Source organism: Vigna angularis, chromosome 5 (genome assembly GCF_016808095.1).
Source record: "Vigna angularis cultivar LongXiaoDou No.4 chromosome 5, ASM1680809v1, whole genome shotgun sequence".
NCBI lineage: Eukaryota > Viridiplantae > Streptophyta > Magnoliopsida > Fabales > Fabaceae > Vigna > Vigna angularis.
In genome coordinates, this window is record NC_068974.1 from 31280630 (window position 1) to 31352718 (window position 72089).

General features: G+C 34.5%; 7 protein-coding genes and 1 long non-coding RNA gene across 10 annotated transcripts in view; 7 read left to right on the forward strand and 1 right to left on the reverse strand.

Annotated features, from left to right (window-relative positions):
- Nucleotides 1–1669: 1669 nt before the first annotated feature.
- LOC108340369 (serine/threonine-protein kinase Nek5) lies at nt 1670–13826 on the forward strand. Its single transcript, XM_017577705.2, has 14 exons — nt 1670–2490; nt 2619–2685; nt 2800–2865; nt 3020–3066; nt 3173–3218; nt 3299–3379; nt 3469–3511; nt 3597–3646; nt 4435–4516; nt 4593–4642; nt 5357–5430; nt 11014–11065; nt 11158–11796; nt 11900–13826. Exons 1-14 carry the CDS (start codon nt 2393–2395, stop codon nt 13592–13594), a joined length of 3090 nt encoding a protein of 1029 aa, XP_017433194.2. The 5' UTR covers nt 1670–2392; the 3' UTR covers nt 13595–13826.
- Nucleotides 11056–11504, reverse strand: LOC128196480 (uncharacterized). Its single transcript, XR_008248791.1, has 2 exons — nt 11369–11504; nt 11056–11242 (listed from the first exon to the last, which is right to left on the reverse strand). It is a non-coding gene; the product is annotated as an uncharacterized LOC128196480 (long non-coding RNA).
- Nucleotides 13827–14449: 623 nt separating the features above from the next.
- LOC108339403 (uncharacterized) lies at nt 14450–15088 on the forward strand. Its single transcript, XM_017576537.1, has one exon. It carries the CDS (start codon nt 14450–14452, stop codon nt 15086–15088), a length of 639 nt encoding a protein of 212 aa, XP_017432026.1.
- Nucleotides 15089–24764: 9676 nt separating this feature from the next.
- LOC128196726 (uncharacterized) lies at nt 24765–27693 on the forward strand. Its single transcript, XM_052878238.1, has 4 exons — nt 24765–26351; nt 26471–26694; nt 26772–27029; nt 27102–27693. The coding sequence occupies exons 1-4, from the start codon at nt 24765–24767 to the stop codon at nt 27691–27693; spliced, it is 2661 nt and encodes an 886-aa protein (XP_052734198.1).
- A 5884-nt stretch (nt 27694–33577) lies between these two features.
- On the forward strand, nt 33578–37490 carry LOC108339970 (glycosyl hydrolase 5 family protein). The gene is made up of 4 exons (XM_017577202.2): nt 33578–34085; nt 34566–34813; nt 36263–36783; nt 36905–37490. Exons 1-4 carry the CDS (start codon nt 33687–33689, stop codon nt 37324–37326), a joined length of 1590 nt encoding a protein of 529 aa, XP_017432691.1. The 5' UTR covers nt 33578–33686; the 3' UTR covers nt 37327–37490.
- A 9310-nt stretch (nt 37491–46800) lies between these two features.
- Nucleotides 46801–48232, forward strand: LOC108339953 (NDR1/HIN1-like protein 1). Its single transcript, XM_017577182.2, has 2 exons — nt 46801–47601; nt 48066–48232. The coding sequence occupies exon 1, from the start codon at nt 46965–46967 to the stop codon at nt 47586–47588; it is 624 nt and encodes a 207-aa protein (XP_017432671.1). The 5' UTR covers nt 46801–46964; the 3' UTR covers nt 47589–47601; nt 48066–48232.
- A 7495-nt stretch (nt 48233–55727) lies between these two features.
- Nucleotides 55728–62457, forward strand: LOC108339404 (5'-3' exoribonuclease 3). The gene is made up of 22 exons (XM_052878239.1): nt 55728–55895; nt 55980–56085; nt 56307–56383; nt 56456–56647; nt 56798–56917; nt 57004–57066; nt 57527–57700; nt 57780–57857; nt 57976–58125; nt 58215–58352; nt 58484–58579; nt 58783–58878; nt 59035–59105; nt 59233–59361; nt 59449–59525; nt 59624–59664; nt 59773–59847; nt 59959–60083; nt 60295–60375; nt 60473–60548; nt 60622–60695; nt 61926–62457. The coding sequence occupies exons 1-22, from the start codon at nt 55728–55730 to the stop codon at nt 62455–62457; spliced, it is 2739 nt and encodes a 912-aa protein (XP_052734199.1).
- A 7197-nt stretch (nt 62458–69654) lies between these two features.
- LOC108340438 (transcription factor E2FB) overlaps nt 69655–72089 on the forward strand; it is a 5865-nt gene continuing 3430 nt past the window's right edge. For 2 of the 3 annotated variants that reach the window (XM_052877464.1, XM_017577829.2), the window contains exons 1-3: nt 69655–70074; nt 71263–71452; nt 71620–71679. In XM_052877464.1, coding sequence (XP_052733424.1) covers nt 69868–70074; nt 71263–71452; nt 71620–71679 — 457 coding nt within the window. In that variant the 5' untranslated portion in view covers nt 69655–69867. Of the gene's footprint in view, nt 70079–71262; nt 71453–71619; nt 71680–72089 lie in introns of all 3 variants that reach the window. The other variant, XM_052877465.1, reaches the window with a different exon arrangement.

Here is a 72089-nt window from a genome sequence, read left to right on the forward strand (position 1 = left end):
ACTCCATTTCAGCCCTTCCATCACAGATTTCTAGCTTCAACTAGCCCTTCACCACGGATCTCCAACTCCAACTTGACCCTTCCACCACCGAGCTATAATTCATTCACTTACTTCATTAAGCTATTAACATACTCTTTAAAGCTCTTTATATGCTCTATCTGAGCTTTGCATGCCCCTCTTTATACTATCCAAGCTTTCCTTATCTTTCTTCGGGCTATCTAAGCTTTATTTTCCCATCTATGATATACTCAGTTGTTGAGCCATCCTATCTACATTACTCAGTTGTTTTGGCGAGTTGAACACACTACCTGACTGTTTTGCCGAATTACCCACACTACCGACATCCAACCAAAGCCTATGATCGAAATTGAAACTATTGGAACAAGGAGAAAGTGAGAGTGTGAAACCCTAAAATAAAAAAAAAAAAACTTACATGCAAAATAACATAGTTATCCTCGTTCCAATTCATATTGTGAGACCCACACATTTTAAAATAATATTAAAATAGATACATGTCAAATGAATATAAAATTCATTAAAACCACTACTTTATAAATCATTTCTCTATTTTATTATGTAAATTATCGAAAAACAAGGTAATTAGTTAAACAAAATGTTATTGAAAGAGTACATGATTTTAAGTAAAACTTGCACATCTTCTCTTATAAAAACTTCATTAATGTAAATGACTATGTGAGGTTTATTCAGAATGCACATTTGAGAGGTTTATTCTCTATGCACAACTTGTACTTTCATTATTATTATTAATATCATTATTATGGGTTAAAACAATTCTTTAACCATCTCCAATAATTATTAATATTGACAACCGAAAGAGTCTACCATAACAAATGACATTTTATACTCCTTCGTACAGTCACTTTCACTTCTAAACCATGATTTTTCTTTTTATAATTCATATAAGTTCTTTCTTTTTGTTCACTTTCATCTGTCCTTTTGTTAAAAGGTAGTTTTGAAAAGCACTAAATTCTTACAACACTTTTTTTTGTGTGTCATGTTTTCTTTTTCGGTTAAATAAAGACATCAACCTATACTTTTCCATAAAGATTAAATCTTTGAAGAGATGCTTTTTAGGGTCAATATAAATTTTCAGTTATTCAACTGCTTCTTCTCTTAAATTTTATTTTAGTTAAATAGTAGTTATGTTTTTACACAATTTTCATTACCAAAAAAAATAAAATCCAACCAATTTAGAAAGGGTTAAAGATGACTATCATAGTGCTAAATGTAGAACAAGAATATAAGTATTCATGAAACCATATAAATTATATTTTTGTTTAATTTTTATACAATGTTAATGTAAAATAGTTACTCTATCGACTAATTAAAATTTATAATAAAAATAATTATTATAAAATCTATGCATTTATTACATTCAACAATTTATATAAATTTCTCTTTATTTCTGTTCGCAAATCACAATATCTATTAATTGTAGTTCCAAAATTATGTGGTTACCTTGGTGGATTTGAAATCCAAATTATGACACAAACATTAGAAGTTGAAACATGAAACCGTTGGTGATGTTTGAAATGTGTCTTCTTATGGCAATGAATAACTGCGGGCATTTCACACCCGAAGGTGACACCTTTTTCTTCATCCATTAATGGACACTGAATTTTGAAGGAAGAAGAATGTGCAAACTTTGAAATAAACAAATGAAATTAATTAAAAAAAAAAAGAGTTGAGTGGAAATAAACCAACAAAAATTGAAAGCTCGGAACCAGGTAGACCAGCTGTGCCTGTCGGCGAATAACCAAGCACACCCATTAGCACCCTCCTCTCTCTCTCTCTCTCTCTCTCTCTCTCTCTTCAAACTCCTCAATTCAATTTGTGACAGTTAGAGAGAGAGTGCGTGTGAGTGTGTCCTCAAAGTTTTCAATTCAGTTATGACATAGTTAGAGACAGGTTGTGTGTATGTGTTTGTGTTGTACTTTGTTTTTTTCCTTCAACTTGGGAACAAAGGTTGAGACTTTCAACCATTTTCTTTTTCAAATCCTATGAAAAAGCATCATGGGTATGCTATTGTTGCCCGTTGGTGTTGTTGTCATGGGACTAGTGAGGGTCAATGGAATGAGCCTGTAGCAGAGTGTAGAGAACGATGAGAAGAAACGCACACACGGTGTTTGGGTTGCAGACGGTTGTAATCTATTAAGGAAGCAATGTAGAGCAGTTTTATTGTAACACTGGGTGGAGAAGAACAGTGGCTAGGAATACATGAGTATTTGAGGCTTTGAAAATGATTTCATGTGGAAAGTGAGGAATGGTGTCGCGTGAGATTGGTTGCTAGTTATTGGTTTCTGTTGGTTTTCTTTATCATATTTGTGTTGTTTTGGGATTTGGGGAATTAAGTTTTAGTGGATCGAGAGCAATGGAGTCTCGGATGGATCAGTATGAGATCATGGAGCAGATCGGGCGAGGAGCCTTTGGAGCTGCTATTCTTGTTCACCACAAGGCTGAGAAGAAGAAGTAATAGTCACAACTTTAGCGTTTAATTGATGGGGTTATGTCTTTTTGTTCTTGAGATATTCGTTGATGGGTATTGGGTAGGTTCATACTAAGTTTCGTGACTGAAGCTTCGTTTTATTGGGTTGTAGATATGTGTTGAAAAAAATCAGGCTTGCAAGGCAGACTGAACGATGCAGAAGATCTGCTCATCAAGAAGTGAGTTGGGTTTTTGTGTGTTTCCTGCTTGTTGATTTGCTTCATAGTTCATATACCTTGAATCTGCGTTTTTTGGGAAGAGATTTGACTATTGTTGCTTGTTGAGAATTATAGATGGCTCTTATTGCTCGAATCCAGCATCCTTACATTGTGGAATTCAAGGAGGCATGGGTTGAGAAGGTGAGAGACCTTTAAGTCTATGTGTAATGTATTCAGTCTTAATTTCTTTCAGCTAATTGGTAATAGTTACAACATTATTGCACTTTTGTAAACTGGAAGTGTGAGAATTGTGACTGGTTACTTTTATGCTAAACACATTCTATTTCTGTTGCAGGGTTGCTATGTCTGCATTGTCACTGGGTATTGTGAAGGTGGAGACATGTGAGCATATGATACTACCCTTGTTCAATCTCTTAAAGTTTATTATACTTGTTCTCTCCAATTTTTTTTATAGTTTATGCTTATTTTCTCTTCAAATATGGGACAGGGCTGAATTGATGAAAAAATTAAATGGTGCTTACTTTCCTGAGGAGGTATTCTTGTCGCGAAACTGCGTTTGTTTATGCGTGTATTCTTTTCCTATCTTACATTGAATGTTGTCGAAATTTCTCAGAAACTCTGCAAATGGTTCACTCAATTACTGTTGGCAGTGGAATACCTGCATTCAAATTTTGTTTTGCATCGTGACCTGAAGGTATACTTATATGAAACAAACTATTGGTCTATGATTCTTGTCCTTGATTAAAAATACATCAAGTCTGATTTTTTTGACTCTGCCGACAGTGTTCCAACATCTTTCTTACCAAGGATCAGGATGTTCGCCTAGGTGAATTATCCTATCATGTTTATTTATATTGGAGATGGATAGTTGACTCCTCATCTGAATTTGTGTGTACCTTCCTGACATATAGGGGATTTTGGCCTTGCTAAGACACTAAAAGCAGATGATTTGGCTTCCTCGGTATGTAAAATGATGTTGGTTTCTTCTCTGTCTTCTTTCAATCCAAATTATTTGCTTAAAAAGATCTAAGGATTCATGTTAAACATTTTTCTATCAAGTTTCTCGTATTAAAGTTGTAATTCTTTCTGGGACTTTTGTGCACACACTGTAAGAAGACATCAATGTTATTTTCACATATAGTCATACGTAGTTTTTTTGGCCATATCCTAAATTTTGTTTCCTATATCTGTTTGGGAACCCGAGGCTTCAGCTGGGTTTTTTCTCTATTGGCCAAACCAAGGACTAGTAATATCATCTCAACTGTGTAGTAAAAATTATCCCGCTGTTAAGTTTATTTCTACAAAAAAAGTGGGACAATAATGTATTAATATTTACTTCATGCAAAACATATATTTTCAGTCCCATACTCTTCCACATTTGCCGGCTCCTTTATAAACTACATTTTGAGATAAAGAAAAGAGTGGAAATAGGAACTGAGTGTTGTTTGGGAAAATTGAGTTATCTTGCTTGCTTGAAATTTAATAGATAAGACCAATAGTTATTACTCTTATTGATAAGAGGAAATTTCTTTTTTTTTCTAGAATTTGGGCTGATTCAGCCACTGGATCACGTTGTTGTAAACTTGTTTATTGTTTCTCATCTTTTGGTGGACAAATTTACATTTTAATGATCTTTTACTTCTAGAGGTATACAATATGATATTGGTATCAATTATTTAATATATATGATTAGCGTTATGTTTATATACAAATGCATAGTCACCAGAGATGAAAAATGTTTCTATGCAGGTGGTAGGAACTCCTAATTACATGTGTCCTGAACTGCTTGCTGATATACCGTATGGATTCAAATCTGATATTTGGTCACTAGGTATGTATTTTACAACAAGTATCTAATACTTGCAGATTTGTTTTTTCTGGAGCTAAAATGCTTTCCTTTTGTCCAGGGTGTTGTATATACGAGATGGCTGCTCATCGCCCTGCTTTTAAAGCTTTTGTAAGTTTTCTTCTGATTTTTTTACTTTAAATAAGATATTGGTAGGATGTACCTTTAGTGAGGTCATTTCATGCAATACCCTTATGTCAGATATGAACATCATATTTCATTTTTGTTGCGGGGTTGCAATAAATGTCTTGTTGCAGAGGTTAAACAAGTTAAGTCCTCATCAAATTGTGTTTAAATGGGGTAATTGTTGAGCAGGAGATTATTATGAACTGTATAAATTTTCTCGTGGTGGAAGTCAAGTAGGTCAACCACAATGACATTTCGGTTGTTAAGTTCTTAAGTAGAAGCATTTTTCTTTAACTATTAGCTATAGATTTTAGCTTAGTAGTAAGTGTTCTATCTAATAGTGATATCAAAGTTAAAGTCACGAGTTTGATTCCCAATAATTACTTTACTTAGAAGGGATTACTGCAAGTAATATTAATTGTCCAGCCAAGTAGGCCAAATCAAGCTACCACCTACCAGATCACCATTGTTGTCTACTTTTAGTTTCGTTATCCCCATATATGTGCCAATGTTCTAAATTTACGCTTGTTTTGTAAACTATTTTCTTTAACATTATTAACTAGAGTTGCTGGGTGATGTTTGCTTCTCCGGGGAATATGTTTCATGTGATTCTTCACACTAGATATTTATGTATATGGAGGTATCTCACCATGGTTTATATCTTGGGTTTTAACGAGGGCATGGTAAACCATGTTTCAGGATATGGCAGGGTTGATAAGCAAGATAAACCGTTCTTCCATTGGCCCTTTGCCTCCATGTTATTCCCCTTCCTTGTAAGTTTCTTTCTGCTTGTGTTAATATTAATATTCTTTTGTCTCTACCCTTTCTGATGAAATCAGGTTTACAACATACATAGTTTCTACTTCCTAGTGTGCACGCATTTGTCGGGATTTAGGCCATAGGGTGTTTTTTTGTTGTGCAACTCCAACTTTGTTTTTTCTCATGAGCCATGAATTGCTTTGGTTTTTTATGATCTTGTTGAATATGATCTGTAAGTTAACTTGTAGCAGTTGATGGGAAAGATGATCTGTTTACTTACCAGTAGAACACGTCTTATTTTTCTCTTTGCTAAGTGATAGACCTAAGGGTAAACAGGGGTGGATTGTATATGAGAGGAGAAATAGGAAGGCGAGTTAGAGGGGTTAGTCAGTTAAGGGAGCTGAGGAGGTATTAGTATAAATAGAAGTTGGGTAGTTGGCAGGGGGATATCATTGTTTTTGACAGTTAGTTGGTTAACAGGTTAAGTCCTGTGGAGGAGGGTTAAGCCTCTTGTATCACTGATGCATATACAATTCTTTGTGAATAAGATACGACACTATTCTTTTCTCTTCTGTTTTTCCTTGTTGTTTGTGTGAGAAGAGTTCCTGATTAGGTTTCCCAAATCAGGAACTTAACAATTGGTTCGACCTGCCGGATCACTGGAAGGGAGCGACGACGTTCGAGGGCAATGGAGGGAAGAGTGGTGAATGTTGAGGGGCAAATTGAAGCGGTGGAGGTTGCGATAGCAGAAACGAAGGCGGAGACCGTGTTCTTGTGTCATGAAACTGGAACGTTGAGGCAAAACTGCGAGGTGATGCGCCAAGATATTCAAGCAATCTTGACGATCTTGAGGGATCACAAGAACGACAATAGGGGACAACGTCGGGAGGGCAGTGAATCATCTGTAAACGATAACGGAGGAGGGCCAGGAGGCAATGGAGGACAAACAGGAGTAGGACGAACGGGGACGATGCCCAACTGGCGGAAACGGGTGGAGCTTCCGGTGTTCGAAGGGGGCGAACCTTGGAATTGGATTAGTCGGGCAGAGAAGTTTTTTGAGGTACAGAAGGTAGAAGAGGAGGAGAAGTTGCAACTGGCATTCATTAGTATGGAAGGGTACGCTGGCAGTTGGTTTCGATTCTGGCGTGAAAAAACAAAGAATTATTTGTGGGAAGGGTTGAAGAGAGCATTAGGGATTCGATTTGGAGGAGGAACAAGGGGCACGGTGTATGAGAAACTATCGGCGATTAAGCAGACAGGATCAGTGGAGGACTATATCAGGGATTTCGAGGTGCTAGTGGGTCAGACGACTCAGATTCCGGAGGAGCAAATCCTTGGATACTTTATGGCGGGACTCAGGGAGGAGGTGGGCGACCACGTGAGGCCGCATGATCCCCCAGATCTCATGACGACGATGCGGATCGCGAGGGACGTAGAAAAATTGTGTACACCGCTGAAGACGGGAGGAGGATCGGGTTTCAAAAGTCAGAATTCGTGGGGACGATCGGCGGGTGTAGTCACACGAGTTGATCCAACGAGGGACTCGCAAAACAGAGGAGGAGGGGGGGCTGTTGAGAGTGTCGGGTCTGTGAGGAGAGAGACGACCCCAGGAAGCGGTGCCGCCAGAACCACCGGAGAAGAGAACGGGGTACGCGTAACTTGCCGTATTCGGAGTACTTGAAAAGGAGGGAGGAGGGAAAATGCTTCCGATGCGGAGGTCCGTTCAGCCCGGGCCATCGATGCCCAGAACGAGGACTTCGAATGTTGATTATGGTGGATGAAGAGGAGGAAGAAGGAGGTGAAACGGAGACAGAAGTGGATATCGCCGGGATGGAATTATCGGCCCTGTCGGCGGGGGGCCTGACTACTTCAAGAACGATGAAATTAAAGGGGCGAATAGGAGAAAGAGAGGTGCTTGTTCTGATTGACAGTGGCGCGAGCCACAACTTTATTAGCCGATGTTTGGTGGCGGAACTGGGTATGGCAGTAAGGGAAACCCAACCTTATTTCGTCAGTTTGGGGGACGGTCAGAAGAAAAAGATTAGCGGGTGTTGTGAGCAAGTAGTTTTGGAGCTGGGGGGCACCGAAATTGTAGAACAATTTTACCTTTTTGAGCTTGGGGGAGTGGAAATAATACTAGGCATTGAATGGCTGAAGAAGCTGGGGGAAGTGACGGTAGATTGGGGAAAACTTACAATGGTATATCGGCAAGGAGAGAAGAAGATAACTGTGAGAGGGGATCCCAAGTTGGAACGTAAGGTGGTGGGACCCAAGGCTTTATTAAAAATAAACAATGCAGAAGCTTGGATGATGGTCTGGGAATTGGGCTCCATTGAGGCCCATAATAGCGGCCAGAAGTATGTGGGCCTTACAGAAAAGCAGAAGGAAGAAATGGAGCAGCTTCTAGACCAATATGACGTGGTGTTTGCTGAGCCCACCAGCTTGCCACCTAACAGAGGCATGCAACATAGGATAACACTTAAAGAAGGAAGTGACCCCGTCAACGTCAGACCCTATCGGTACCCGCACGTGATGAAGACCGAGATAGAGCAGCAGATCGCCGAGATGCTCCGGACGGGGGTGGTCCGACCAAGTCACAGTCCGTATTCGAGTCCGGTAATTCTGGTGAAGAAAAAAGACGGCAGCTGGCGTTTCTGTGTAGACTACCGGGCCCTCAACCGCGCGACTGTGCCAGACAAATTTCCCATTCCCGTCATCGAGGAGTTGCTGGACGAGCTAAAAGGAGGGACTTTCTTCTCAAAAATCGATTTGAAGGCCGGATATCATCAAATACGCATGCACGAGGAGGACATTGAGAAGACGGCTTTTCGAACACACCAGGGCACTACGAATTCGCAGTAATGCCATTCGGACTCACCAATGCGCCGGCGACGTTCCAGAGCGCAATGAACAGTCTTCTCCGGCCCTATTTGCGAAAGTATGTCTTGGTGTTCTTCGATGACATACTGATTTACAGCGGTAATTGGAAGGAACATCTTGAGCATCTAGCGAGCGTGCTGTCGACGTTGAAGCGAGAACGGTGGGTGGCTAACCGGAGGAAGAGCGAATTCGGGCAAACCCAAGTTAAATATTTGGGGCATGTCATTTCCAGCAAGGGCGTGGAAATGGACGACGATAAAATAAAGGCCATAGTGGAGTGGGAAAGACCAAGAACAGTAAAGAGCTTGAGAGGGTTCTTGGGGTTGACCGGGTACTACCGGCGATTCGTCCGAGACTACGGAAAATTCGCCAGACCTCTAACGGAACTGCTAAAGAAAGGTGGGTTTACTTGGAACGCAGAGGCAGAGGAGGCTTGGAAGACGTTAAAGAAGGCGATGACGACAGCACCCGTGCTGTCACTGCCCGATTTTAAGCAGCCATTCCACATCGAATGTGATGCTTCCGGCCGAGGAGTGGGGGCAGTTTTGATGCAGGAGAGGAGGCCCATAGCTTATTTTAGCAAGGCGATATCCGAGGGGAAGTTGAGCAAGTCAATATACGAGAAGGAATTAATGGCTCTAGTATTGGCCATACAACATTGGCGGCCTTACCTCGTCGGGCAGAAATTCATCGTCCATACTGATCAAAAAAGCCTCCGACATTTGCTGGAGCAACGTATTACCACCCAAAATCAACAGGACTGGATCGCAAAGCTGTTGGGATACGACTTCCAGATAGTTTACAAAGCAGGGGCTGCGAATAAAGCTGCAGATGCCCTGTCTAGAAAATATGAGGGGGAAGAGGATGAAGAAAAAGAACTGGGCGTGCTGACCAGACCCTTCTGGCAGGATTTTGAGGAGGTGGTGCGAGAAGTAGAAATTGATGACTTCTTACAGAGAGTAATGGAAGATATAAAGAGGGACCCTAATACCCAGCCAGCGTATACCCTAGAACATGAAAGACTACACCATAAGGGACGATTGGTGCTGTCGGCCCAATCAAAATGGATTCCCAAATTGGTTGCCGAATTTCATGTGACACAGACAGGAGGCCACTCAGGAGTTTACCGGACTTACAGGCGCATAGCACAGTCCCTATATTGGGCTGGAATGAAGAAGGACGTGACAGAGTTTGTAGCCAGGTGCGTTGTATGTCAACAACATAAATACCTCTCTTCTTCTCCTCAAGGGCTGTTACAGCCATTGCCAATTCCGAATGCTGTGTGGGAGGAATTGAACATGGACTTTATCGTGAGGTTACCGAAGTCACAGGGGTACGATGCGATATTGGTGGTGGTAGACCGTTTGAGCAAATACGCTCATTTCCTTCCGCTTAAACATCCTTACACAGCCCGAACAGTAGCGGAAGTTTTCATCCGGGAAGTCGTCCGGTTACATGGGGTACCTCAGTCCATCGTTAGTGATCGGGATCCAATATTTCTTAGCACCTTTTGGAGGGAATTATTCAAAGGACAGGGGACGCAACTCAAAATGAGTACTGCGTATCACCCCGAAACCGATGGGCAGACAGAGGTGGTGAATCGGGTGTTGGAGGGATATCTTCGGTGCTTTTGCTCTGAGCAACCAAAGGGGTGGATGACCGTCTTACCATGGGCGGAGTACTGGTATAATACCAGTTTCCAGGGGGCTATAAGGTGTACTCCGTTTGAAGCAGTTTATGGGAGACCACCCCCCTCTCTGCATCGATTTATTCCGGGGGAGACTTTGGTTGAAGCAGTGAGCCAGGAGCTTCAAACCCGTGATGAAGCGTTTAGACAATTGCGTTTTCATTTGGAGAGGGCCCAAGAAGTAATGGTGCGACAGGCAAACAAGAGGCGAAGACCAGCAAATGTTGAAGTGGGAGATTGGGTTTTCTTGAAGATAAGGCCTCATAGGCAATCTTCAATGCCAACCAGACTTCATTCAAAGTTGGCAGCCAGGTATTTCGGTCCTTTTCAAATAATCCAGAAGGTGGGGGAGGCAGCATACAAGCTGCAACTTCCAGAGACAGCCAGGATACACCCCGTCTTCCACGTTTCCCAGTTAAAGAAAGCGGTAGGCACGCAAGGGGTGGAGAAGGAGTTGCCGCAGGAGCTACAAGGAGAAGGGCCATCGTTCTGGCCAGTGAACGTGTTGGGAAAGCGGCAGCTACAACAAGGGGATGTGGAAGTGCCACAGTTGCTGATAGAGTGGCAAATTGGAGGCTCAGACGGTGCAACCTGGGAAGATGAAGTCACGATCAGGGAACAATACCCTGATTTCAACCTTGGGGACAAGGTTGGACTTCAGGAGGCAGGTATTGATAGACCTAAGGGTAAACAGGGGTGGATTGTATATGAGAGGAGAAATAGGAAGGCGAGTTAGAGGGGTTAGTCAGTTAAGGGAACTGAGGAGGTATTAGTATAAATAGAAGTTGGGTAGTTGGCAGGGGGATATCATTGTTTTTGACAGTTAGTTGGTTAACAGGTTAAGTCCTGTGGAGGAGGGTTAAGCCTCTTGTATCACTGATGCATATACAATTCTTTGTGAATAAGATACGACACTATTCTTTTCTCTTCTGTTTTTCCTTGTTGTTTGTGTGAGAAGAGTTCCTGATTAGGTTTCCCAAATCAGGAACTTAACACTAAGCTTCTTACTTGTTGACTATTGTTACCTCAGGAAAACACTGATAAAGGGCATGCTAAGAAAAAATCCTGAACATCGACCAACAGTAAGATTCTCTTGAGAGCAAATTTATTTACAATGTGGAAATGGTTTACTGTCACTGTTTTTCCTAAATATTCTCACTTCATATTTTCACAGGCATCTGAGGTGTTAAAGCACCCTTATTTACAGCCTTATGTGGATCAATACCGTCCAGCTTTCAGTCCTCCATCAACCTGTTCTCCTGAAAAATCAATTTCTACTGTCAACTATCCTCGGAAAAATATGGCTGAAAGTCAAAACAGTAATAGTTCCAACAGTGACAAAGATAGTTTGATGTCAAATGAGAAAAGCATTGCAACAGCAGTACCAAAGTGTGAGAACAAAGCCACTGAGATGGATCAAACATCACTCGATGATGATGGTTCAGAGGAAGAAAGTGGCTCTAGAAATGCCAATGGCAATACCAAAACAGCTGAGCAAGAGGCGATGAAACCATCTCATAATGCACACCATTCTCCCGTTGAATCTAAGCAGCCAAAAACAATTAGAAATATAATGATGGCATTGAAAGAAGGAAAGGTTAGAGAAGCAACTTCTCCAATGAGAGGCAATCGTGTAAAGCCTGGTGGTGTATCAACTCAGAAAATAAGTACTGAGACATTGTCTAAATTGCCTAAGCCTATTTTTATTGCTCCTATTGTGAAACCTATGGTAGAGTCACCAACTGTTGCACTTGCACGGGCAACCCCTGACTCTGCAAAAAGAATGCAGGGGTCACATCAATCAAAGCAACAGGTAATCACCATTTTTAGATTATATATGTTATCAGCTCTTTCTAAAAAGAGATCCTCATGACATTGAGATTTATTTCTTGTTTTTCATTACTTTATGCTCGCAGTTTCTGATGGTAGAAGCCTCACCAAAACTTAAAGCTAGACATGATTTGACTCCACCACCTGCAGTTGTCAAACAAGTAGATGGAGATGTTCCTCCCAGGCCAAGACAAAGGACTCCCCCAAGCTTACTTAGAAGACCTTCATTTTCTGGAAGGATGAGGCTGGTTGGAATTGATGTTTCAAATGCAGCAAATGATACTGGAAAGCTAGGCACAGATAAAATAGTTCAGGAACATGAGATGAGCCCTTCTCAGTTGGCTGACGACAATGTACCACCAAGTATTTCGAGACAGGTTACTAGAGAGCCCCTGAAGGTTTTTGAAAGAAGTTCAAGAGGAATGCAAACAGATAGCAGCAATTCTGCTTCGTCTTCGGTTTCTATCCGAGGTGAACTTGCCGATGATGCCACAACTTTTATTGACATGAAAGAACAGATGCTTCCTGGACATTCGAATGTAAGCCACATTGGAGGTGTGGAATCATGTCCTGACAGCAGCCCTCTGACTACTTGTGCACATTGTAAGGTGGTTGAAAATGTTCCTGAAGATTCATGTGAGATTGCCATGAATTTTCAAAATACTATAAGCAGTAATGAGAAAGTGAGTTCCAGTTTAAGTCAAGATCACCATGTTGAAGATTCTAAGGTAGCACTGGCTTCAGAAAGGGGTCTTCTTAAATCCCAGCCAACTATGTCTACTACTACTTCTGGCTGTGATGATGGATCTGTTGATCCCTCTGCTGGAGCCACCAATGAAATCAAAGATTTTCAAGATATTACCAAGGAAATGCCTTTGGCCAAGTCTACGAAACACGCATCCCCAAGTTCTGGAGAAAAGTCTGTTCACACAGAAGTTAGTCCAGAAAGTGAACCCGAACTCCTTATTCAGCCAGCACTTGGATGTAAGTCCCCTGGTGATGACAAATTCACAGTGAGAGAGAGACTGTCACCTGTCGTTGAAACTGTTCCTCTGGTTACCCCTACTAAATTATCAAGCCAGAAAGTTTTGCAAGAGAAAGGAACTGTGCTGCAGAGTCCAGCACCAGAAAGGCCTGATACTGGCCATCTTCCTCCAGCTTTTGATGATGTTATCCATGTCATACGTCATAGTAGTTACCGCGTTGGCAGTGATCAGCCAGTGAAGGAATCTGTGGAGATGGGAGTTCAAAATGTAGATGTTGGTAAGTTTATCAATGTTGTGAGGGATGATTTAGAAATGAGGAACATAACGTCACCTTTGACTCTCAAATCTTCAAGTTGCTCTGATGTTACAAGCTTGAAATCTGACCAGTTGGAAATGAAAAACTTAAACACTCCTCCTATCCTTAAATCTTCAAGTTTCTCAGAATCAAGCAATTCTGATCATCCTGGTCTTAAGGAGCAAGATGTGAGTAACCCTCCTCCACTAGTTTCAGAACCTGAATCTACTGAGCTCAGTAAAAGTAACACTCCTGGGAATGAAGAGAAACCACCAGCAAAGGAAACATTGGATGTGAAATCTTTCAGACAGAGAGCAGAGGCACTTGAAGAGCTCTTGGAGTTGTCTGCAGAGTTGCTGCAGCAAAACAGATTGGAGGAACTTCAAGTTGTTCTGAAGCCTTTTGGGAAAGATAAGGTCTCCCCAAGGGAGACAGCCATATGGTTAGCCAAGAGTCTCAAAGGAATGATGTCTGAGGAAAGTGGGGGACGCTCTTCATAAGGTATCTCAATTAGTGAATTCTTATGCGATAAATTCACTTGTATTTCATGTTTAAAATTTGCTCTTAAAGTTAGTCCATAGCTATTCAAGCACCACTTGAATCCATAAGAGAACAAATTGTCTGTCCCTTCTTCCATTATTGTAATTCTTTCAGTGCTTTTATGCTATTGTAAATAGTGACCATACAAATTAATAACATCAACTTACGATTAAATTGTTACTTATTAATGTACCCAAGACTTTCCATGATTAAATGGACCTAAGCCAAGAAAACAGAAAAAATAAATTATCCAATCAACCACAAACAGAAAGCACACCACAATTGGCAGTCAGATAGCAATGTTTTCTGTCAACTCTATAATTTTCAACCAAGATGATAAAGGCTCTTTATATTATATTCTAGACACATGTAGGAATAATATTGTAAAAAAGCTACGTTAGAATCGTGTAGATTACCTCATTTCCGGGTAGTTTCGTAGGTTTCCTCATTTCCTAGAAACATCCTGGAACCTTCCTATATATACTTTTGCAAACGTAGCATTTTAGGAAATAACGCGCTTTGCTACAGTTTAAATGTGTGGTCCTTTTGTGTGTGTTTTCATTCTTCGTATTGGTTTTCTTCTATTTCATGATAATACGAGCTTCTCCTTCGTTAACAACGGCACCAAGCCAAAACTGCACCTTCCTACCAGTTAGCATCATGATAAGACAAACCCTTCTTCCAAAATCCAAACCAATGGTTTAAGTACTGAAAAAGATAGATTCGCTGTCCATAGTGATCGTTCGTACTTGAACTAATCAGGTTTAAATCTCGTAAATAATATTTGTGTCTGAAGCAAAAAAACGTCCAAACCAATGGCTCCGACAAACAACCACAGGACAAGATGCGGTGACACCCGTTTTCCCCGAAACCTAATACTTTTGTTGGTTACCATCTTTGTTTTTTTCATGGCTGCTATCAGCATAGCATGGCTTGTCATGCACCCACATAACCCTGGTTTTGGGGTGACGTCACTTTCTGTAACCAAGTTCTCTCTCTCAGACTCCCATGTACGAGGAAGATACGAGATTGGACTAACCTTAACAAACCCCAACAAGATCACAACCCTAGTGGAGCTTCACCGTTCCGGCTTCTTGCAGCTTTACGGTGAGGAGTGGCACTCGGTGGATGCAACACAGCGGTGGCAACGACGCGTGGTCCTGGAGAAGTTCACCAACAAGAGTGTGAAGGTTGACTTTGAAGTGATTGACCAGCACCAGAAGGCTGTGCCCCCGGTTCTGGTGGAGGACTTAAACAAAGGGGTGGTGAACTTCAACGTGGTTTTGACGGTTACAGTTAGATTTGAAGCTGGAATATGGCCAAGCAAGGATGTGTTATTGGATGTTCGGTGTAAGGATCTGGATGTGGAATTCCACTCTCAAACAAAAGACACTGGCAAGCTTCTGGGTATTGGGAAGAACTGCTCCACAAAGAATGCTGGAGGGAGAACTTGATTAGGAAGAAGATTTAACCATGTTATCGTCATTAGTTTATTCGATGTGATAATAAGATAGATTCTGATTGTAAACTCTTCTTTTAGACATTTACATTTTGTTTATAGAAAAACAGTAGATTAATCAAAATATATGAGAGAATAAGTTCAAAATATTTAAAGAAGTAGTAAAGGAGATTATGTCTTGTTTTACTGGACCATGTTAAGGTATATGTTTGTTGTAGTGTCAGACACTGGCAGAATGAATTCCAAGGCATTGATTGGAGAAGTAACTACAAAAGGGTTACTTTAGTAAAAGTACCTGGGAAAGACCTTAGAAAGAATATTCTTGCAAGACTTACAAGTTGCGTAAAAGAAGAAAGTGGGACCACAGATCTCATCAGAGGAATTTTGAAGACTTTTTTAGAACTTTTTATTAAAGATGAATTTTGAAATATTTGACTTTCTATTAACACAGATATTTAGTGGAATACTTAAAATGTGAAATAAATTTATATTCGGATTAACTTTTTCACAATTTTTAAAGAAAGAAAAACAATATTCACTATGCAGAGAAAAGGTGAAATGTATCTGGCTGAAAACTGCACCATCATTGGCCAGGACTTAAACCATCATTCATAGTCAAACAGAAAATCATTGAGCAATCAAATTAAAACAAAATATCAAATTTGATGTTTTTAAAAAAATTAAAGGACTAAATTAGGAAAACTAATAATTAAGGGTTTTTTTTTTAAATTCGAATAAAATTAGATGACCAAATTAAGAATTAAACAATTTCTTCTGTGTGGACCTAAGAAATACAAAATACAAACATACATATAAATATTAAAAATTTAATATATTTTTATTCTAATTTCACAAATTTTAAGATCTTACCATCTCAAATACACTACAATTACTTTCACAAACATAAAAACTACTTGTCAAACTAAGTACGTGAATAAGAAACCTTTGAAGTTATAGATATCAATCTTCGTAAGAATCACACCAAGTTCTTGGAGTTTTTTTTTTTCAATTGCCTTAATAGCCAAGAAATTACCAAATAACTTTTCTTGATTCTTGAAATCTTCAATCTGCAAATCAATCAAATGTTGCTCCTTATAAGCCACCATCTTTTGTATACATTGTAGTAGGCCAAGTTAACTTTTGTATTAAATTTTTAATTAGGATAAGATGTAATTTAGAATTCAAAATAGTTTGTAGCATACAAAAGCCTATGGAGCTAGTTGTCTCACCTTTCATCAATAATATTCCATCGTCTTCGTAACAAAAAAATAGAATAATAATAATATGAGTTAATGTTTTCTATTATACATATATAAGAAGTCAAATATAAAAATGAAATGAAGTTTCAATTTATAGATTACTAAATTGTTTACCTTTTATTGTCACCATTACACATCTTTCATGCATTTCCTTTTCGTCTGGTTTATTTGTCTTCTAAATAAAATCCATTATTGATATATCAATAAAACCTACCGTTTTAGGAAATGCAACCTTCAAACATATGATAACTTTTGTACAAATTAAATTGGAAGTTTAGGGATTTAAATTGCAAAATAGAATCACAAAACCAAATGCAAAAATTAAAATGATGAAAATGAATCAATCCCAAAATAAATAACCAAACAATATGAAATTCATAGTTATCTAAAAAATTAAATCCAAATTAGAATAATTAATCAACTAAATAGGTTTATATGAATTAAATTTTAATATCATTTAATCTTATTTATATTTCACTATCAAATCAAGATTCAATAAATACCTAATTTGAATTATACTTTCAGAAGTGTAACTTGATATAAAAAATAAAGCCAAAATTAGAGAAAAGAAGAACAAACTCTAAACAAAGAACAACCTGTGCAAAACTCAATTCTTGTTTGATCCTGATGTCATGAATTGTTCCTTAGAATTTTAGTTCTCCATTATTGAAGAAAAAAAAAACAAGCATAGAAAAGAAGAATAAGATGAAAAGACAAAAATGAAAAAAAAGAGAGAGAGAGAGAAATAGGAAAAAACTAAAACTTTGAAAATTTGACAAATGATTTATGTCTCCTTGTTTTTTAGCATAATTAGGTCTTATATACGTTTTAAAAACTGAAGCAAAATGTGAGTATAAAATATAAGTAGAAACTTTCTAATTTTTGGAACAGTATCTTGAATGAGTATCTTCTTTTCAAAATCTTCTATCATCAAATATACAAAAATTGGTTAATATAAAAGAAGCAACTTAATGAAAGATACAAAAATTAGTTAATATAGAAAATAAGAAGCAAACTCCATGAATAAATATAAAAGTCATATTCAGTCAAAAGTAAAAACAATGATAAAGAAGAGGGGGAAAAATTTGACTTGGAGAGGTTTTGGACGCGGTAGGCAAGGTGGGGCAGGTCGTTGGAGATTGGTTTATACAAGGTCTGGTAGTTTTAATTTGAATACAAGGGCAGTTGAGGAAATTTGAAGTTATGATACATTTTGGGTGCAAGCACCTCTTTGGAATTCGTATCAACAGAAGGAGCTAGACATAGCATGGTGGTGTGATGAAGAAACAATATAACAGCCAAAATAGTAAAAACTATTCTCTCAAACTTATAAAAATTTATGAGGGATAACAATAATAAAAAATATAAATAATAATCGTTAAATAGAACATAATATTTTTAATATGAAAAAACTCTTTCAATGAGAAATACAAATTTATTGATGAAGTTAGTTAATCAAGTTCTACTAATATCAAAGATGGTATGAAAAGAAAAAAAAGACAAAAGTGGTAAGGAAAACTCAAATTTCTTATTAAAACTGTCTATTATTTTCTTACATAAAAAAAAGGAAAACCCTTGACTTTCTAAAAAACAAAAATAAAAGAGGAAAAGGGAAGAGGGAAAAAAACCCTAACAAGTAACTAACCGTAGTAATCTTAACTAACCGTAGTAATCTTAACTAACCTAACTATTTTGACAAACTAAGATCAAATATGAATGTGTTAAACTAACCAAAACATTAAAATAATAATGTTTTTAAATATGAAAAACAAATAAACCTAAAATAAAGTAATAGTGTAATATTACTTTTTATAATTAAAGACATTTAATTGATAACCCAACGATTGAAGTGAAGAATCGTATGCCCAAACACATGTTAAAAAAATATTAGTCTGGTCCAATGATTAACAAAACAAGGATCACAATTTTACTCTGACAGTTTAATAAATGTCTGTCATAACAGTAATAACAGAATGATTTTGCATGGAAATTGGACAATAACCGGGGTGAGTTAGTTTCTTGTGCTTTGAAATATTTTTCTTCTCTCTTATTTAGCAGATAATATCAACAGAACTAAAGAGTATAGAAAAAGAGATTTTTGCACAAGTAGTTTTATACTGGTTCGGATTAACAAATCTCACGTCCAATTGTAAATATCTAAAAGAGAAGATTAACTAATTTACTAAAACAAACAAACAAAAACTTATAATCACAAAGATAAAATTTAAGGTTTAAAAACACCTCTCTTGACGCATAAGAGATGAGATTTGTTTCTACTAACACACAAGAGATGAGACTCACTTTCCCTGACACACAAGTGATGAACATTTCCTCTGTCACACAGAGGATGATCGCTTCTTAAAAACACTTCTTTTAACACACAAAGGATGGACACTTCCTTCGATGCTCCACAAAGGATGAATATGACGCTCCACAAAATATGACCTTTACCTTCGAACACTTCCTCTGACACACAAAGAATGATCACTTCTACAGAACACTTCCTCTAACACCCAAAGGATGACAGGTTTTTCCTAGCAACAGTAACAATACTTCAACAACTCTGCCAACACCAAGTTTCCCAAGCCTCTAGAGAGTTTCACAAGATCTCTAGCTTTCACAAGTGATTCAAAGTGTTGGGGTGTCTGGTCTCTGTTCAGTTTTCTTTAGAATGAGAGAATGAGATTCTATTTATAAACTCAAGCAATGGACACCTCTAAAATTTAGTTTTTAGCCTTTCTTACTGAAAAATCATATGCCTAAACACATGCTAAAAAATATTAGTTTGGTCAAACGATTAACGAAATAAGGACCACAATTTTACTTAGACAACTCAGTAAATGTCTGTCAGAGTAGAACCAACAAAATGAATTTGCGTGGAAATTGGACAATAACCAACAACTTAGTAATATCACCCTACCACGCACAACATTTTTTAACGTTGTCCATCCAAATTAACGGCAAGTCCTAAATTGATCCAATTTTTCACATTCAAGAACCTAATTGAGAGATTTTACCATACGAGGACCTAATTCAGAAAATCCTACAGAAATAGAGATGTTCTAAATGATTAAACCTAAAAATAATTACGTAAAAAAATAATTATTTTCTAATAAAAACGTTGTCCAATTATTTATTTTATTAAACACATAATTTATTTTTTATTTACTAAAAACTTTCTTTTTATGTATTAAAAATATTTTTTTATTTATTAAAAAATAAAGTTTTCCAGTTGTAAAATAATATCACAAAAATATATCAAATTATGTATCTCTTTATACAACATTATAGATGAAGAGAAAATGGTATAGTATTATATATATATAAAGTTATACAGAAAAATTATCTATAAAATATGAATTTTGATTTTATCGTATTGGTTTTATTTTTGTTTAAGAATATTATATATTTTAAAAGGTGGTTTTAGGAAATCGGTTTTCTCCCCTTGGGGAGGAAAATGTTTTTAGGAACCTACCAATCTTCTTTCACCCTTTTCACTTTAATTCAATATTTGTCTTCGCTGTTTTCAATTTTCAAATTCCTATCAGCTAAACACACCTTTTACTTTTGGGTATTCCACAAAGACAGAAATAATTGGTAGTATCATACGTCCAAATTTCAAAAGTTATAACTTAAATGATAAAATTAACGTATTTATAAGAATTAAAATAACAATAAAAATTTAAATTTAAAAATTAAAGTGGCTTCATATGAATTTATATAATCTTTTCAGTTCTAAAGACTAATAATAATATTTAACTTTTTTAAGAGCTAAAATTTTCGTTTACCCTAAAATCCTATTTGTACTATTGACGCCATCGCTTTTGTTGATTTTCCATTTTGTCTTTCACCAATTGGTGTATATGGACCTCCACAAAGTCTTTGAATACGTGTGGGGACAAGGGATTCAATTAATTATTATTACGAGTAGGTTATATTTTATTTTTTAAAATTAAATATGAGGAGGGTTATGTTTGGGTACATGTTTTATTTTAAATTATTAAATATATTTTTAGTTTATTTGATGTTTTGTTTTGAAGTTTATTAAATTATAACTTTTTATTTCTGAAGAACACACATCAAAATATAACAAATAACTTATCAATTAATATGATAATCTTACGTCAAAGAAAATATTTATCTTCTTCTTGAATCTATTGGCAAACTAAGGTAATATTATCTATTGAGACATCTCGTTTGAATCGGTTCATGACCACAACAAAATAGATATATTCAATATCTATCATAATAATCTTATGAACAAGAACTATTTAAATTACAATTATATCATAATGATAATAAATTCTAAATTATAAGAAAAAACACTTTATCAAAAACTGTGACATCCCAATTATATACATCATGCATATATAATAAAGACGTCATCATGCATAATATAGGAAAGCAGTCAAGAGTAATTAAGGATTACAGTCATCCTCAGAATAGTGCGGAAATTGACAATACGATTATTGGAATCTCCCATGGAAATCACTGAAAATTTAAAACTTAAAATACACACAAATATAATTAAACGAGTTCACGAAATAAGAATTAGTAATGCTAGGTTGCAGCACTGCCGTCTCCATCAAGGGTTGCTCCCAAGGTATCCTCCCCGCCATCTGCTCCCATCCAAGTGGATGATCATCGCCAAAGAAACATACCCAAACAGCACATAACACAAACAATGCAAGGGTGAGCTAGATATAAAAAGCATGTTATCATACATAGATTCATATGAAAGAACAGTAAATTGACATTACAAGACTTGTTACTTTATACCCCGACTTGTTACTTTATAGACCGACTCGTCCGGACTAGAATGATTACCGAGCTATGGCGGGTCTTGCACTCGTGGTGGTTTTATAGAACTTGAGCACTACCGCTCTGGCACTACCGCCTGGTGAAACTTTGGGGCACTCCCGCCCGGCCACAATCACGAGGTTAATCCGTTATCACTCACCTTGGATCATATGGAAGCACCCAAGACTAGGACCTCCTGCTACTCCTCACCACATGGTTCAATCCTCTCTACATGAGAAGAAATACCATTGGAGCTTCAGGATGACCCCCAAAACTGAGCTACCATGTAATCATTCTATACAACCCCAAAACACCACCATGTATCCTCTCCTTGAGGATCATGGAATTACGTCCATGAATCATATTGTTACTCTGAAACTTAACCACAATTATGAATAATCAGATACCGCCATATTAACACAACAAATCCGACATATTTCATACATTCATATATTTCATGTCATAGATAATATTTCAAACATTGGTACATAATTCAATCCAAAAGCAAAGGAACTTAAAATTCAACATATTTGTAAAATACTATTTGGACAAGTACTATTCACTGGACACTATTGGACGAACGCTCACTCACTGTTTGGACGAACGCTCAACTATTTGGACGAACACCAACTATTTGGACGAACGCTCAACTATTCGGACGAACGCCAACTATTCGGACGAACGCCAACTCTTCGGACGAACGCTCAACTATTCGGACGAACGCTCAACCATTCGGACGAACGCCAACTATTCGGACGAACGCTCAACTATTCGGACGAACGCTCAACTATTCGGACGAACGCTCAACTATTCGGACGAACGCCAACTATTCGGACGAACGCTCAACTATTCGGACGAACGCTCAACTATTCGGACGAACGTTCGACATGCAACTTAAGGACGAACGCTCTCTGGACGAACGCTCACTGGGACGAACGCTCGCTGGGAAGGACGAACGCTCTCTGGACGAACGCTCACTGGGACGAACGCTCACTGGGAAGGACGAACGCTCTCTGGACGAACGCTTACTGGGACGAACGCTCACTGGGAAGGACGAACGCTCTCTGGACGAACGCTTACTGGGACGAACGCTCGCTGGGAAGGACGAACGCTCTCTGGACGAACGCTCACTGGGACGAACGCTCACTGGGAAGGACGAACGCTCTCTGGACGAACGCTCACTAGGACGAACGCTCGCTGGGAAGGACGAACGCTCTCTGGACGAACGCTCACTGGGACGAACGCTCGCTGGGAAGGACGAACGCTCTCTGGACGAACGCTCACTGGGACGAACGCTCGCTGGGAAGGACGAACGCTCTCTGGACGAACGCTCACTGGGACGAACGCTCGCTGTGAAGGACGAACGCGCTCTGGACGAACGCTCACTGTTTGGACGAGCGTCCCATACTAAGACGAACGAACGCGGACGTTCGTTCAGAAACGAACGCTCGACAGTTGGGACGAACGTTAGGCCGACTACTATTTGGTCGAGCACTGTTGGGACGAACGTCCAATTTTGATTCACAAAATTGAACGTACGCGCGTTCTGCAGAAACGCACCAGAGTTCAGTAACCCAGAACACTTCATTTTCAACCTAAAAATGCTCAGATTTGCTTCAAAGACAGTAAAATTCAATAATCAAACGAACAAAAATCTAACTCCCCTTACCTCTTGAAGACTTCTTTGAATTTATCTCCAAAGGGTTTGATCCCCTTCCAACTTCAAAAGTTCTCCACTTCTCCTCTTTCCGAGAACTTGCAGCCACTCTTCCACTCCTCCAGATGCAGCACCAAAGCCTCCTTGCACTTCAACAGCTCTCCACCTCACGTTCTCTCAGTTTTGCAGGAATGATTTCCACCCCAAGCGCAGAACCCATACTCCCTTTTTATCTCCCACAAGCCTCCCATTTTTCCTTTCTATGGGGAAGCAACGTTGGCTATCTCCTTGTGGCCAACGTCCCTTCCTTCCCCCTTTCCCCCGTTGTTTTGTTTTTTTTTTTTTTTTTTTAACTAACGATTCCTTACAAAAACAACTCTTATATATTTAAGATAAAGAAAATTATTTTTTTATAAATGTAAAATTATTTTCATAATAATTGGTTCTTAGGTAAATGTATATCTTTTCAAAGTAAGTTGTTTGTTTGAGGATGAGTACATTTTATAAGGAGAAAAAGAAAAAAAGTGCATGAATTATTATCATTGTTCAGTTCAATTTTGTAGATATACCAAGAAAGAAAATAGAAATATTCATATATAATTTCAGGTGCATATAATTCGGTTGAGTTAGTCTTGACGGAAAATTAATCAAATTTGATCGAATATATCCTGATTGAAAATTGTCTAAATTTGTGTTAGAAGTCTCACATCGACTAGAGATAAGGCCAAATTATAATATATATATATATATATATATATATATATATATATATATATATATATATATATATATATATATATATATATATATAAATGTGGGATGCAAACCTCACCTTACAAGCTAATTTTGTAGGGTTGAGTTAGGCTTAAAAATCACCATGGTATCAGAGTTTGGTCGAATAAGTTCTAATCGAAATTCAAATGAATCAACCCTTGCCAAAAATCAGTCAAATTTGGTGAGGAGTCATTAGTAGTCAAATGAACTATAACTTTAAATACTCTTAAACAAGTAAAAGATATAAAATACATTAGTTTTAAATTAATGAGTAATTAATTGAATTATAATTTTAAAGGTTCGGTTTTTATAATTGAACTATAAAATGATACTGTTCAATTTTTTTTAGTCTTACTCATTACAAATTTCACTAAGGCTTAATACCTCTTTTTGTCCCTCTTTATAAGGGAAATGTTCAAGTTTGTCCTATCTTTTTTAAAAAGTTCAATGTGGTCCCAAGTTGTGAAAAAAATGTCCAATTTAATCCTTTTTGGTCACGGCGTTAAATATTTAACGATCCAACTAACAGCGTGGACTGATCTGTGCAACGTGGCTGTTTACCTTCGTAACGTGGCAGTCACAGTGTTGTTAATTAAATTTCACGTGGCAGTGGCAGATTAAAAAATTCTGAGTTAGGGTTTAGGTATTCGAAATCGCGATTTGGGGATAAGCATCTTGGAGGAACTGGAAATCCAAATTGGGTGATCTTGAAGGTGAAATCTATAGAGCAAATCCAATTCCGCAAATCAGGTTAGAGTTTACATTTGATAATTTGAAGTGTTTGAGGTTTTTCGATCTGTTTTCATTGTTGTCGCGTTTCGGGAGGTTTAACTATGGGTGAAATTGTTTTGTGTGAAAAGTTGTCTTCTTTTGATGCATGATAGTGGTCCTATAGGTCTTACTGTAACTGAAATTAGTGGTCCCCCGTTTGCATTTGCAGGGTTTGGGTAGGGATGTTTGATGACATGTTTTGGGTAGTGGTCCACCATGGTGGGACCTTGATCAAAGAAGTCCCCTTTAATTATATAGGTGGGGAGATAGTTAATTGGGACGTAGACCCCGATAAATGGTGTTATTTTGGAGTATTAGGTTCACTTAACCATATGGGTTACATGTAAGTAGAAGAATTATATTACAGTGTCCAAGATGTTCTACATAAGGTTGATGATGATAAAGGAGCTATGAACATGATGAATGTGGCTAAGTATTTGGGGAAAGTGAACCTGTATGTTGTGCATGGGGTGGACGAAGCAACTATCTTAGAAAATGATGAGAATGAGATTCTTTTGCTATGTGAAGGTCATGCAGAGAGTGGTGAGAGTAGTGGCGTGGGAGGAGAAGCACATGTTGAGGGTGGTGAAGAAGGAATTACAGACGTAGTGGAGGGTGCAGTGGAGGTTCAGAATGACTATGCAGTGGATGTTGACAATGAGGATGCACGGGATGTTGAGAATGACGATGCATTGGAGGTTCAGAAGGAGGATTTACTGGATGTTGACAATGAGGATTGGTTGGATGTTGAGCATGACGATGCATTGGAGGTTGAGAAGGAGGATTCAGTGGATAATGAGGATGTTGAGCATGAGGATGCAGAAGATGATGAGGTTGCAGTGGAGGTTGAGAATGAGGATGAAGTTGAGGATGTAAGTGAAGAAGCATTGGAAGTGGATAATGAGGCTGAAATTGAGGTCAAAAGTGAACAAGTACTTCACGTGGACATTCAGGATGGAGGGGAGGTTGATAGTGAAGAAGAAATGGAAGTGGAAGTGGAAGTGAACAGTGATGATGAAGCAGGAATGGATGATCTGAGTGGTGATGAATACGTGGATGAAGACAGTGAAAAAGAAACCCAACAATGTAGGGGTTTGTCAGATGATGATTGTGAGTCTGATAAGCTTTTAACTCCTGAAAATAGTGCAAGTGAGGAGGATGACAATGATGATACAATATATGTAGGTCCTTTCTCAAAATATGCAAAACAGAAGTCCATGGTAGATTACAAGTGGGAAGTGGGCACTATTTTTACTAACAGGGAAGAGTTTAAGGATGCTATTAGAAGGTATGTTGTTCATGCTGAGAGGAATCTAAAATTTATCAAAAATGATAACCGTAGGGTGAGGGTGACATGCATGGGTGGCCAAGGTAAGTGCCCATGGCTAGCTTATTGTGGTTATTTGCCGTCACGAAAAATTTGGCAATTGAAGAAGATAATTGATACTCATAGTTGTAGTAGGCAACTTAATATTAAACTGATGAATGCTAAGTGGTTAAGTCAGGAAATAGATAGATCTTTAGTTGAGAATCCTAGTTTAAAGGTGAATGATATTCGTACTAAAGCATTAAGAAAATGGAATACAAATGTTTCAATATCCAAGGCAAGAAGGGCAAAGTTAATTGCCACAAGACAGGTTGAAGGAGATTTCAAAGAACAATATAAAAGGGTGTACGACTATGGACATGAGCTGTTGAGGTGTAATCCAGGGTCAACAGTGCAGATTAAAGTTGACTTTCATAATGGAGACCCAATCTTTCAAAGAATGTATGTTTGTCTCAAAGCTTGTAAAGATAGTTTCATAAGCTGTAGGCCCATTATATGTTTAGATGGATGTTTTTTGAAAGGTGTTTACAAGGGGGAGCTGCTGACTGTTGTTGGTAGGGACCCAAACGATCAAATGCTACCCCTTGCCTATGCAGTAGTAGAAGTGGAGAACAAAGACAGCTGGACATGGTTTTTGCAATTGTTAATTGAAGACCTCGGGGGCACTGCCGTATGTGGAGGGTGCACATGGATGTCAGACCAGTAGAAGGTATAATGTGCAGCGTATTTTCATTTTTAGTTAATGCTTTTGTATAGGATATGGTTTTATTACTAAATTTAATTGTGCAGGGGTTAGTCTTAGCTATCCAGGAGCTTCTGCCTCGGGCAGAACAAAGATACTGTTTAAGGCACCTTTATGCAAACTTTAGGAAAAGGTTTGGTGGGCAGGTATTAAAAAATCTGATGTGGAGTGCTGCAACCACCACATATCCCCAGGCTTGGGAGAGAGAAATGCTGAAAATTAAAGAAGTCAATGTTGAAGCATATAAATACCTCATAGCAATTCCCCCTAGGTAACCCACTAGCCATTATATATACTTTAGTGTCACAGATGCATTGTAACCCATTTGAGAATTCTTTTGTGCAACAGGTTTTGGTCAAGGTCTCGCTTCACAGGTCAACCAATGTGTGATACCCTTGATAACAACATCACTGAAGCTTTCAACAGTGTTCTCATTCATGCAAGAGGAAAATCAATTATCACAATGATGGAGGATATCAGAGTGTATCTCATGAAAAGGTGGGCCACCAATAGAAGCATGGTGGCATCTATGGACTTCACAATATGCCCAAAGATAAAGAACAGGCTTCAGAAAGAATGTAATTTGTCAAGATTTTGGCTGCCAAGGTAATGTTATCACCACAGTTTATATACATTTTGTTATTTACGTTCATTATTGATGTGCTTCATTGCTTTCAGCTGGGCTGCACGAAAGATCTTTGAGGTTAGGCATAGTTCATCCGTTGGGAACAAGTTCACAGTGGATCTGGACACTAAAGAGTGTAGCTGCAGAAAGTGGATGATCAGTGGCATCCCATGCTGTCATGCAATTGCAGCAATGAACTACTGTAATGTTGATCCAGACAATTTTATACCCACTTGCTTCAGAAGATCCACATATGAAGAGGTGTATGCATCCATAATTTTTCCACTCAATGGTCCCCAACTATGGCAAACCACAAATTTCAATGATGTACTACCACCACTGATAAGAAAGTTGCCTGGGAGGCCAAAGAAAAAACGGAAGTTGGAGGCATGGGAGTTAACTAAGGACAACACTCAAATGCGTGTTGGAGGGCATAGGAAAAAGTGTACCATTTGCCGTCAGACAAAGCACAACAGGAATAACTGCCCTTTACGGCCCCAACCAGCAGAAGCAACCCAACCACCAGAAGCAACCCAGCCAACACAAACAACCCAGTCACCAGAAACAACACAACCATCACAGCCACCTCCAAGTTCCCAATCATCCCGTCCAACAAAATTCAGAGTTAGAAGAAAAGATAGATAGATAGATGAATTGGTTTATTATGTACTGTACTATCTTTATTTTGGTCACATACATGTATTGTCTCTTTAGATGAATTGGAGGTTATATGGATTCACTATCATGTACTTTGGTGACAAACATGTACTGCCTTTATTTAATGAATCAAAGTGGTTTCATCATGTTTTGGTCAAAGCTTGTACTTAGATTTGTAATATGTGCCATTAGTCATCATCATATGCATTATTGGGTTGATCTATTTCAATATTTTTAAACCAAATGGGGGACTGATTCGAATAATCTCCACTGAATTTAACTTCATCTATTCTATTTTTAAACCAAATGGGGAACTGATTCCAACATTTTGTACATTGCATTGCATAAGTAATGTTACACCAACCAAAATACCTTCGCATTGTCAACGTACTTTTTTCAAGCATCCAAATACATAACAGTATTAAGCCAACTTATAACAAACACCGAAATTCACGATCTAACTAAATCAACCTAAACACAACTTCAAAATGACAAAGTCAACCACAATACACACACACAAAGCTACAACTAACAACTTCATCCTTTTCTGCATTTTCTGCAAATCCTTCACTGCATTTTCCAGCTCACTTATTCTCTTCAGAATTGTGCAATCTTTTTCATCAACGTTGTCTTCACAACACCACTTGAAAAAGTTACAGCAGCTCCCAATTGAAGATTCACCCTGTTACTCACCATGTTAGGGAATCTATGAACAAATGCATCAAATCAACTCAAGAAATCATTAACTGAGAAGGGTATACTTCAAACCTTGTAATGAGGACAACCCCAAAAATTTCTCCCAGCATTCTTCGTAGTTCTAGCCACTTTGATTACTGCAGTATCACCATAGTAACAAGTAGGGATTAACCCACCTCCCATACAAGCACCACCATGGGACGAACGGGAAGATCCTTTGGGCCAACTTTTCGAAAACGAAGAACACCCTTGGGAACCCATTCCTATGTCTCCCCAAACACTTCCCAATCCTCAAAGACCAATTCGGAGGAAACCAAACCCTATGCCTTTACTTAATGAAAATCACTGCCGCCACGTGAAATTTAATGAAAAACACTGTGACTGCCACGTTACGAAGGTAAACAGCCACGTTGCACAGATCAGTCCACGCTGTCAGCTGGATCGTTAAATATTTAACGCCGTGACCAAAAAGGATTAAATTAGACACTTTTTTCACAACTTGGGACCACATTGAACTTTTTAAAAAAGGTAGGACAAACTTGAACATTTTCCTTATAAAGAAGGACAAAAAGAGGTATTAACCCTTTCACTAAATATGTTATAAGAAAAAAAAAAATAGGAGATATGAAATAATGGTAGTCAATTGGCCATATTAGATAATGACATTTTGTTTCGATGATTATGCCAGATCCTCCATCTCATTATCAGTGATTTTATTGCCAAATTTATCTTGGGCCTCTTTCTCTCAAGAACAAGACAATTTATTTTTTCTATCCCTATGGTTTTTCTCATGCAGCTTTATGCAATGTTGCAAAAGTTTAAATTTCCCGTGTGTCCTGTTTTTTTAATTAGGCGATTTAAAATATATTTTGGATCAATTTAGAAATGTACTATAGATTGTATAGTTTTATATATATTTTTGGACCTAAACTATTTATGCATTACATAATTTGAAATTTATATTGAAAATGTATTTTCAGATTCTGAAAAAGTATTTGGGTTATACAATCTAAAAATATGTTTTGAACTAAACAGATTTTTTTAATTGTGTAGTTCAGAATACATTTATGAATTCTTTTTAAATTATACAATCCACTATATTTTCTCTTTCACTTTATTTTTTAAACTCTTCAAACTCCCAAATGTTATGAGAAAATTAAATTCACAATCCTTGTCATCTTTCTTTCTGATTTTTACTACTAATGATATTAAATTTTCTTACAAGAAATTTATATAACACAATCATCTAAATATTTATTTGATTAAATTTTGAACTAATAAGTACAATATAGGAAAATAAATAAATTTTTTTACCGGAATAATGGAAACACTTGGTTACTTGGAGAAGCAATATAGAGTTCTGAAGGAATTTGGCTAAAAAAGGTGTAGATGAGCATAATTCCTACCCCTTATATAATGAGGATATTGTTTGACAACAAATTTCATATTAAAATTTGCAAATAATTAATAAATAAGTACAAATTAAATCAATTTATTTATTAAATGAAAATCTCCAAACAAAGGACAAAATAATGAATCCAACCATATTTCTCCATAATGCATAAAGTTTAAAATAGATGTTGTCAGACCTCGGAAAACGCACTCAAAACTCTCTTGTCAGTCATTTAAAACGCACCCAAAACCCTCTGCGCGGACGCCAGGTGTCAAGCACCGAAGATTCGAAAATCAGATAGTGGAAGGCAGGTGTCAGCGAGTGAGCGGACGTTCGTTTTAACGTGGGAAGCAAAACTGAAAATTTTGAAAACCCCGTTTCACTCACTCTGCATGCACCCTTTCTCTCCAAAATCTGATCTTTCATTTTCTCCTACTTTCTATCTAGAAAACTCTCCCTTCTCTCTACTGTAACTCATTTTTTTTGCTCCGATCACCGTTCAGGCACCGTAGGAATACTCCCGGCGTCCCAAGCTTCAAATCGAACCGATTAGCTTCAAGTTCTGAAACTGGTAAGTCTCTTCGTCCTTAGTCATTCGTTTTCTAGTACATGCAAACCAAGTATCGGTTTCATGCTGTTATATTGTCTGAACCATTTTGGTTTTTGGCTGTTTGGTTAGTTTTAAGAGTTGTGGAACGTAAGGGTAGAAGGGAATCCAGTCAGGCTAAACGTGTTGTGTTGTTAGGACGTTCGTTCACAGTAGAGGTAAGGGAAGCTTATTCAATTTATTTCTTATGTTTTTACTGAGCTGCATGGACGTTCTGTGAGTTGTATGAAGCATGACTTTGTGATGTTGATTATTTGATATATGATAGTGATTATGAGTTTATGTATGAGTAATATGAAATGTGCTATGATAGGAAAGTATGAAATTATGAAGTTATATGCTGAGAAATGAATTAGAATGAAATTGAATTCTGAATAAGAAATTTTCCTATGATATTGAACGTTCGACATTTAACGGTCTTTGACCGTTCGGTGTTTCTTGTAAACTCTTTTGAAATTGAATTCTTTCATTTGGGAAGAGTTCTAGTTGAGGACGAGCGCTTTCTTGTAATAGTACTATGTTTGAGCGTTCGGCCAAACATAGATGTACTTGAGTGTTACGTGAGGAACTGAAAATCTTGTAAACAGATATTTGTATATATTTAGTTATTCTTCAACACTGTCTCCAATGTGTCTTATCATAATTATTATTAATGTTCCTATTATAAGTTCAAATTAGTGATAGGTCTCAACTCACGCTCTCACAATGATTGGCGTTCGGTCTTACATCGAACGCTCGTAACCATTTTAATTTATTAATCTTGATGAAACAGCGTTCGTCCAAATTCAGTAGAATCTCCTTTACCGTGTTCAGTCATTGACCGGCACTTAGTCTTTCTCTCTCTCTCTCTCTCTCTGTATATATATATATATATATATATATATATATATATATATATATATATATATATATATATATATATATATATATATATATATATATATATATATATATATATATATACATATATGTATTAATTATTCTACGTTTGGTTCTTTAAAAGTCTTGGCACGTCTACCTTCGTTGCCTCTGACCTAGAGTCCCCCGTACCGGATGTATTCTTCGAGTGTTAATCGTAGTTCACGAGAGTCAGTTCATTTAACTGATTCATGTTGTAAGTAACGTTCGTCACATATTGTGTAACCGTACTCGATTTATTTTTAAATCTGAAAGTAACCCCTTCAGTCTTATTCTATTCTGGAATGAGAGATTTCACGGTCTCGTTCCTATCGTTCGTCCTCGTTCTGAAGAGGGCTGAACGTTCGGTATTTGACATTCTTGGAAATTGTGATAAAAATGGCATTAAAGTGAAGATTTATAAAAGATGAATAGTATATGAGATGAATGAAAGATTGTGGATTTGAACGAGCGTTCCGGGGAGGAACGACTCATGAGTGAATATTTGAAAGTTGTAAAGTATGATTGTGGTAATGCTAAGTTGTCGATTCATCCTGATGTTCCGTGAGTACTCGTCCTCATGTAGAGGAGAGTAGGTCATGTGTGGGAACGGCAGGAGGTCCTAGTCCTTAGGGGTACTTTGGACAGATAGGACTAACCTCGGGTGGCAGCTGATGGGAATATTCCAGTTACTACATCACCCGGGTGCACGAACGTCGTAGCTACACAAATGTCATACAGTCCGGACGGTCGGTCTAGTAGTAGGCCTTGCTTGAAGTGTTTTGTTAACTTTGTCTCTGTGTTGATGTTGTGTATTGTATGATTTGTAACCGAATTAAATTACATAAGCTTACCCTGTGTTTTCCTTGTGTTGTATCGTCTTGTACGTTCGTCTTGTCGTTGCAATGATCAGCTGTGTGGATGTGAGCAGAAGGAAACGCGCTACTGGAAGAGGCGCTGGAAGAAGGAAATTTGGAGGAAGATAACCTCGTGGAAGTTGAAGTTAAGGCCGAATCATAGTACGTTCGGTTAGTAGTATAATCTAGTTAGCGTAAGGTTACGTTCGGCCATTTTCTTTTCCTTTTGATTAGGAATGACCGTTCGGTAAATCCCTTTTGTAAAACGTTCGGTCAGTTTCGTTCTGATCGTAGTTTATTTTTGAACTCTTACTGTTTATACGCGTTCGGTCAGAACGGCACGTTTTCTTTAATGTAAGACTGAACTGATATAATACTAATTGTAATTATTTCTATTGTATGGTTTATTACTGTATTTTTGAGGATGTTACATATGTAAACTCGTTTGTGCTTTGAACGTGGGAAAGAACCTAGCTTTCCCAAATACACTATCTAGTTTTTGACCCATTCAAAATTACAAAAGTGCCCATATATTTCTAACATGATGGAAATCGTTGTTTCATTAAAAGAAAATATTAAAATACCGGCCCAATCCAATTAAGTTGCAATTTGAACATTTCGAATAATTTCAATTTGGATTTTAAAGTATTTCAATAGCTTCTTATTTAAAATGAGAAATGGGAATAATTGCATGAAGATGCATTATGGAGGAATTGAACAAGATTCCAGCAAGGAACTTGGATTGCAAGATAATAGTTAAATATTTTGTTTTATTTTTCATTTGAAAATGTGTTTATTATACTTTAATTTATTTAAATTAAAAAAATTTAAAAATGAATGTAATTAATTATTTAAATATGTTTCGTTTTTAAATTTTACATACTTTTTTTTATCATTTCCAATTTTTAAAACTTTTTTTTTCAATTACTTATCTTTCATCTTTAATTTATATTCATTACAATTAAAACTAAAAGAGGAATATATGATAATTCATAATATTAGTTAATTAATTTTAGTTTCTTCTTCAATTTATTATAAACTTTTTACTCATTTTTAATTTCTTTTTCCAATTAAAAAAATATCACTTTTTACTATAACTTTTCTTTTTCTTTTTCCACCCTATACAAGAGTATTATTAGTCTTCAATTCAGACTAATTTGTGATCTGAAGGTGATGGTGAAAACTGACCTGATCCCATCAATATTTGTGAAATTAATGGTATCTGACAAAGACTTTTGTTCATGTTTTGATTACCAAGGGTTCCTTCACAGAGAGTAGTTGGAAAGTAAAACCAACCATAACTAATTAAAGAGCAAGCATGACCAAGACATTAGTGTATATTCAGACAACGTATCCAAAAAAACAAACAAACTACTAGATTACTGTGAAACGTTTACTTTAATAGTTCTTTGTTTGGGAAAATAAAAGGGAGTCACGAGACACTTTTAATACACAATGTGTTCAGATTTGCACATAGAAAAAGGGTGGTTCTGATACTTGTGAGTGTGGAAGATCTTTCACACAAGAGAACATGATCCCTATGGTAGCAAAAAGAGCAGTAACAGTGCTGCTATATGTGACAGTTCTTCAAAGTGTGAAGGGTTTTCTGCTACACACCAATGATAGGTGGATTGTGAGTGAAAGTGGGAAGAGGGTGAAGCTAGCATGTGTGAACTGGGTGTCCCATTTGGATGGTGCTGTTGCTGAGGGCTTAAATCAACAACCTTTGGATATGATTTCCAAGAGAATCAAGTCTATGGGATTCAACTGTGTGAGACTCACATGGCCACTTTTCTTGCTCACCAATCACTCTCTTGCTTCTCTCACTGTCAGAAACTCTTTCCAAAACCTTGCCCTTCTTCAATCCATCAATGCTGTTCAAGCCATCAACCCCTCCATCATTGATCTTCCCCTCATCAAAGCTTACCAGGTACTGCATTGTCAAGTTATAATGGTCTTCCTAGTTCATTGTGGTTACCATATTTGATTCACTTTAAAAAGAAAACTTACTTTTTTTAGTGTTATTGCCAATCATGTACACATTTTAAATACAAATAAAGAATAGTTCTTGCTAGTTTCTCTATCCATAAAAGTTATTATACATTTATTTAGTGAAGAAACATTTCTATACTTGCACCATCCAAAGAGAATGTCAAGGTTTTTAAAAGAAAAAAAATTATTTATATATATATATGTTATATTTAATCAAGCAACTAATCTCTCTTCTTTGTCATAATGATGATTCATAAATTTCATCACCTAATTAGCTCTCAAATTAAGTCTCCTTGGTGGCAAAGTTAATAACTCTCTGAAATTGAATACAACTGCATTTAGTGGTTAGAACTTGGAATGATGATGCAGGTTTCTATGCAGTAACAGTAATTGTTATTAAAGTATCTGTCTGGAGCAGGAAGTGGTGAAAAGCTTAGGAGAGAATGATGTAATGGTGATTCTGGACAATCACGTGAGCCAACCAGGGTGGTGCTGTAGTAACACGGACGGCAATGGCTTCTTTGGGGACCAATATTTTGATCCTGACCTTTGGATTACGGGTCTTACCAATATGGCTACACTTTTCAGAGGGGTGAGTAATGTGGTAGGCATGAGCTTGAGAAATGAGTTACGAGGTCCCAAACAAAATGTCAACCAATGGTACAGGTAAATTGAAACGATCCCCAAGAACTTTGCATTAATTCTGTACTGTTGTTACCAAATGCTGATGAGAGAGTGCTTAAAAAGTTCTGCATTAATTCTTAACTGGAAAATCTTAAAAAGATAAATAAAAGAGCTTCCTTTTTTCTTATTCTTTAATCACTAGCATTTGTCTTTATTGAAAAGTATCATTAATATATTTTTCATGTGATCTTCAGTGCACTGTTGTGAATGTGAATAAAATGTGTTTTTTTTAACCAGTACTATAGAAGATCTAGTTAACATATTCTTAGTGTAATTTCCAATTTGAATAATTGATTTTTTTTACTAAAAATATTATTATGGAACTTGCTAAAACTTTTATCCATGTTACATGTTTCTATTAGAAGCCATATCAATATTGAAGTAAAAAATACACTTTTGAGCCTAGACTATGTCCAGGTTAAATTAAAGTTGATAGAATTTATATTATACTGAATTGAATTTACATTGAATATAATCAAGTCAAAGTCATGTATTAAGTTATATATAAAAAAGTCAAATTGAATCAAATATATGTAAATCGAATTGAGTTGAACTACTTCGGAGTACGACTAGTCGAATGCATTTCAAACCGAGTTGAGTAAGTTTTGTCGAGTCTAATCTAGTTGATTCAAGTGAAATTAAATTTGTATCAAATTCACTCGAGTTGAGTCTAAGTCATACTAATTAAAGTTAAACTCACATTAGTTGGTGATATATAAAGGATGTATTAAAACCCTTTTTTCAAATATCTAGGTGTTAGGTACAAACAAAGTTCCACATCAGATAAAAGAAGAAATGGACATAGATTTATATACATATAAGATACCTTCATTGGTAAAAGGTCTTCTGAAATGATATCAAAAACAAATTTGTGAAAACATAGTCCAAAGGGACAATATCTTATCAGTATGGAGATGAAAGAATATCTTACTAGTGTGAAGATCTATGTGTCTTAATGGTTTAGTTTATCAAACTGCCAAATGTGCTTTACGAAGAATAGGTCACAGTAGATTTAGCCCATTTTACTCTGCAATGAGTGTCATGTGGTGAATATCACACATTGGCCAAATTGGAAATGATAATTTAAAAAAAAAAATAGAGATTACATTTTTCAATTCCTATACCAAAACTTTTAACGTCATACAAATTGAAACAAAAAGAGCAATATGTAAATAATGTAATGGAAATGAAAAAATAATACAGTTATTAAATTATTATTATTATTATTAAAGTATTTATATTATTAGAATGGGAAAAAAATTGGTTCATTAACATTTGAATTCTGAATCAATTAGCATTAATCTGGTTTCATTTATATAATTAGAGAAAAGAAATGTAGAAAACTAAATAGAATAAAGTTTGAATTTCACTGTATTTTATTACACTCTATTTTGTCTTTGATTGGAGATTAAACTTCAGACATTTTCATAGGTATATGCCAAAGGGAGCAGAAGCAGTGCATGCAGCAAATCCAGAAGTTCTTGTGATTCTTTCTGGTCTAAACTTTGACACTGACCTATCATTCATGAAAGAGGAAGCACTGAAACTGAGCTTCAATGGAAAACTGGTGTTGGAACTGCACTGGTACAGCTTCAGTGAGGGTAAAGCATGGGCCTCAGGGAATGCAAACCAAGTGTGTGGGGAAGTCACAGGAAATGTGATGAGAAGGGCAGGGTTCCTTTTGGGCCAAGGCTTCCCATTATTTGTCAGTGAGTTTGGGCTGGACTTGAGAGGCTCAGATGCCAATGACAATACCTACCTAAACTGCTTCATGGCATTTGCAGCCCAATTTGACTTGGATTGGGCCTTATGGACACTTGGTGGAAGTTACTACATAAGACAAGGAGTTGTTGGAATGAATGAGTATTATGGTATTCTCAATTCAGATTGGAGTGAGGTTAGAAACCCTAGTTTCTTGCAAAGGATCTCAGCTATTCAAATTCCTTTTCAAGGTATTACAACCAATCATAAAACAACACACCTTATTAAGAAGAAATGACCATCTGCATGATTGTAACAAGTTTTCATAGCAGCATACTAGTGATTTATATTGTATTTCTCTTGATATTTCAGGGCCAGGTTTATCAGAAGCAAAACCATACAAAGTGATTTTTCACCCTTTGACAGGTCTTTGCATCATAAGAAAATCACTGGTTGAGGCGTTGAGGTTGGGACCTTGTTCTGATTCTGATCAATGGGAGTACACAGACCAAAGCACAGTATCCATAAAGGGTACCTATTTCTGTTTACAAGCAGAGGGAGAAGGGAAGCAAGCAAAAATTGGGAATATATGCTCAGCTCCCAATTCAAGATGGGAAATGATCTCTGATTCAAAGATGCATCTATCAGCTCAAATCAATAACTCTTCTGGTGTGTGTCTTGATGTAGACACCAATAACATCATTGTCACCAACACTTGTAAATGTCTAACCAAAGATAACACTTGTGAACCTGCAAGCCAATGGTTTAAACTTGTTGACAGCACAAGGAATTAAGTCAGACTCAACTTTATATTTTCTTATTACGTTTAACCATTGAGTTCAAGTGCTCAACACAAAAGGTTGACCGTGTATTCTTTAGTTTGATGTTGTGCACACATTCCTCTCCTTTGGCTTGTTCTTGTACTTTTCAGACGATGACATGCAAAAGATTCACTGAATGCACGATATCGTTTTACTGAATCAGATAAAATGTACAAATAAAATTTGATCAAGCTGTTTATTTACATTGGATTCAAGGGTACCACGAGAATGGATATACAATAATTCGATCGTGCTAAAAGATATTAGTGTGACATCACATGGAATGGAGATCCATGAGAAAATACAAAAACCATATACAAGAAAAGTTGAAAATAGAATCAAGATTCAAAGCAAAAGAATTGTTCAACGAGTAGTGGAACTGGCGCAGCACTCACAAGAAGAAGGATCAACAACAGTAACACACCAAGCCTGATCTTGTGAACCAAGGCACTGTAAACATCACACGATGCAAGAAAGGATGACGAAACGTTGGTGGCATCATAGGAACTGCATAGTTCAAACTTCACCTCACCGCAATGGCCTTGCAGCTTGTCCCTCTCAGCATCGACGCTGAACCACAAGTCCAAGTACGCAAAACCACACGATGATGCTTCAACAGCACCACCCCATTCATCAACTGTCAAGGAGACATTGTGAAACTTGGCCAGTAGTGTTGACGGTGGTGTGTCTTGTTGGAGAGAGAAACTGGAGAGTCTCTTTTGGCGGTGGAAGAGGGAGGCGTTGAAAGAAGCGTAGTTGATGGTGCCACCTAAAGAGTTGGTGTTGTCGATGAAGAAACTCAGAGCCAAGTTGGCTGTGAAGTTGTTTTGTGTTGTGGTTTTGAGAACGGAAATGGAGGTTGATTGAAGAGTGAAGGAAGAGGTGAGGGGAATGAAGAGCAAGGCTATTGAGAAGGTGATGAACAAGATCATCCATTCTCCAAGAAATGCAAAGAAAGTAGTGGCTGCAGTGTAGCTGCTTTTGGACGTGAAATCTTCAAGAGTGTAGTGTAGATGTGACTCATTTTTGTCATCGTCCATGGTGGAAAGATTGGTGCAAGAACCACAAGAGACCATAATTGCATACAAGAAGTTCTTAAAATCTAAGATCAAGATATATGCACTAAACTCTTTGAAATATAACGAATTAGTATTCAAATATATCATCAGTGTTTTAAAATATCTCAAATGATATTTTAGAATTATTTTCTATTTTATATTTTGTTTTGTTTACTTGTATAATATGACTTATAAATTCCTAATACGCTTTTTTTTAATATTACAATGTGTTATATATATATATATATATATATATATATATATATATATATATATATATATATATATATATATATATATGCATTGCAATGTGTGTTTCTGTAAAGAGGTGGAATAAGAATAAATTTTGTTTTAAATTGGTGCCTCTTTATAATTCCACCAGTTTTTAGAAAGAAGAATTCACACGCAAGAATTATAGAATGACTTGAGTAATTATCACATGCCCGTATCGAATGCAGAGTGGGTCTCACTTAAAATATTATATTATAATATATATATATATATATATATATATTATTAAATACGTTTTCAATATCGAAATTTTAATGTCTCAAATTTTATTACATTTTAGTCTTTAGATTTTGAAAATTAATAAATATAATCTTTATTCTTCATCAGCGTTAAATTTGTTTGATATATATATATATATATATATATATATATATATATATATATATATATATATATATATATATATATATATATATATATATATATAGACTTAGAGAGGGAAAAGAGCAAGAAAAAAAATATATTTGCATTGTATTCTCATTAATTTTAAGTTGCTATATTTCAATCTCATATCTGTATTTCTCCCAAACTATCCCATCTTCCTATAGGTGAAATTATTTACCTGTGTTATGTATGAGCATCCAACAGCAATGCAATGTTCTTTCCATTTCTTGAAAGCTATATTTGATGAAAGATATTTTTGTTTCAAATGGAATAATATATATGATAAAAACAAAATTTTCAATTATTAAAAAAAAACCTATAAATTGACTATGTTGTTCTTACAATGTCAATTAAAGTCTATTATAAATAAAACATATGTCAATTATGTTAAGTTGACATCTTTCACTATAAACACTTACCATACGTTAAAAACCTAAAATAATAAAAGGTAAAAGTTTTTTTTGTTAATGAACTCAAATCCATATATACTTAGATTCAAAATCAAGACTATTTATTAAATTGAAAATTTATTATGTTGTTTGTTTGGTGTTCTTTCACGGTTGTAATTTTGTTTTTCCTTTACTAAAATAATTCAAATATAATTTTTTTATTAATTACAATTACGACATGGTATTTTATTGTATTGTTATTTCATAATTATTCTATTTATATATTGCTAATAATTAAATTTATTTCATATATAAGGTTAATAGTTGCAAATTTTCATAAAAGAATAAATATTTATTTGATTTGATTTATTTGAGTGTCTCATTTTATATATACTGGTTTTTTATTTATTTTATTTTGTTAATCCCTCTTATTACAAACTTTGGTTCCTTCACAGTATACACCCAACATACAAATACAAAAATCATAGAATGGTAAAGATTTTTGGATTAAAAATATTCTTTCTTCTCTTTTATCATATGCTTTTCCTTTCCTCCATTGGAATCTCACATGAATGTGTGAGCAAGGGTATCATGTGACTGTATGTATTGCTTTATTCCACCAATATGACTTTTATATTTTGTCTGTTCCCTTTAATTTTGAATCATTCTATGAAGAACAAAAGATCTGTTATCTTTTTATGTTATGGGATATACAAAGTGTAGGATCCAAGAAAATTCCACTTGGCCTTTCCTTTATTTGTAAGATTCAATGACATTGATAAACAAAAGAAAATAAATACAGAAAGATAAATTCTATGCATGTATATCAGAAATAAGTAACTTTGCTTGGTTGCTCTACAGGCATATCCTTAGCTTGTGTGAGCCAAAAGGCCCTCATCTTTTCTTAGAGATATAATGAAGTTAAAAAGTACTATTTTCCAAGAAATTGAATGTAACTTAGGACACATAGTGAATATCTATTTTTCACAAAATCTGAATTTAAAATTATTACTGAAAAAAAAAAATCGTTGCAGATACATGGCTGAGTGAGGAAAAAAGAGAATGAAGTTGCATGTTTATGGAAGTGACTCAAAGCTAGCTTTGGCCATAATTAGAAATATAGAGTATGTTGAAGAAATAGTGGGTGAAAAATTTTGAAGACAGACACAAGAGAAGTACTTGTACCAAAAGAAAATTGTTTTATGACTTTTTTGGGAGTTAAAACTTACACATTAAGGCAAAGAAATAGATTTGAAATATTTGAAGATTTTGTCAGAGTAATCTTATATTATCTCCTTGTCTTTTAATAGTTTTATTTAATTTGATTTGACGTGTAATTCTTGCAAATTAAAGCACACGTGTGCATATATAGAAGTTTCTAGAACAGGATATAAATATAGAAGTTTCTGAGTGTTAAAATTTTTTTTTAAAAAAGGAAGTAATTAACTTTTATGGTAATTCCCCATGGATTATGTGGGTCAGTTCCCAAATTTGTAAGAAGAAATATAAAGCCAATTGAGTATTTTAGTTGGTATTTCACACTTCATAATTTTTTAGCACTTTCTGCATGTCAATGATGAGGGATTGGTATGTATATATGTTGATTTGTCTTCTAAGCTTATGATATGTTCATTTATATAAATATTATGTGCAGTTACCAGTAAATAAATTTGTTTTTTTTGTAAATTTTTTTTATCAGTTGACAATTTTAATTATTTAAAGTTTAATTTTTATTATTGTTTTAGTTTTATACATTTGGTATAAATTTTTAACAAATTTGTGCATAAATATTAAATATTAAAAATTAAAATTAAAATATTATTTATTTTAAAAAATAGACATATAGAATGTATTATTTCTAATATTTTAATCAAATAAAAGTAAGATTATTAAAATTCTACACTATGATATTTTATATACTATACTGAAAGAAAATTTATAAAAATAAAAAAATCTTATGTAATCAGTCAAATACTAAATATTTTGTCAGATAGAGAACTTAGTCTGTATTAAAGAGAATGAATACCCGACTTTATTTTATGGAGATCAAATGTAGATTGTACTAAAATGAAACAGATCAACCCATCTTGTCATTTTTAACTTTAGAAACAAAATTATTTTAAGAAACTATGGAAATTATTTATTATACTTTGTAGTTATGTTTTAATTATTGATGTTCTTAATTTATTTTCTCCTTTTTTATCCACAATACTGATTATAAGGATTATAATAAAAAAATATTATATTAAATAATAGTATAAAATCATAAATCACTTATAAAAAAATACATAAAATATAAAATAACATGGCATGGCATAAAAGTAAAATTTTCATATAATTTATTATAAAAATTAGTAAAATAGATATGTCTACTTTTGTTCACTTTTTTTTATAACAACAAAAAATAATAAAATAATAATTATAAAAATAAGTATAAATAATTTTTAAAATTTGATTACAAATATATTTATTTCTTTTTGTAGATTATTTTTATTCATTTAATTTTAACAAAATTAAATTTATAAATGGTTAAATTTGAAAACCGTCACTTGAATGGTAAAGATGAAAAAACAATTATGAGGAACTTTTCATATATACAGAAGTATAGATTATATAATCATATACATGTAAATCATAAATCTAAAATGAATTTTAACAATTTAAAAAGTAATTAAGGAGAAAATACAATTATTAGTGATAGCATATTATCTAGAAACTTCATAGAAGTGGATATATTTATATAAATATTATTTAATAACTTTTTTTAAAATTTGAGTTACTCTTTAAATGTATAATTGACTGTTACAATTAGGATGACAACGGGTCAGGTTGGGTATGGATAGTGCTTACCCGCAATCAGACCTGACAAAAAAAATTCACCCGCTACACGACTCACTACCTGCACGGATATCCATTTAAAAAATATTCGCGGATATTTTAAAACCTGCGGATACCCGTAGATATCCGCGGATACCTACAAATATTTAAAAAAAATATACTTTTATAAAATTTAAATAAAATTACAAAAATTATATAAAATATAATATAATATAAATTAAATATATATTAAATTTAATTTTAACTAAATTTAACCTTATAAAATATAAATTAATGTTAATTTTAATTAAATTTAACTTAATAAAATATAAATTAAATTTTTATTTTTATTTTTTGCGGATAGCGGATATCCGCGGGTACGGATAGTATAATACCCGCACCCGACCTGTTTATAAGCGGGTATTAAAATATATGCAACCCGCAACCCGCGGTTAGTAAATATTTGCGGATATTAACTATCCGTCGCTTGTTTTATCCGCGAATATCCGTGGACGCAGATTTTTTTGTCATCCCTAGTTACAATGAAAAAAGATACATCATAACTATTTTACAATCACAAAGTGATACGAAAAGAAGTCAATGTATATTTTAGAGGATTTAAAAATAGATTGAGTGTTATTTTTAAAAAAATTTAAAAACGGTGAAAATAAATTTGAAAAAAAAAGAATAAAAAAGAGTCAAAACCCTAGAAAATTCTATTTACACTAGAAACGATTATGAAATCCAATACTCTATTATTGTAATTGGTTACACAAACAACGACTTCTTTTTCATATTCGATTTACACTAGAAACGATTATGAAATCCAATACTCTATTATTATAATTGGTTACACAAACAACGACTTCTTTTTCATTTCTAACTTTAGGTGGAATGGATTCCATCTCTTTCCAAAATGAGATCTTTTATCATTTTTTTCATCTTTAACTTTACTCTTTTTTTTCATTCTCAAATAAAATGTTTTAAAGATAAAACTAGTATTTCACTTATAATCACCTCAAATCTCATGTCATAATCGCATATAGAAAAAAATGTTTTATTCTACAAATAGTTTTTCATTCGTCAATTTAAATTCATTATAACGAACACCAATTTAATCTCAAAATCGCAAAGATCTAGACCAATATATAAATATTGATTTTAAAATATGTTTCATATGTTTTAGGTTAGGATTGAGATTCCTTACTCAAAACATTCTAAGTTGTTCTGAAGATTAGATGAGCTTTCATATTTATCAAAGAGTTCAAATGATTTTACATCATAATATTTAATAAAAAGTAAATACTTTAATTAATTGACTTTCTTATCAAACGTATATATATAAATTAAAATGAGTTTATCCTAAGTTTGATTCATTACTAACAAAGAATTATGATTAAGTGTCAAATTATTTATTATCTGTAACTATTTTAACAATTTTTTATCGATCAATTACTAAGTTATTAATTATTTACCCACATGGATGTCCATTCACAACAAAATATAAACAATTACTCTGAATTACATCATTGTATTGCCTTAGTTAGTTCCATGTAATGCAGTTTTGGAAGAGAAAGCTTGGCATTTTACAATTTCACCGACTGAATAGTTGAAATGAAGGCACACTAGTCCAGTCTATCTCAAATTATAGCAATGGATCTTCACTATTCGCCAAAATTTCTAACTATAGTACTTTCATTAATGCACATCAACACATGGCATACTAATTAATGAAACCATCTAACACCTTTAAGTCACATGTCACAGACAACTTCTGACAACTATTTACTCATAAATGTTCCAACAGTAAAACAATGCAACTCTCCAGTTATATCAACTTCACTCACATAATCAATCATATTTTCAGAATCTCTCAGACTTATAGCATAGGCTATATAACTATATTAGTGGTTTTCATTCTGATTTATTTATCACTAGAAACTACCATCCTGTTACCTCCTTCAGATTACATTCTCACTTTTCTAATAAGATGAAAGCTCTCAAGTTATTCTTTCAAATACTATTTGTATATTAATCTTTAAAAAAATATTGTCTACAACTAATCCCTTTCTTATATTTGTCTCTTAACTTTGTTCTCTAAATATATAAATATATACTCAACTTTACTTTTATATCACTAGTAGTTAATTGGTTAATTTATCTATTCCTAAATGGACATGCATCTTATTCATTTTTTCAATGTATTCATTTTCCAAAGTCTAATAATAATGTACAATTTTGAAGTTTCATGTTAGCATCAGAATTAACATATTTTATTTTTTTATAATTCTTTTTTATTCAACAAAATTAAAAGGATCATGTTTTATTATGATACTTTCATTATTAATCTTTTAATTAATTTTTGTATGTCAATTTTCATCTTGATTAAGATTATTATTCGTATTTAAGTTTGCAATATTTTTGTATCCATAACATACCAACTTAAATATGAAGTATTATAGTTAGGATTTTTTTTCCAATTTTATAAATAGGCTCACACTACTAACAAAAAGATTTTTTAAATTACATTTTTGTCTTTTTTCATTTTTTTTAGGCCTTGTTCTTTTGAGTGGATTCGAGGGATTTGAGAGGATTTGAAGATGAATTTTTTGTCGTTTATTTAAGTGAATTTGGAAATAAATAAGAGTATTTGAAAATAAAATTTATGAAAATTAATATAGAATTGTATTAATGTGACAAATTAAAAAAATTTATTTTCAAATTCACTCTCATTTACCTCCAAATTCACTCAAATAAACGACAAAAAAAATTTATCTTCAAATCCTCTCAAATTCCCTCAAATCCACTCTTAAATCCACTCAAAAGAACAAGAACTAAATCTTCGAATAGCTACAAATACAAAGAGAGAAAAATACATCTTACCAATAAATCTTAAGCCACCTGGTGTCCTTTAGTAGGGCAATGCCGAGGAGGAAATACTCCTTGGAGCCCAAGGAAAAATCAAACTTTAGTTTTCGATAATGGAAGAGCATATAGAACTTGATTATAAAGAAATTAAAAGTATATTAAAACACTTTGTAATTATATTTAGTTAAATTGAATTTAAAACTAAACAAAAAAAGGGAAGACATATTTTCCAAACACTTTGTAAACAACTTAATTTCTTAAAATGTTCGAGACTAAATTATTGTTTAAACTTAATTCGAATGCTCGTGTCATGAGTGAATACACATCACCACAAATTTTTTTCTTTTAATTTCATTTTTCGTATTTTTTTTCTTCTATTACTTTCTGCTGTTAGATTCAACCTTTATGTTATATTTACATGAGAACATTTAGAAGACAATCCATTTATTTTAAAATTTTAATTTTTTTTATTAAAATAGTTTGTTTTAAAAAGTAATTAGAATAAAATTCAAAATCTATAAATTTCAGAAAATATTTCAAATAAATAAAATAGAATAATTTTTTAAATATTTTTAAAGGTATAAGGAAATTGAAATTATATTTTTTTTATTTCATAATCGGTTAATTTGAGTTAGCTTAGATTGAAGATTCAATCGAATCAATCAAGACTATGAGATTAAGTCGACTCAGCTCAAGCTAAAGGTCGAGCAGAATCAATCCAAACTGAAAATCGAGCCAATCGGCCTGGATCAAAGGCTAAGCTAAGCTAAGTCAAGTTAAAGGTTGAGCTGAGTTAGTCTAAGAAAAAGGTAGGTTGAGTCAGTCTAGACCGAATATAAACTAAGTCGCCTCGAGTTAAAGTTTGAGCTAAATTAATTAAGTCGAAAGTCAAGTTAAAGGTCGAGTCAAGCGAGTCTGGGTGAAAGGTTGAGTCAAGTTAGTTCAAACTGAAAATTAAACCAAGTCAACTCAAGTCAAAAATTGAGTCGAGTTTATCTAGAACAAAAATTGAGCCAAATTGACCTAAGCTAAAGATTAAGCTAAATTAATCTATCCTAAAAATGAAACCGATTGAATCTAGACCGAATATTAAAATCAATTTATCCTAATTGAAAATCAAGACGTATTCATCAAGCTAAAAGTCATATCTAATTAACCCAAATTAAACTTTCTAAAATTTATTTGAATTGAAAATTGAAACGATTTGTCTCCTAATTAAAATTGAGTTAATTAAACTTGAATTCAAAAGAAAAGTTAAATACATCTTAAAATAAAAATCAAATTACTTTATTCAAATAAGAGAATTAAAATCTAAAATATTTCAGTTATTTTCTTTAAACAAATTATTTAAAAATTTGATAATAATTGAATTATAAGTAATTGATGAATTTCAATTTTGTTAGAACAGTGAAAATCTCTCCGAAGACAAGGTTGTTTGTTAGTATTAACTTTCATTACCTGAGCTTTTTTAATATTTTTTTTATAAAAAAAAAAAGTAATAATGCAATAGTACTGAGTTTTAAGTTCTTAAGCGACACACGTACTTCTCTTTACTCACTCTCCTCTGGCTAGGTAGGTCTTCACCGATTACTTTTTGCATCAAAATAATTTCTCTTTCTCTGAAATTGGCATAGCAGAGTGTACCCAATAAGCAACACCTACATTTTGCATTATTTATTTAGTTGTCATTATTATTATTATTATTATTATTATTTGTATTTGCATTACATATATACTCACTCATATTTACAGACACGTCCCACTCCAACTCATTATTCCTCCAAGTAATTCTCCAACAACCACCATGTCCACCAAGGACTGCGGCCACCACCACTCTTCGCGCCGCCGTCTCATCCGCCTCGTCCTTGTCGGCGTCGCTGCCTTCATCCTCCTAGTCCTCTTCCTTGTCTTCCTCATATGGGTCATCCTCCGCCCGGCGAAGCCCCGCTTCACCCTCCAAGACGCCACCCTCTTCACCTTCAACCTCTCTTCCCCTATCCCCAACACCCTCTCTCTCACCATGCAGGTCACCCTCTCCGCCCACAACCCCAACTCCCGCATCGGCGTCTACTACCACGCACTCCACCTCCACGCCTCCTACCGTAGCCAGCAGATCTCCCTCCCCACCGCCCTCCCCGACACCTACCAGGGCCACCACGACTTCACCGTCTGGTCGCCCTTCCTCTACGGTAACACCGTCCCCGTCGCGCCGTTTGTTCTCGCCTCCCTGCAGCAGGACCAAAATGCCGGCACTGTTATGGTCAACGTTAAGATCAACGGGAGAGTGAAGTGGAAGGTCGGAACTTGGGTCTCTGGAAGGTACCATATTTATGTTAACTGTCCCGCGTATATTAGCTTCGCCGGAGATCGGAGCAATGCCGAAGGAGTGAAGTTCCACCTCTTACAAAGTTGTAGCGTTGATGTGTAGAAGAGGTTTTCAGGTTTTGTTCTGCTGCTTCAACCATCTTTTTCACCAGTGTTTTATCTTTTTTTTTTCTCTTCTATTTGTTCTTAGTTTTGTATTTAAATTTTTTAGAAGTTATTACTTGGATAAAGGTTACTTAAGGTTTATATATGAAATAACTATTCTATTTTCTACCTCAATTTCCACCATTTTTGTTTTCTTTTTTAGTGTCAAGAGAGCAAAAATTACATATAATTACGGATCAAACATTTTTAGTCAAGTTTTACACGGTATATTTAATTTGGGTCTCTGAGTGTTTGGAACCTATTTAACTAGCTAATTAATTAATTAATCTTTGAGCTTAGTTAGTTTTGGATTCCCACAATAAAAATTTACAATAAATTAATATGGATACTATCTTATTTTAAATAAATAATGAAAATAAGTAACTAAGTGATAAGGAAGGTCTATTGACTTGAAATCCATGGAAATTTGGTGTAGGTTGTCGTGTATTATATGTGCACTTGACCATGGTTCTCTTGAAGTTGGAGATTGCATCTTGGATCCTTTACTTCTACGATTCTGTTTTCTGTCTATTCACAAGATATTAGAATTTCATGAAAATATAAGAAAGAAAAAAACAAACAAGGGAGTACCCATTTTTCTGACATATTTAATTGTACTTTGAATTTGTTTCATCAATGTTTCCATAGCTTTAGGATCATGTCCTCTGTTTACGCAACACATAAAAAATAATCACATTCCATAACCTAGTATTTAATTTAAGTTTAGAGCCACGACACGTGCCTCATGGGTTAGTTTTAATTTTTCTTTTACTAATACCAAAGGTAGATGAAATTTATTCATTTACATCGTTTCCCTCAGAATTCAATTCACGATCTTAATTTTCAGAAAAAGACAGAAGAAATTATTTTTTTTTGCTTTGGGGGACCTCATTTGCATGTGGAAATAAAATAATGGAAAGAGATACATTTGAAAGACAAGTGTGTTGCATTAAGATGGAAAACAGTTTTTTGTTTTTTGTTTTTTGTTTTTTAGTTTGTCATGAATATTTTCAAAGTCATCATAGACTAATTATAACTTGTAATATTATGAGTCTAATATATCAATACACATGATTAAATTAAATGAAATGAAACAACTTTGTGAAAAGTAAGTTGAAGAGATTCCAAAAGGAAAATGAATTAACCAGTTCCACCAACTTTCCACTACCTCAAGGTGTGGTGGGTCTAAGGTGCAAAGATGGAGGTTGGAACTTTAAAGCATTCTCCATTCCCTTTTAAATGCATGATCATTTATTCATCATCTACCACCCTCCTTTCATCTTTACTTCATTCCCTTTTTTTATAAACAATCTATCAAATCTAAGTCTTTTCATTGTGAACATTCATAGAATAAACAACATCATTTTGTTTTGTAGATCAATGCATTAACTTCTTAGTCTATATCATATAAAATTGATAAAAAAAAGAGATAAATCCATGTATACGTAAGGAAATAATATATTAGAAAAACATATTATTTAACTTATTTTAGATTGTGTTTAATGGAAAACATGAACCTAAGAATGGGTACAGTAGATTGATAATTGAAAATTTACATCATAATAAATAAAACTCAGTAAATTAGTAATAAATATTAGTAAATTAGTATTGAAATGTGGAGAATTCTTAAAAGAGAACTTGAGATATACAACAATGAATATGAATTTATCTTATTTCAACAGACATCATCTTTAACTTCAAATATTAAAACAATGGATTTATGAAATCTTATATTTCTTAGTTAAATATTCATATATTCATATATTATATAACAAAATCTTAGTAGTTTGATTATATTTATATAATATTTGATTTGATATCACATTATTACGATTATTTTATTGATTATTATATATATGGTAAGCTATTATTTTTGTTGATGTTATTTTATATTGTCTATTAAGTCATAGGATCAAGAAATTTTAAAGATACATATGGTATTTTACTAGAAAATACACACTTTCTCATGCTCTTTCTTTTATTTATAAATATCTAAGTTTTCTTATTGATTTGAGCGTCAGAAAGTTTTTGTATGTAGATCTTCTTTTGTATTCCAACCCTCTGGAGCATATATCAAAATTCCCCAATCCACTTAGATCTTACCACTTGTCCGAAGGTCCATGTTCCAGACCACGATAAGAACAACTGACACTCACCATAGGGCCCTGATAAAACTTTTTCTCAGTCTTACTCTTCCATGATCACCACCCGAAGTCAAGCCCAATTTGTGTCACGAGATGAAGTTCAACTCGATGATGACCCTTCAAAATCAAATGCAGATGCTAATTCAACAAAACAAAGAGCAACACAAAGGCTACGACTTTAAGCTCGAAGCCATGTGTGTCAAACATCAACTTGACCTCCAAACATTGAACCAAAAGCTGAGCAGCTTGGAGAATGAAAGGTCTCCTCCACATCCCCGTCCTCAGAAAAAGAACCCTCTGTCAATAATACAGACTTGACACTCAACGGCAAGCAAGGAATCTCCCTTGCAAAAACAACGCAATAAAAGTCCAACCTTGATGTGTATGGGAGCCTTCAGGAGGAGGGTCATCACTACTCCTAGGTGGAGCGCAATTCGGGAGCACTACAAAACTCCCCAAAAATTATATCTAATTCGCTCGACACAAACTTGAAAAATCGAAACAGGTCAATTTGACACAAAACTAAAAAACTCGTGATAAATCCTCCCACTCAAAGCTTTTATATATATATATATATATATATATATATATATATATATAATTTTAAAAAAAATTTATTTTATTAATTTAATATTAAGAAGTTTTCTTATATTTTAAATATAGTTTTGCTATTATTGTATCATACTTGTAATTATGTATTTTTTTATAATTATGTATTAAATTGTTTTTAAGATATACACTTTAATTCTTTTTAATAATTTTATTTATTGATTATTTTTATCATATACAAAGTATTATTTTGATAATTTTTTTATATAATTATTTTTTTCTAATTCATTCTAATAAGTGTAACATCCCAAAAATACAGTTTGAAACTATATAGTAGAATAATCACATTCAATAATAATTCAGATCAGTCTTACACTAGAGTAGAGAACGCTCATGGCCGAACGGCCTTACAATAAAAGAGTTACAAAATTTACTAACAGTGTAAGGAAATTTAACCGAACGGTTTACAAAACTTACACCGAACGGTCAAATAAAATTAAAAGGGGAGGTGATCGAACGACCAACTTACTATACTAAACTACTGACCGAACGTCCTATTTTTCGGCCTTCACTTCTACCTCTACCAAATTTTCTTCTTCCAGCAGCTCGTCTCCTTCTGCTCACATCCACACGGATGATCATTGCAATGATAAGGACGGACGTACAAAACCAGACAACACAGGAAAAACACAGGGTAAACTTATGTAATTTAATTCAGTTACAATCATACAATTCATACCATCAACACACAAGATAAACCTCATCATACGTATCATACAAAGCTTATTACTAGACTAACTGTCCGGACTGTATGAAATCTGTGTAGCTACAGGCGTTCGTGCACCCGGGTGATGTAGTAACTGGGATGCCCTCAATAGCTGTCACCCGAAGTTAGTCCTATCTGTCCAAAGTACCCCTAAGGACTAGGACCTCCTGTCGTTCCCACACATGACCTACCCTCTTCTACGTGAAGACGAGTACTCACGGAACATCAGGATGAACAGCCAGCTTAGCATGCCCACAGTCATACTTTACAAATATCAATATTCATTCATGAGTCGTTCCTCCCCGGAACGCTCGTTCATAATCCACAACATTTCAATCATATCATATCTTATTCATCTTTCGTTATTCATCTTCTTAGTTTCATCTTTTATCATTCATCATCTCAACTTCATCTTTCATTCTCAATCATTTCAATTTTCCTCTTTGTTCAAAGATTTGTAAAGACCTTAGATACCGTATGTTCAATCCTCACTCAGAACGAGGATGAACACTTGGAACGAGACAAAGAGGTCTCCAGTTCCAGAATAGAATAAGATCGAGAGGGTTACTATCGGGTTACAAAAGAAAACGAGTACAACTGTATATCTCAAGAATGACTAGAACGAACGGTACTTACAAAGTGAGTCAATTAGATGAACTGACCCTTGAGAATTCTAACCGAACACAGAAAGAACTAGGCCAAATACTAAGGCTCGAAGCCGGAACCAAATGGACGTATACACTTCAAGACTCTCAGAGAAAAATGCTTAGAAGGATTCACCTGAAGAAACCGAACGCTTATGAATATTTAGCTTATTTGAATTTATATCAAGAAATCCGAATGTCAGTCAATGACCGAGCACGGTAGAGAAGAAAATTCTATTGAAGTTAGACGAACACTAGTTTTCATCAAGATAGATTATACAAGAAACGAGTACGAGCGCTTGGTGTAAGACCGAGCACTACTCTGTACGAGCGCTTGGTGTAAGACCGAGCACTAATAAACTTATAATAAAAGGCTTGATAAATATAATAAGATACTATTGAAGTAGTGTTTACGAACAACGAAAATATACAATTACATACATATATATATATATATATATATATATATATATATATATATATATATATATATATATATATATATATATATAATTTAAGTTTATCACAGGATACCCAAATACAACTGTGCTTGGCCGAACGCTCAAGCATAGTATTACCACACGAGGACGCTCGTCCTCAACTAGGATTCTCTCCAAATGAAAGAATCTCATTCCAACTATGTTCACCAGAAAAACTGAATAGTCAATGACCGTTCAGTAACGAACGTACACTTTCATATGAGAAATTTTATACCAGAATCATTTATTTTCAAACTCATTTCTTAACATATAGTTTCATAACTTTATACATTCATATCATAATCAACTTTCATACTTCATACAATCCACATCATATAAGTTTCATATATTTCATACATCAGAACATAGCAACTATCATATATCATATAGTCGAATATCACAATAATCATACTTCACTTTAATTTAGCAACTCGAACGAACGTTCATGCAACACCGTAAACATACAAATTAAATTAAATAAGCTTCCCTTACCTCTTGTGTGAACGATCGTCGTAGAGGCAGAAATACAGTTCACAACTACCGGTTCTTCTACTCTCAATGCTCGACAATTTTTCAACTAAACCAAGAAAATCAAAATACTCTCAGAACTACTCATTTGAAGAATGACGATCAACACAGAAAACCAGAACTGGATTTGCATGCCTAGGAAAACGAACGATTGGGTGAAGAGAAAGACTTACCAGCTCAGCTTCACAAACCAAACGGTTTAACTAGAAGCTCTTGACGCCGGAAGTTCTTCTACGGTGTCTGAATGATGATCGGAGAAGAGAAAGGGTGAGTTTTCTTAGAGAGAATATGAAGGAGATGTAGTGAGAAGGAGGAGAGAATGAGATTCTTCAGAAATCTAAAAAGAGGGTGCATGTAGAGAGTGAAGTAGATTTTTCTAAAAATGCAAGTTTTGCTTCCCTCGTCAAAACGAGCGTCCGCTCATCTGCCGACACCTGCATTCCACTATCTGATTTTCGGATCTCTTCGCTTGACACCTAGCGTCCGTCATTTGAGTGTCGAACCTCCCTCTTGACATGTGAACTCTACTAAAACGATACGTGCGTGGATTTTACTGACAATAAGTATATGTTTATATAATTGTATCATTGCCTTTTATATAAAAGGCATTTAATTTATTATAATATAATAATTCATTGTTATAAATACTTTTATTATATTAAAATTTGAAAACTAGTTATTTATGTTTAAATTCAAATTATAATTATTATTTTTTTCTCAGTGCAAGTTTAAGCGCTATATTAAAACATTTGTTAGTATAAATAAATATCTCATAGTAATTTAGATAAAGAGAGTAAAAATAGACATGTAAAAAGAATAACATTCGAGATAAAGATTTACAATTACAAATCTTAACAACAACCAACTCCCTTTCAATGTATTTGCAACCTATAAAATTTTATCTCCACACATGAGTATGAGAATAATCTTTGCTTTTACTTCATAAAAGAGGGAGAAACATTCAAACATGCGCATGTCTCTTTGTGATCTCTAATTAATAATTATAAATAAATAAATGTTTTTATTACTAGTTGTGTTAATATGGGGTAAGCCATCTTTAAAAAGGACATTTAGAACAATTAGTCCAATTCTACTTACACTTCCCTTTTTTTTACCAATACACTCCTCCCATTTATTTTCTCAAAGGTTTAATTCCTATTTTGGTCTCACTTTTCGTAGGGTCTGTTCAAATTGGTCCTACTTTTTTTCAAAAGTTCACTAAGATCCCACTTTTCGCAAAAACGGTGCAAGTTAGTCCTTTTTGGTTACGGCGTTAAAAAACTAACGGCACAGCTACCCAGCTGGAAGAAAACTGATGAGGTGTACAATTTTTTGTTGACGTGGCACTCGGCGGTGGGTTTGGGCCCAGGTGAAGGTTGTGTGGTTGTAGACAATGGAAGGGACGTCGCCGTAAATGGTGGCGGCTCTGTCCAAGAAACCTAGCGGTGTGAGAGGAGAAGAGTTAGCAGCGCTTGGCTTGAGTTGTTCCATTTGGTAGTCAACGGATGAAGCCATGTAGAGTGCCACGTCAACAAAAAAATGTACAGCTCATCAGTTTTTTGCCAGCTGGGTAGCTGTGCCGTTAGTTTTTTAACGCCGTAACCAAAAAGGACTAACTTGCACCGTTTTTGCGAAAAGTGGGATCTTAGTGAACTTTTGAAAAAAAGTAGGACCAATTTGAACAGACCCTACGAAAAGTGGGACCAAAATAGGAATTAAACATTTTCTCAAACTATTGGTTAGTATCACTTTTCCCATCACTCCATCTTGTTTTTCCTCATATTTAATCCTCTTCCAAAAAAGAAAGTCATGAATGTTTTTCTTTGTGCTAATTATCTTTCAAAAAAATACTTCGAAGTTTAACTATCATATGGTTAATTTTTGGGACCAAATCTTCGATATAGTACGAGAAATGTGGTTTTATTTTTCGGTAGAAAGTTGCCTTAAGTGCCTAAATGCATTTGGATCCCTTTGGGACGTTTAGGTTGACCAAATGCAAGTATCATCTCAGTATTAGGTGGTCAAATCTTAAGAAAACTCGAATAAATTTTTTGGTTGTCATCATTATCTATTTATAGTAATAATAATAATAATTCTATAGTAATAATTACAAAGGAATAATAAGTGGAGTAAATAACACCATGAAGTATAATCTTTACTTATTTTTTTATTATGTTCACTTTATCTTACGCTTTTTTGGAACCTAATGGAAGCTGTAAGTACATAACATTCCCATCATAGTTTTCGACTTTTCGGTAACTGTACAATAATGATGACAATGCTTCAGTTTTCTATGTTATCTTTTTAATTTTCTATTTTCATTCTCATCATCTTTGCTTTGGTGGGTTCCATAAAACAACAGTGTAATTTAAGATCGAAACAGCCAATTTTACCTTTTTTTTTTTCTCTTCCTCAAGTATTGAAACTGTTTACTTACTACAACCAAAACATTTTTTTGTGTTTTTTAAATATTTTTATTTTTTCTTCAATATTTTCTTAATTCTTGGTGAAAATATCAAGATTAAAATTATATTCTTGAAGCTTTCTTAAAATTACAGATAACTTGTTTTCTCCAAGATATATGTGATGAGTCGAACTTTGATTCGTACAATGATTACTTTAATCTGAGTTTTGAAAAGACCATTTTAAGTCTCTTCATCTTCTAACTTAACTTCTTTGCTAAGTCATTGCTCCTATCTTCCCTTCTCGCTGCAACTCAGGTACAAGTTAATCTTCTTCTGCAGAAAATATCTTTTTTGTTTATTATTGCTTTTTTCTTTTTATAAAAAATAACCATGTCATTATTTCTCTGAATAAAACACACCAACGTATGAATGTAAAATATACGTAGAAAGTGTTACTGATATGACATAAAAACAAGAATACCATCCCATATTTGAGAACTTGTCTTCACTCAGTGTTTCTCTTTTTCTCTTTGTCTCTATTTAAGCTATTCATCGATCAGAAACTACTGGAAAATTAATAGCAATGGGAGTGCCCGCGTTCTATAGATGGCTGACTGATAAATATCCCAGGGTGGTGCAAGATGTAGACAAAGCCATGCAAGACCCAAATGGAGTGAAATATGATAACTTGTATCTTGACATGAATGCCATCATCCATCCATGTTTTCACCCTGATAGTGATCATGACGATGTTCGTTACTCACTTTTGTTCATATACTTTCATTTTATTTATTCTTGTGCTGTTTTTTTCTTAAGAAGTTCATGTTGTCATTAGATTCCACTTCCAACAACATTCGAAGATGTTTTCAGAAATGTCTTTGACTACATTGATAGACTTGTCGACACTGTTAGGCCTCGCAAGCTCGTATACATGGCTATTGGTGAGTGAGACACCAGACTTTCATCATTAACAACTTAACTTTGTTGATACTTCTTTATTTTCTTGCCTTAGCAACTGAACTTTGTCTTAGAAATGCAATATCCTTCGGTTTTTAAGTGTAAAAGTTGAGACACCTTCGCATGAATGCATTGTGTTTCAGTATCTTTGCATGTCTTCTAATGAAAAGTTGAACTAAAGAGGTTCTGTGTTTCTCATGCACAGACGGGATTACCCCACGTGCCAAAATGAACCAGCAACGTTCAAGACGATTCCGAGCTGCTAAGGACAAAGAAATTCATGTGGGTTATTATTCATCAATTATTATCACTGTCATAGTTAAGGCCTTGAATTTATCTCTTGTATCTGTGTAGGAAGCTGAGGAAGAGAGGCTAAGGAAACAATTTGAAATGGAAGGGAAACAAGTTCTTCCTAAACAAGAGTCTGAAGTTGCAGATTTCAATATTATAACACCAGGCACTGAGTTCATGCATGAACTCTCAAAGGCACTTAAGGGCTATATCTCTACAAGGATAAATTGTAACTCATTATGGAAGGATATTATGGTATGACATGCATTGTCCACATTTCAGAAAGTTCAACTACCACTAAGAATGCTTCATTCGTCCTTGCTTAATATTTTAAATCATTGTTATTGTCTTCTTTTATATCAAGCTAAATATTATTGTTTTTTACCTTGTTAATTTTGAACTTAGGTAATTCTCTCCGATGCTAATGTTCCCGGGGAAGGGGAACATAAGATTATGTCATACATACGCAAACAGCGTACTCTGGAGGAGTATGATCCAAATACCTGTCACTGTTTATATGGCTTGGTGAGTAAATCATAGTAAAAGTTGTCTGACAAAGTGATTGTTTCTTCTGATATTCAATATAAAGACTATTTTGCACTGTAATTCAGGATGCTGATCTTATAATGCTTGCACTGGCGACTCACGAGCCCCATTTTTCAATATTAAGAGAGGTGATGTTGATATTAAAATATATATATATATATATATATATATATATATATATATATATATATATATATATAACTTGTGTAGCTTAGCGTGAAAAATTAATAAATAGTGTATACACCTATAATGTCTGTGATTGAATTCTAACTTTTGTACTTTCATTTAGTTACAAACTGCTATGCATGATAATTTGTTAATTTTGGTTATAACTATCTTGAGAGTTCTGTCAAGAATGATTTCTTATTGGTTGAGACTACTCGTTACAAAGGAAAATTAAACTCTTGAAGATATACTATTTTACTTTTCTGTACAATATCTCACATTCTAGACATGTACAGGATGTCTCTTTTCAGCAGCAACCAAAAGTAGCTGCCAAGCCTTTCAAGGTATAATAGTTGATTTACATTCTTCAACTACAGCTTTGTTGTTTATATGATCATGAGTCTTATGAGTTTAACTGTGCAGCTTTTGCACATTTGGCTACTGAGGGAGTATATTGAGTTAGACATGAAGATAGAAAATCCTCCAAAAACTTGTAGCATTATTAAGCTTGAGAGAATAATTGATGATTTCATCTTCATGTGCTTTTTTGCTGGAAATGATTTTCTGCCCCACCTGCCATCTTTGGATATTCATGAGGTTTGTTGGAAATTTTTTGAATATAAAGTATTAATGTATGGTCAGCTATATCATTACTTGTTTTTCCCAATTTTTTCAGGGGGCCATTGATTTGCTAATGACTGTTTACAAGGAAGAATTCAGTACTCTTGGAGGACATCTAGTGGACATGAGCAGGGTAACACTGTTACTGTCTCATTCCTTCTTTTGTTTGTGCATATCTTTTTCTTTTTTCTGTTACCCTTATATCCCAATAATCTATTTTACTTAAAATCGTTGTGCACCTATGAAAGCAGGTTGGAGAAAAAAATGCTGCTTTTATGAAGTTATCTAGAGTTGAAAACTTTATACTTAAGGTTGGTACATATGAAGAGAAAATGTTTAAGAAAAGATCTGAAATACGAGAACGCAGATTGAAAAGGCTTATTCGAGATAATGAGGATGCCGTAAGTTGAAATATATTTGAAAAATTTACACATCCCTTTTTATTTTACTGTAAATTTGGGCTCATGTGTTTCCCTGATTTTCCATGCAGAGGAGGGAAGAAAAGAATGAAAAATGTTTCTTTGATCTTGACGATGAAAATACTTCTGATTGCACTCTTCTGATCAAGAAGGCACCAGATTCAAAGTTGTCTCTTTTGGCGAATAATGTTTCTGCTACACATGCTGAAGTAAGTTGTTGTATTGTAAATCAGGAGTTTCTGTCTTCATTTATACAGTTTTGTTGACACCTTTCATGGATTCTCTTACAGCAGCATATTAATGTTGAATTGTTAATAATCTTTTTTCTCCTCACTGTCAGATTGAGCAAAACACAAAGGATTTAAAAGATGAATTGAAGAAAAGTATTAGACAAAAATGTGACTTACTTTTGAGTGAAGATTTCTTAGTTGACAAGGTATGCACTATATGAATTAAATTACAATACATCTAGTACAGTCTAATTAAATTAAAGATTTACATATGTATAGTAAGTTTGTTGATATTCATTATAAGAATGATATTTGCTTGGTAAATCATGTATTAAATTATCTTTCCACTAACATTGTCCATGAAAATTAAGATCCTAAACATGCTCTTTTTTATTACCTTTCATTACAGATAAAATTTGGAGCACCTGGTTACAAAGAAAGATATTATAAAGCGAAGTTTTCTGTGGAAACTCCTACTGACATTGAGGGAAAAAGGAAGGAAATAGTATGTGGTTCTACAAACAACTTTGCCAACTGTTGTTTGTTTGGGTTTGGAAGACTTTTGTTGTTTTACCTTAAATATGTTGCACTAGCAGGGTCCCTTTTGCTATTCAACTTTCAATGTTGGTGGTGGTGGTGATAGATTGCAATTTATTTGTAGGTCCAGAAGTACACTGAAGGATTGGCATGGGTTCTTCAATACTATTTTTCAGCAGTTGCTTCCTGGACATGGTAAGCCAATATGGTTTAATTTATATATATATACATATATATATATATATATAACTTGAATTTTAATGTCTAATGCATTATACAAATATGGAAAAATCCAAAAAGACATGAACGTTGCAATATACAGGTTTTATCCGTTCCACTACGGTCCATTTGCTTCAGATTTAAAGGGCATGAGTCAAGTGAGAGTAAAATTTGAAAAAGGTGTCCCATTCTTACCACTTGATCAACTTTTAAGTGTTCTCCCTCCAGGAAGGTAACTTTCTTATGTTGTCCTATTTGCCACTCAATATATATATATATTTCCATTACCATGATGATATCTAATTCTACTTTTGTGCAGTGCTCATGCTCTTCCAAAAGCCTATGCACAACTAATGCTAGATGAGAAATCTAGAATCCTTGACTTTTATCCTCAGGGTAAGCCAGTTTATCTTGTTTGAAGCATTTTATTCAATATTTTTGGTTCTTTTTACTTTGTTTTCTCTTTCTTATCATTGCTTTTTTTGTTTTTTAAGATTTTGAAGTTGACACTGAAGGAAAACGCTTCACCTGGCAGGTTATTATTTTACGATGTTTCTTCTATTAATTCGTATTGTTCCTTTTGTCAAATTTTGAAGGGTAATAAGTACTGATGGAAACAAATGTTTGTGTGTCTTTTGCCTAGGGAATTTGCAAACTTCCATGGATAGATGATACCCGGCTTGTGGCTGAAACCAAAGAACTCAAAAATGAATTATCGGTGTGAACTACTAACTTGATAAGTAGCATAGCACACCACAAATTTACATACTTCAATTGCTAATATTTTATGCATCGATCTCCTCAAAATCTCTCTTATTGTGTTTTATAGGAAAAGGAGGCCATAAGAAATTCACTCAAGGCTGATAGCTTGTTTGTTAGAAGCTCTAGCAAATTAGCAGAGAAATTTGGCTCTCTATCTGTTGACCCAAATTGCAAGATAGACACGAGAATAAGGTTCTCAACAGACTCTAACACAAAATTACTACTGAGACTGACTCAATAAACCTGCTAAATTTTGTGATTTCTAGTAAATTCTTTCTCTAATCATTTTTTCATGGCTACTGCATGTTTCTTCTTTAATGATTGCAACCTTGCATGTACTTTTCTGTGTTGGAAATAACCCACAGTTCAATGTTTCCTTTTTGTTTTCTTGGTACTTTAGCAGTGATGGCATTGGGGGTACCATAAGTCCTTGCAATGAAGAAGCTTGCTTGGACCTTTGTGACAACAAAGAAGATCGTGTCTTGTATGCTACTTAAAATCTGAACACAGTTTTCATTTTCTTAATTTGCATTCAACTTTTGAGTAAACTTCCAATAACCGTGACATCGTTCATGTTTTAGATGTGTCTATTACGAGCTTCCTGCTGGTAGTAATCACATTCCTTGTTTACTATCGAATGTGAGCCTTCCAGAGAAGGTAAAACTAAAAGAACTTTCTTTTCTGATAAAGAAAAAGTATGTATATTGTATAACATTTCAAATTTTTATAGAAAATCTTTGAAGGTGATATCATGGAAACTGAACTCTGGCATGAACGTCAGAGATATTTTAGTCGTTTTGAGAGGTACTTTTTTTTCCTGTTAGAAATATTATATCTTTTATCTTTCAGTTTATTTTTCAGTTAGTTTGTTAATATTTATTATTTGTATTTTGGGCTTCGCCCATATTTTTTCTATTATAAATAGAGAATCTATGTGTGTTTAACACAAGGAAGATTAATCCCATATATAATTTTCACTATGTTTAACATGGTATCAGAGCAGGTTTTCTGATCTCTTCCGGTGGTCTTTGCTGTCTGCCGGTGGCCGGCCGTCATGGCCGCCGGCAGCCCCTAAAAATCTTGTAATCTTCATTTTCTCTTCTTAAATCTCAGCACCCAGAATCAGAGACAAGTCTCCTGGGAACCACTGCCTCCTTTGAATCATCGGACCTCCCTCTCTCTGTTTAGACCTTCCGGAGCAGCCATTGCTGCCATGACGTCTGTCTTCTTCTTGCCGCATGCTTCCACATCTTCGGACCTCCTTCTTCTTTCTGCATAATTTGCCGTAGAGGGTTTCGCCTCTGTATTGCTGTTCTTGCCTTGATCTTCCTTTCTTATTGTATTTGCCGCACAGATCTGCTGCGTTTATTGCATCCTTCTCCGCTGCTCTCCTTCATCCACTTCTGAAGTTGAAGTGTTTATTGCCTCCTTCTCCGCTGCTCTCCTTCATCCACTTCTGAAGTTGAAGTGTTTATTGTCTCCTTCTCCGCTGCTCTCCTTCATCCACTTCTGAAGTTGAAGTGTTTATTGCCTCCTTCTCCATTATTCTCCTTCATCCACTTTTGAAGTTGAAGTTTCACAAGCTTGGTTCACACTTTTGAAGTTGAAGTTTCACAAGCTTGGTTCACACTTTTGAAGTTGAAGTTTCACAAGCTTGGTTCACACTTTTGAAGTTGAAGTGTTTATTGTCTCACTCTTGGAAGAAAAATCATCTAGTTCAAAACCTAGTTTAGTTATTTCAAACTTGGTTCATACAATTTGTATGCTCCAGCTTGAGGGGGAGTGTTAGAAATATTATATCTTTTATCTTTCAGTTTATTTTTCAGTTAGTTTGTTATTATTTATTATTTGTATTTTGGGCTTAGCCCATATTTTTTCTATTATAAATAGAGAATCCTATGTGTGTTTAACACAAGGAAGATTAATCCCATATATAATTTTCACTATGTTTAACATTTTCCTACATTAGAGCATGTGGGTTTCGTATCTCAGACAAAATCTCTTATCTTTTAACTGGCCAACTTGATAACTCAGGGTGCAAACTCAAGACAAATGGAGGAGTGAAAACAAGAGCAATAGTTCAAGGGTTTTCTCACATTCAAGTAGACAACATGAAAGAAGCTTTTCATCAAATGGAAGTAGCCAACATGCAAGAAGCTTTTCATCAAATGCAAATAGCCAACATGGAAGAAGCTTTTCATCAAATGCACCTTCCTTTATACACAAAGGTGCTGGTGTTGGATGGGGTTCAGGTAGAGGGAGAAAAGTTGATACAGTGAAAAATGAAAGAATTCCTAGTCATGAACAACATAATGATGCAGGCTCCTACCATGTAACAACTACTAGTGACACCACATCGCAGCTCTTTGTGAATGACTTTAGACAATTCAGAATATCAGAGTCTGGTCGCATGAATCAGTCAAAGAATGCTTATAATCATGAAGCTTCACAATCTGAGAGACCTTTTGGTCGGGGACAAGGTAGGGGTGCTTCTAGTAGCATTGCATTGCGGCCTCAATGGAGTGGTGCAACATCTCAGCAAGGGAAAGATCGTAATCGTTGGTAAAATGTTGTTGCTATGAAATAGAAGAAAAGAAACTAGGGGTGTTGACTTTTACTTTGACCTTGTGGCATTGTGGAATACTTTTTTGGTTTTTGGTATATTTGTATATGACTATTTCAGGGTACAACATTTTACAGGGTGTACTAATTTTATATGTCATGTTCATCATGATAAGGTCAACTTTTTCTCTTTTTACGGTTACTTCCTTTTTTGTGATTTTTGTGCAAACATGCTTGCTCCGTTTGTCTTACACTGTGCTAGCACATGACAATTTCTCAGTATTATCTGGATGTTATTTTTTGCTTCATCTTTTTTATACTTTGCGTGCTGCTACTTTTTCTTAAAAGAAAATAATTAGACCAGAACTTGTAAAAGTTGCAACTTAAACGAAAATATTTAAACTAATTATTAATGTTATTAAGAGTCACTACCAAAACATTATCAAATGTGTAAAAGAAAACTCGTTTATAAGAAAATAAACTCTTAAATAAGTTATATCTTCTCTTACGCCATGCGTTTTTTTATCGTTGTTTTTCTTCTTGTCTTCCTCTCTTGCTTTTTATATTTATTATGTGAAACAGATAAAGCATTAAATAATGGGTCATTATCATAATTTATCTGGTATTTGGTGTTAGATGCATTTTTTAATCATTCTTTGCTTTGATTATAAGGTCAACCTATCAAATTTAATTTCAGTTTGATGCATAATCATCACTTAATTATTTAATTATTTGTTATCTAACACAAGCTTCAGTATAGTTAATTTTTTGGTTAAATATGTTTTTAGTCCTTCAACTATCAAGCGATTTTATTTTTAGTCCCTTTTCCAAACTTTGGTACACTTTGATTCTTGAAAAATGTAATTGTTTGTCCTCCATGACCAACGTTAATTTTTTTTAAGTGGCTAATGGTGTGCCACATGAAAGGCCAAATCAAATTTTGTTTCTGACTCTAATTAAAATTAAAAGAAAAAACATTAAATTGTAGGGTCAAAACTGGAATCCTTATTTTTTCTTCATTCAAGGGGTAATGCGGGCAGTCTTTTTTTTTTCATCTTCAACCAGCCATGGCCAACACTAGGTCGATCTCCAACTATTACACTCATTTTCTTCTGTTGGCACTTTTTTCCTTTCGTCTATCTTCAACTCAAATCGCAACATTTATCATATATTTTTCACTATCTTTCACTTTTTTTTTCCTTCCCCCTTCCCTAAACCTATTCCCCCAAAAATCGCAAGCACACGCATCCACCCAATCAACCAAATCTGTAATTCCTCGCCCCTAAAAAAAAGAACTTTTTAATATTGATATTACAAAATCTGGCTTCAATCATTACACTATATATATGTTGAATGGAGTTGTAGGACACTTCCAAGGAAAAAAGAATATAGCATGAATAGTTCAAGTAATGAGTAGTGAGACTCAGCCTAAAGGTCGATGACAGAGAAAGAACTTAATAGATATGGATGAAAGATCCATATTAAACCAAAAGAAGGAGATTTGTGTTGTACTCTTGCAGTCACCAAGTAATTAATAAATTTCAATCCTTTGATGGATGATAGTATAGTTAAACCACTTCCTTCAAAGACATTTGGGTACAATTTGGAATAGTGGGACTTTACAGTTATCTCAAAGCTTAAATTGGATTGAGGATGATAATATATGCATCAGATCCTGGAAGAATAGCTCCTTTCCTTGGATATATATTGAAGATTCTAGCACTAAAATGATCGCAGACATTAAGAATAGAAAACTCAATGTGATACAATTAGGCTTGCACTAAGAGTTGGTCAACGAGAAAGACTTCAATAATTTAGATTGAAATGTACCAAATAAGGGGTCTTTTTGTTTAAAAAAGCACAAGTAGACCAAAAAACAAAAAACTACATTTTTTTATGGAGGTGATGTTTTTTTCTTTCTAACTCTGTTTTTTTTTCAAACACTTTTTTTAAGCATAAACTCTTAAAGAGGTGGCAATGTTATGAATCTTACATCGAGTAGAATAGAAAGCTTAACGTGACGTTTAAGTTTTGAGGCACTTTTACTTAACGACGATGAAGACAATAAAGAGGCAGCCATTGAAGACGAAGAAGAGAATGATGATGAGAGGATTCTTACAAAAATTGGGAAGGAGAGGAGAAGAGTATTACCAAGTGTTGGCCAAGGTTGGTTGAAGATGGAGAAGAAAAGAGTGCCCGCAAAACCCTTGAAAGAAGAAAAAAAGGGATTCCAGTTTTGACCCTAAAATTTAATATTTTTTCTTTTAATTTTAATTAAAGTCATAAACAAAATTTGAATTGGCCTTCCACGTGGCACACCGTTAGCCACGTTAGAAAAAAATTAACACCGTTAGTCATGGAGGATGAAAAATTACAGTTTCTTTAAGGACAATAATCAAAGTGTACCAAAGTTTGGGTGAGGGACTAAAAATAAAAATTCTTGATAGTTGAGGGATTAAAAACATATTTAACTCTTAATTTTTTATTAGAATTAAGTGGGTGGTAATATTTAATATATCATTAGCACATGTGACATCGTTGTTACATGGTCCAAAATTTGACATTAAAAATATGTGATGATATTTTTATAAATATTTTGTTAAAATTAATATTGGACTTTCTCACAATAAATGTCGATTTGGAAATTGATATTAACTCTAAGATCAATTGTGAGTGGTCTGATGATATCAATTTGTGTTTTAAAATTTTAGAAACAACGTCAACGTCAACGTCTTTATCTTTCTCTTTTTTGTTTATGCAAAACCAACCATGAAAGTACAGTATTAATGGCGCCAAACTCTTAGGAAGAAGTTCGTCAACCCATTTAACTCCATTTTGGTGTTGTGATGTTTGTTTGGTTTCAAACTTTCATTCTCTATATTGCATTTCACATTAAGGTTAATGTTTAGCCATTGTTGTGTATCCTAAAGATTGTGTTTTTGGATTTGTGGGTTAACTCTGATTTTGACTCAATTTTTTTTGTTGAGAATTTTATTAGGTTGTTTTCAAAGGTAAAGTTTTCAACTCTTAGATATTGGTCACAGATTCAGGGTTATGAAGATTTGATGGTAAAAAACTTCAAATAATCATAACTTTTTATTATAAATTTCGAATGAAGACACTTCAATTTCATTGTTTCAAATAGAATGACGAATGCACTAGTCAATTTTGAAAAGGATTCAAATTCTAAAAAATCCACGAATTAATCACCACTTTTTATTTTCTTAGTATTTATCACAAAATTTTCACTACTTTATAATTATATTTAAGATACTCATACTACTTAAAAATTCGGAAAATTTAATCTTAGTTTTTATATTAATTTTTTATGATTTTAATGAAAGAAAATAGTAATGATTTTTTTTAGAAAAAAACACAAATTAACATATATTATAAATATATTATAAATGCAACACATCTTTGTCCCGATAACAAATGTTAATTTGATGTATTATACTATTACATCAAACTTGAATAGATGTTAAAAAACTAAAATATCCCATTTTAAAAGTTTTCTTTTTCTTTTCGTTTTAGTATGTGTCTTTAAACAATCATTGTTTTTATCTAATAGTTGGAAAAGTTTGAGAAAACTATTATCAAAGAAGTGATAGTGTGACTAATTTTGTTTAAGATAATAACAAAATTCTCGCTCTTTTAAATTAAAGATAATATTAAGATAAAATTTAGAATTTGGTTTAAACTGACTCATTGTGTGAATATTAATATTATTTTTTAAGTTTTGGATTAAATTCTGGGAGAAAATAGTTATATACTGTTAGAACCTATTAAAATCCATTAAAAAACTCATCTTAGTGGATTACATGTGTCAAGGAAGGAGAGTTGGAAATCAGAAAGTGGAAACAGGTGGCGGCAAGAGAGTGGACGTTCGTTTTTGGTGACGGCAATAGTTAATGCCAAATTTTCAAATGTTGTGCCACTTCTCTGCATGCTTACTTTCTTCTCCAAATCTCTGAAACCATTTTCTACTCCTTCTCTCTAAGATTTCTTAACCTTCTCTCTACAAAATCTCACTCTTTTCTTCTTTCGATCATCAAACAGACCACACCTGAGCATTCCCGACGTCGAGGGCGTTCATTTGAACCGATCAATTTTCGATTCCGAGCTGGTAAGTTCATCTTTCCCTCAGCTGTGTGGTTTTCTGGACATGCAAACCAAGTTCTGGTTTCATGTGTTGATTACTCTTCTAAAAAGAGAGGTTCTAATAGTGTTTTGGTTTTTACTTGGTTTAGTTTGGAAATTGTTGAGCGTTGAGGGTAGAAGGACTTGTAGTGGTGAAACCGTATTCTGCCTCTGTGAACGTTCGGTCACATTAAGAGGTAAGGGAAGCTTATATAATTTGATTTAGATTCTTGCTTTGTATGAATGCATATTCGTTGATTTCTGAATGAATATGAAAAATGGTTGTTATTGCATTGTTGACTGTATGAGGAACTGGAATGATATTGTGTTTGATGATGAAATATGGTATGTTGTTTACAAGTATTGATGATTAATGAAAGCCATGAAATGGGTAGGGATGTGGTCGAGAGTCAGTATTGATCATTCAATTATACCAACGTTCGTTCTCAGTAGCGTTCGTTCTTAATAAGTGTTTGATATTAGACCAGCGCTCATTCGATATAGTGTTCAGTTTTCCTGTGGACTCGGTTGGAACTGGATTCTTTCATTTGGAGAGAATTCTAGTTGAAGACTAGCGTCTTCGTTCCGTTTGGTAATATTTGTACTTAAGCGTTCAACCAAGGATATTTATTCCTTGGTATTTGATTATAAACTTCGTATATCTATATGTATTTGTATATTTTGTTCGTTCTTGAACATTAGTTAAATAATATCTTATATTTATCAAGCCTTTTTATTCTATAAGTTAAGTAGTGATCGGTCTTACACCAAGCGCTCGTACTAAGTAGTGCTCGGTCTTACACCAAGCGCTCGTACTAAGTAAGTGCTCGGTCTTACACCAGGCGCTTGTTCTCATTTTCCGTAATCTACCTTTATAATAAGAGCGTTCGTCCAAACTCAATAGCGTTCGCTCTCTATAGTGCCCGGTCTTCGATTGACATTCGTTTTCCTTGATGTTTAACTCATTAAGAAGCTAAGTATTTATTGGCGTTCGGTTTCTTCATATGATTCCGTCAAGTGCTATTATTTGATGTCCTATAGTATCTGTCTTAATTGGTTTCGGCCTAGAGTCTTAGTACTCGGCCTAGGCTTTACGGTGTTCAGTTTAAACTCTCAAGAGTCAGTCCATTAAATTGGCTCACTTGGAAAATAACGTTCGATTCTATTAGTCTTTAAGAAGTATTATTGTATTCGGTCCCTTTCACAACAAGTGAGTAACTCTCTCGATTTGATCTGTTTTGAGTTGGAGATATCTCGGTCTCACTCCTAGTTTTCAGTCTTGTTCTGGGTTAAAAAACTAACGTTCGGTATTTGGTATCCTACGTGATCTTTATTCAAATTGGTTAAGTTGAGGTTTTAATAATGAAAGATGATGGAATATGATATGGATGAAATGACTTTGGTTATGAAAGAGTATTTCGGGGAGGAATATCTCATGAATGGATATTGGAATTGGTAAAGTATGAATGTGGATAAAGCTAAGCTAGCGGTTCATCCTAATATTTCGTGATTACTCGTTTCTCACGTAGAAAAGGGTAAGTCATGTGTGGGAATGACAGGAGATTCTAGTCCTTATGGTTAATTTGGACAGATAGGACTAACCTCGAGTGACAGCTGTCACCCGGATGCACGAACGTCGTAGCTACACAGAATTCATACAGTTCGGACAGTAAGAGTCTAGTATTAGGCTTTGCATGAAAGAGTTAATGATTTATCTGGTTTAATTGATTTTATGAAATATATGCTGATACATGAATTAAAATACATAAGCTTACCCTATTTTCCTGTCTTGTCCGTTTTGTACATTCAGTCGTTTGTTCTGTCGCAATGATCATCCGTGTGGATGTGAGCAGAAGGAGAAGAGCTGCTGGAAGAAGCGCTGGAAGAAGAAAGTTTGGTCGAGGTAGAAGTTAAGACCGAATTGTAGAACCGTTCGGTCAATAGTTAGTTTATTTGTATGATGACCGTTTGATCATCTTTTACCTTCTTCTTTTGTATGACCGTTCGATATAGGTCTTTTGTAAACCGTTCGGTCTAGATTGCTTATTTGTACAATTTTAACTTTCTCGTTATTCTGTAAGGCCGTTCGGCCATAAGTGTACGTCCTATCTTTTGTAAGACTGATCTGTAGTACTATTAACATGTGATTATTCTATTATATGATTTTATACTGTATTTTTGGGATGTTACGTATACTAATCATAAAAATTGATTTTACATTATTATTCAATTATAAATTACTATATGTAATAATGCTATTAACTTTTACTTTAATAATTCTAAAAGTTTACAAATAGTAATTTTTTATTGGTATACCATATACAACACTTTTACACTATTAATCTGAATATATAATGGTTGAACTTACTTTTTATTTGATTAATTGTCCAAATTTTAACGTTAGTGATATATAGGAATAATGCTTGTAAAATATATACAAAATAGTTGTAATTTATTTTTTCCTTAAAAAAAAGTTATATATTTATTTTATTTTCGATTTAAGAAAATAGTGGTCGTATAAATGGTGTGCAAGTTCGAAAATAAATATAACAGGTGGTTTAATTTATTTTTAGTGGTAATTATATATTTAATTGTAGATTTTATTATATTGTTTATTATTTTCTTTTACATTTTGTTAAATTAAAATCAATTACTTCAGAAGCTCATCCCACTTAGTACATCTCATTTCAATTAGTGAATCTTATGCAATGATTTGTTAAGCTTTAGAGCAATTATTTAAAAACTATTATTGGTACAGTGATGATGAGTATAATTTTTAGTTAATTATTAAGGTAAGATTGCTTGCATATTCTATACATGAAAATTAAACTCTTTCATTTCCTCTTTAAAATATTGCTTACACTGCATATTAATGATTGTAATGCTCTTTTGTTCCATTAAAAAATAAAATTAAAATATGAATGGATAGATAAAACACAATATTAATAATAACAATAATAATTGATCTGTTTTTTCTCTTTAGTGTGAAAAGAAATAGTAATTATTATGATAATATATATTATATTTATTTGGGAATTTATTGTAGTAAGTGCTTCCCTCCACATCTATATCCGAACCAAATTCCCTCCCTTCTCTTCATCTTCTTCTTCCTCTCTCTCTTTTTTCTCTTTCCCTCGTTTTCTCCTCTCTTTCTCTCTCCCGCTTTATTATTTTCCCACTCAACAAACTCTCAGATCCTTGTTTCCTCTCCCATTCCTTTCGATTCCCCCAATTCTAACTCCCAAACCCCACCGATCCCCCTTCCTTGCGGCGGATGTCGGCACCGCACGCTCCTTCCGCTGCCGCCACCGCCACCGCCACAGCCTCCTCCAACCCGCCCGATCAGATCATGCACACCATGAAACGCCAACTCCCCTTCTCTTCCATGAAACCACCCTTTGCCGCCGCCGGAGACTACCACCGCTTCGCCCCTGACCACCGCCGAAGCCTCGACGCCGAAGCAGTCGTGGTCAAGACTCCTGTCGGTGCTTCCCTAATTTAGTTTTTCATTTTTAGGTTTTTTATTATTTTTTTGGCTGTGGAGTTGTTAGAGTGGGTTATGTGGTCGAGTGTTCGTGATGACTCGGATAATTTTTTGAGAACTAGAGAGATCTGCTCAATTCAAGGGCTTAATTAGTTAGTGAGTTGTTAATTTGTTGGTGTTAGTCGCTGAATTAGTTTATAGGTGACACTAGAGCTAGATTGTAACTTGGAGATTGTTAAGTGGTAGTTGAGTTTGAATTTTGATTTCCCAAGTTAAGGTGCTTGAGAGTTGGAAATATAATGTGCTCGGGACTTGTTTTTATACAGGGTATGGAATTGATTGGTTAATATCTTGTATAGAAGGTTATAATTTATAAACTGTTCTATCTGTTTAGTTTCTTTGGTGATATTAAGTTCTTGAGTTTGTGACTAGAGCAGTGAAGAACTTTAGACGATGTGCTTGCTGATTATAAATTGAGTTGGCAGTGTGATTGTAAATTGGTCAAATTTTTCGAGGAAGTGGTAGGGCTATTTATTTGTTGTATTAGCCCCTTTGAAGTACTTCTGGACAGTCCCATTGACATCATGTGAAATTATGTATATACTCTTTTAACTTTCTTCTGCTTATGTTTTATTTGGATCATTTTACTCAACCTAAAATTGAAGCTGGAGGCTGCCAAATTCATAGGTTTTTGGCATTTGATTTGACCACAGATCAATTACTTCATCCATATGTTCCTAGTCTAGGAGTTCTGAGTGTTTGCAACCTACTTTTAGGAGTGCCTTTCATACTTTCATATGAAATCAATTGTACATATTTGTGCATGTGTCATGTCTAGTCCTTTTGTTCTTGGGGCTCTTTGTAAAAAGATTTCCAATTTATGGTTTGACTTTATATGATTACAAACTAGAAATGGATTAGGTAGTGATCATGTGAAAGAATGAATTATGCATAATCTTGTGATGAACATCTCTATAATAGTAGAGTTATTATTTTATTTTCCTTTATGAACATTCTAATTAATATTGCTTTGCAACTATTGCTTGCATGCTTTGGACCAAATATAGATTGTCTATTATGGATTATAAAGTATGTGAATTATTTGTGAAAATGTAATTCTTACTCTAATTTCTCCTGTTTATTGTCATTTCTATTGATTGCAATGATTATATTTTCACATTTCAGCAATTGAAGCGGAAGAGTGAAGCAGCTGATTTTGAAGCTGATTCTGGTGATAGGATGACTCCTGGGTCCACTGAACCAGCTAATAGTCCTTTTCGTACACCAGTATCAGGAAAGACAGGAAAAGGTGGGAAATCCTCTAGGATGACAAAATGCAACAGACTTGGAACTCAAACTCCAGGCTCAAATATTGGTGAATATCATCTTCCAAACATTATGTTTTTATTTTTAACAGATATCCCTAGAAAATGCTGGTAAATCATATTTTGGTTGCCTGTCAACTAACATACACCATCATTACTTACCTGTGTTAGGCATGCAAAAAACTTAGATACTTTCTTTTTTATGTAAACTTGGCAGGTTCTCCTTCAGGCAATAATCTCACTCCAGCTGGTCCATGTCGTTATGACAGCTCTTTAGGTATTATAGCATTTGGCAGTTCATTGTTGATCAACAAGGTTTTATAATTATTCAATTTTATATGGTGCATTATTACCCTTTGATCCTTTGTAGTTTCATTCTTTCTCATTTAGTGGCCTCAACTTTCATTGTGTATTAAACTCTCTCAACAACTTGTAGTTTATAGACAAATTTTTACAATCAGCATTTACATGTTTATTTTACTCATTATTTAATTCTGGTTTAATATTTTCACAATGTACCCTCTAAAGTTATTGTTTAGCTTATGCATTACCCTCTTGGAAATAGAAGTCACTCTAGTGGGTCCAAAAGGATGGGTAAAGAACAACTCAAAACCAAACTGAATTGCAAACTTAACTGAACCACACCTAGAAGAACCAACTTGTATTTAGATTTCTAATAGTCTAACC

Coding starts and splice junctions, on each gene's coding strand:
- LOC108340369 (XM_017577705.2), top strand. CDS start 2,393: ATGGAGTCTCGGATGGATCAGTATGAGATCATGGAGCAGATCGGGCGA. Junction 2,491..2,618: donor CACAAGGCTGAGAAGAAGAA/GTAATAGTCACA, acceptor ATTGGGTTGTAG/ATATGTGTTGAAAAAAATCA. Junction 3,219..3,298: donor GTGCTTACTTTCCTGAGGAG/GTATTCTTGTCG, acceptor GAAATTTCTCAG/AAACTCTGCAAATGGTTCAC.
- LOC108339403 (XM_017576537.1), top strand. CDS start 14,450: ATGGCTCCGACAAACAACCACAGGACAAGATGCGGTGACACCCGTTTT.
- LOC128196726 (XM_052878238.1), top strand. CDS start 24,765: ATGAACATGATGAATGTGGCTAAGTATTTGGGGAAAGTGAACCTGTAT. Junction 26,352..26,470: donor AAGACCTCGGGGGCACTGCC/GTATGTGGAGGG, acceptor TTAATTGTGCAG/GGGTTAGTCTTAGCTATCCA. Junction 26,695..26,771: donor CTCATAGCAATTCCCCCTAG/GTAACCCACTAG, acceptor TTTGTGCAACAG/GTTTTGGTCAAGGTCTCGCT.
- LOC108339970 (XM_017577202.2), top strand. CDS start 33,687: ATGATCCCTATGGTAGCAAAAAGAGCAGTAACAGTGCTGCTATATGTG. Junction 34,814..36,262: donor AATGTCAACCAATGGTACAG/GTAAATTGAAAC, acceptor ACATTTTCATAG/GTATATGCCAAAGGGAGCAG. Junction 36,784..36,904: donor TATTCAAATTCCTTTTCAAG/GTATTACAACCA, acceptor TTGATATTTCAG/GGCCAGGTTTATCAGAAGCA.
- LOC108339953 (XM_017577182.2), top strand. CDS start 46,965: ATGTCCACCAAGGACTGCGGCCACCACCACTCTTCGCGCCGCCGTCTC.
- LOC108339404 (XM_052878239.1), top strand. CDS start 55,728: ATGGGAGTGCCCGCGTTCTATAGATGGCTGACTGATAAATATCCCAGG. Junction 56,384..56,455: donor CTAAGGACAAAGAAATTCAT/GTGGGTTATTAT, acceptor GTATCTGTGTAG/GAAGCTGAGGAAGAGAGGCT. Junction 59,848..59,958: donor AACTCAAAAATGAATTATCG/GTGTGAACTACT, acceptor TGTGTTTTATAG/GAAAAGGAGGCCATAAGAAA.